This window comes from Lathyrus oleraceus, chromosome 4 (genome assembly GCF_024323335.1).
Source record: "Lathyrus oleraceus cultivar Zhongwan6 chromosome 4, CAAS_Psat_ZW6_1.0, whole genome shotgun sequence".
NCBI classification, from domain to species: domain Eukaryota; kingdom Viridiplantae; phylum Streptophyta; class Magnoliopsida; order Fabales; family Fabaceae; genus Lathyrus; species Lathyrus oleraceus.
Genome location: NC_066582.1, coordinates 176,438,881 through 176,510,969, shown reverse-complemented (window position 1 = coordinate 176,510,969; position 72,089 = coordinate 176,438,881). Strand labels below are relative to the sequence as shown.

The 72,089-nt window shown below is 36.4% G+C and overlaps 4 protein-coding genes and 1 non-coding gene across 6 annotated transcripts in view; 2 read left to right on the top strand and 3 right to left on the bottom strand.

The window, feature by feature from the left end:
• Nucleotides 1-774, bottom strand: part of LOC127074396 (cytochrome P450 81E8) — a 1,977-nt gene extending 1,203 nt beyond the window's left edge. Inside the window, exon 1 of the mRNA XM_051015712.1 lies at nt 1-774. This exon is cut by the window's left edge and continues 194 nt beyond it. Coding sequence (XP_050871669.1) covers nt 1-682 — 682 coding nt within the window. The 5' untranslated portion in view covers nt 683-774.
• A 14,280-nt stretch (nt 775-15,054) lies between these two features.
• Nucleotides 15,055-23,264, top strand: LOC127074395 (solanesyl diphosphate synthase 3, chloroplastic/mitochondrial). The gene is made up of 12 exons (XM_051015711.1): nt 15,055-15,397; nt 16,473-16,562; nt 16,951-17,031; nt 17,155-17,226; nt 17,805-17,939; nt 19,516-19,602; nt 19,740-19,811; nt 19,947-20,032; nt 20,282-20,414; nt 20,642-20,731; nt 22,218-22,316; nt 22,748-23,264. The coding sequence occupies exons 1-12, from the start codon at nt 15,059-15,061 to the stop codon at nt 22,925-22,927; spliced, it is 1,464 nt and encodes a 487-aa protein (XP_050871668.1). The 5' UTR covers nt 15,055-15,058; the 3' UTR covers nt 22,928-23,264.
• A 7,552-nt stretch (nt 23,265-30,816) lies between these two features.
• On the top strand, nt 30,817-44,132 carry LOC127074394 (WD40 repeat-containing protein HOS15). Of its 2 annotated transcripts, XM_051015709.1 has the most exons (14): nt 30,817-31,156; nt 33,123-33,268; nt 33,385-33,712; nt 34,249-34,343; nt 34,452-34,498; nt 35,156-35,306; nt 38,734-38,797; nt 40,060-40,218; nt 40,335-40,456; nt 40,909-40,983; nt 41,285-41,338; nt 41,445-41,518; nt 43,281-43,355; nt 43,609-44,132. In XM_051015709.1, the coding sequence occupies exons 1-14, from the start codon at nt 31,096-31,098 to the stop codon at nt 43,826-43,828; spliced, it is 1,671 nt and encodes a 556-aa protein (XP_050871666.1). In that variant the 5' UTR covers nt 30,817-31,095; the 3' UTR covers nt 43,829-44,132. The 2 variants fall into 2 exon arrangements, with proteins under 2 accessions (XP_050871666.1, XP_050871667.1); XM_051015710.1 differs by lacking the exon at nt 30,817-31,156 and having other exon boundaries at nt 33,377-33,712.
• A 430-nt stretch (nt 44,133-44,562) lies between these two features.
• On the bottom strand, nt 44,563-51,417 carry LOC127074393 (pentatricopeptide repeat-containing protein ELI1, chloroplastic). Its single transcript, XM_051015708.1, has 2 exons — nt 49,002-51,417; nt 44,563-44,713 (listed from the first exon to the last, which is right to left on the bottom strand). The coding sequence occupies exon 1, from the start codon at nt 51,318-51,320 to the stop codon at nt 49,425-49,427; it is 1,896 nt and encodes a 631-aa protein (XP_050871665.1). The 5' UTR covers nt 51,321-51,417; the 3' UTR covers nt 44,563-44,713; nt 49,002-49,424.
• A 15,318-nt stretch (nt 51,418-66,735) lies between these two features.
• On the bottom strand, nt 66,736-66,842 carry LOC127077703 (small nucleolar RNA R71). The gene has a single exon (XR_007787485.1). It is a non-coding gene; the product is annotated as a small nucleolar RNA R71 (small nucleolar RNA).
• Nucleotides 66,843-72,089: the final 5,247 nt, after the last annotated feature.

Here is a 72,089-nt window from a genome sequence, read left to right as displayed (position 1 = left end):
TAAAAATCCAAACAAATTCACTAGGATTACTCGATCCTCCCACCGAAATAAACTCCGTAATCACCTCCCTAAATCTCTTCGCTTCTTCCTCATCGCTTACATCACAATCCTCTCCATAATACCTTTTTCCAGATATCATTCTCATTATCATGTTAAAAGTCATCTCCGAAAACTTCGACTTCAATTCCACTTTTGCAAAACTATCTCCAGAATCATGAGCCAGGTTTTGCACGAGTTTCTTGATTTCATCTTTCCTGATTCCTAAAAAGGAATTCAAACGGTGAGTCGAGAGTATCTCGAGGGAGATTATACGGCGGACGTTACGCCAGTGGTCGCCGTAAGGTGCTACCGTAACGGCGGTGTAGTTGTAGCCTAAGTGTTTGCCGGCGAGAAGAGGCGGACGGTTTGCTAAAACGGTGTCGTTTTTTGTGAAACATTCGTGTACAACTGAAGGTGATGAAACAACTACGACTAAACGAGAACCGAAGCGTAGGGAAAAAACTTGGCCGTATACTTGTGAGAGATTGTGGAGAGTGCGGTGAAGTGGGTGTTTGAGTTGGTAAATGTTGCCAATTATGGGAATACTGAGTGGACCTGGTGGAAGGTTTTTGAGTCTTTTTGTTGTGATTAATAGAAATTTGAGTGTTATAAGGGAAACAATAGCAAGGATGGTGTAATGCATTCTCTTTTTCAATAGAAATAAGTATTCAATTGTAAAATGGTAATATTTTTTATATGATCAGTTATTATGTAGTTGATTGAATGTTGCTTATGGCTTTATAAATAGGAGTTTGGGTTGGTTTTGTGATTATAATAGTCTAAGTTGTTCAGCTGTTAATTGTAGTCTTTGATTTTGAGTTATCACGAGATTTGTTTTACTTTCTTGTGAAAGTGTTTTTCTTGACAAATCTTCTTTTGGAAGTTGGTGGGTTTGAAACGGAATTAGTTTGAGCCATGGAAATAGAAATCTCCTGTTTACTTGATACGGTGTACTTTTATGATTGGTTTTTAAGAAACATTTACAATCAGATTTTAGAAAGATATTTTGGCTTTCTTCTGTTTTCTTTTTTTATCTTGGACTAGTCAGAAGTTGAGCACTTCTTGGAATTGGCTTCTAAAATTAAGTCAGTATTGTCACCTTTAAGGTTGAGGGTCAGAGGAAGAAATAAAATACGGATCAAAATGTACAAATTTAAATGGATATTAAAATGTTTAATCATACATGCTTGAAAGAGTTTTAATATTAACAATTATAAATAATATATTTTATTATAATAATTTCAAATTATGAAAATTTGAAATAATTTTGGAACGCATCATTCTTTTTTATTTTAAAAATATACAATTTATTTTGTCGATTTTAATTAAAAACTGAAAGATAAATTAATTCAAAATACATGTTTCGAATCTCAATCACTTCAATTTATATTTTTGTTTCGTTAAAAGTGACATCTTCCTAGATATTTTATTTTAATATAAAAATAAATTAAAGTGAATTTGTTTTATATATATATATATATATATATATATATATATATATATATATATATATATATATATATATATATATATATATATAAATGTGTAGCATTCAATTTCAGTAGTCTCAAATTGGATTCGGGAAAAATCGAATACCAGACCGGATCGACCATAGACAAACTGTCGACCCCTAGTAAACTACTTAAGGTAGATACCCACTCCATAAAGGAAGGGAGTCGAGGAGTCTCCGTCCTCGGAGATCAAAAAGCATTTCGCATAATTATTGGACAGGGAAACTTGACGAGCTTAAAATTTCAACGGTCGCCCACAAACTACACTCCCAAAAGAGTCAACCGTTCAACTATATATCGGCAGACAAACATGTAGAGGGGTACCTCGGCACCCCTCCAATCAAAGAAGGCACTTTGAAGAATGGAGTGCACTTTGTTGGATGTGAATATGGGAGTAGAAAAACGGTCTATAGGGGGCAAAAGGTTTGATGCAAAAATATGAAAATAGTTATCAAAGTGTTTTTAAAATTGCAAGCAGAAGGTTTGTTCAAAAATGTGAAAATTACACTATTCGAAATTTTGATCACGTTAACACTAACTCGTTTCACAAACACCAAAGATGAATATGATGGAACATAAGATATTCAATTGATTTGATTGTATAATCTACGAGTCGTGTTTATACAATAATTCAATATAGCAAATTCTAACCTCAATTGTTTCTCAGAATATTAATCACCAATTCAACTCAATAAGGTATCAATTCTAACAAAACCTAATGCTTACGTAATAAATCGCTATCAATTAAATCAACGATAAAATACACTATAATTGAAATACCTAAGCATGTAAATACTACAAAATAAAATGCAAGAGTAACAGAGAAATGACATTGAGATTTATAGTGCTTCGACGTTCGTCCTCACTTTGCCTACGTGTAATCTTCAATGATTTTCCATTAGAACCTGCATTGTTCCTTTTATGTGACAAATATTTCCAAGAGTTCATTCAATCACCAATCCACCATAAAGCTGAGAAAGTTAAAATATCTTATCTAGATCTTGACTTGTATATAGCGTAATGTCAAACTCTTTTACGCAATCTTTACTCGATTTATACTTCTTAATCTTCCAATATCATCAATCTACTCTTTGTATGTAGCAACCAACCCCTTGATCCTACCGAATTCTTGAGTGATGAATTGTCCGCAGATTTGAGAAGAACTCTACCTTATCCGTAGACTTCCACACAATCACTACTAAGGAAATTCAGGTGAGAAGAACCTACTTATTTTCAATAGGATTTTTCATCATCATTGACAATCACCTCAATCTTGCAAACAACCTAAAAATCTCAGCCAAATCTTCAAGAGAGATTACTTTCAAGAACATGCCTCCTTCAATCAATTACAAATCTCTCGTTATTAAGATCTGAATCAAATTGAAGTTCAAGATGCAAGAATTTCGTTGCAAGAACTTTGAACATTCAAAATATAGGAAATGGATTTTTTTACAGAATTACAATGTTGATTATGATACTCACTATGATTCGTTGTATGAGAAATAATGACAAAGTTTTATATGTGCTTGAGATTAAGCATTGAAAATGGTTAAATAATTCAGTTAGATTCGAATCAAGAGCATTTCATGATTTGAATCAAATGAAAACATGAAGTGGAATAAAAGAAAAATAGAGTTTTTACCCATTTTTCAGTTGATTTGAATCAAGAGGGAAATTTATTTGAATCAAACACCTTGTGATTCGAATCACGTGTTAAATTTGATTCGAATCAAACAGGCCGAGCTGACTGAAAAAATATGGAAAAATTGCATGATTCGAATCATGTGTAAAGTGTGTTTCGAATCAATTGAGGCATAGATGACCCAGAGATTAATGATTCTAGACATGTCTAAAATGTGATTTGAATCAAGTTGTTTAAAAAAATTCTAGTTTCCAACTGTCCAAAATGATTCGAATCAAGATATGTACTTGTTTCGAATCAAACGCCCAAAATCCCAATTTTCAAAATTTTAAGGAAACTTTGAGATTTTTATTTCCACCTAACTTGAATCAATATCATATATGGGTCTTATTCCACTGAATCATACAATTTATTAAAAGCATCATGATCAACTCTAAACCAAATCAATGGTTTATGCATGCTAAAAACGAATCTTTTCAAAATTTGATTCAGAGACGTGCAATCATAAAGGAGACTCAATAAACGAAAGTAAATCAAAGATGAAAGTGATAAGACAAAGAACAAAATAATTTTATTAAGGTGCTCCTTTTGAATATATTAGGCGCATGCAATTACATTCTCCCCTTTTTTGATATTTGGCAAGCTTTCTCTTGGAATTGAGTCGACTTTGAGTATAACGCAAAAAACGTTTATGCCCTCCTTGAAATATTGCACACAAACCACAACATAAAACGTATAAAACAATTCTAGAATCATTACAACTTTTCCCCCTTCGACATAGTTTCCTTTCTACAACACTATGAAACATCTATGGAGAGTTTTGCTCCCTTGTGAACCAATTTACCAAATAGTCTCTTCTAAGTTCACTAATTACTCTATTAACCTCAACTGACAACAACTGACAACGAATAGAGCATTTAGGAACTTAATATGTCCCAACTGACAAGGAACAACGTGTTTAAGAGGATATGGAATATTACATTTTCCCATCCTTAAATTGAAATTCTTCCCTGAATTTCTTCTAACTGAAGAGATGAAAAACTTTTTGCATCATTGACTTAGGGAAACTTTTGACTTTACTTCAGTTCGATTCTCTAACATACTCAATCTTCCAACTCCTCCTCATTGGCAATCTTCCTTCTTTCGTGACTTCTCAAAACTTCTTGATCTATTCACACTCTTATTTCAAATCCTTAATTGTTTCTAACCTTTTCCCTACAACTTACTTCTTCAAATAAGCCACTATGTTCTGCTTGGATAGCCAGCACTCTCAAATCTTTGTGGTGTCAACCACTAATTCCTTATTTACAAGCGATACTGATAACTCTTCTCTTATAATTTCTTTAACAAATCATGTGACATTACAATCCACCTAAGAATGTTCTTATTAGACTTCACTTGGCCTGACACTGCGTATCACACGTGCACACACCTGATGCCTCACTTCCTCTGTGTCGTACCCTAAAAATTTTCCCTCCCCTTTTATCTTTTCATCTGACCCATGACTTAAGATCCATCTGCACTATTCGTTCCTATTAAACACCGTCCCATAAATATCATAGATCCAAACTTGTGAATAATGAAGACTTGGTTTTGCATGAAGTTTATGGTCATTTGCTCATCATTTGGGGTAAAACCTTAATCCTTTAATCATTGATCTTTAGTTCAAGAAGATATATAGATCATGCGACTCGTATCGAGATATTGAGAATCTTAATTGTGGTCCATGACGTTGGTGCACCGCCTTTGGTGATTTCTCACTTGGTTTTAGATTCTTGGTTAAAAGCTTGTCCTAGCTAAAACCCTAATTTATGGCAGGCATTTCACTCACATTCAATTCATGGTCTTCTTGATGTCACTAGGTCATCGACGAGTCACGATCATTTGTATCAAAATACATACAAGTGCTCCAGCTCCATTGATTCAGTTACATTGGTCCACTTATGTGGTTTATGGATTCATCTTTGTGTCTTTCATTACATAATATATGGTTCATAATATATATATTCGCATTTTAGATTTAGTTGTGTTCGAATTCCCATTTGGAGCCATGCTCTATCATTTTACAAAAGGGTTCATAATCATTACATCATCTTTCAAATTAATATTAGTAATTCAAATTGACTTTTGTAACTTCGAATTAATTCGAATTCAAAATTCAAATTAATTTTAGCACCGAATTGATTTTGTAAAGCCCAACTAATCCAAATTAATTTTGTAAATTCAATTTAGTTTTAGAAATTTAAATTAATCCAAATCACATGTTCATGGGCCATAGTTGTTCTATTGGGAAGGTGGTTGATCCCTTCATTCATTCATTATTATGGTTCATCATGGAAGAGGCTTTGTGAGCACGGCGGTTACTACCAAATAAGGTGGTTTCTGATACAGTTACAAGCCCATATCAAAGTAATTGCAGTACTGAACAAACTAGCATATTAATTTAAACTAATATAACAGTATTTGGAGTTATAACATAATCCACTTCTAATCATATTTCCATTTTAAATTTACAATGTTAATGTATGAACTAAAAGTGAGGTAAAACCAATACAAGTCTCCATGCGCATTCCAAAATCCTGCACAAGACCAAATGTTACCACACTCACTTGTAAAAACTCAATAGTTGGAGACATAAATAATAAAACCTATTTCAAAATTAAGTCAATTTCCAATTTAACTGATATCATCTCAGAACGCCAACCTGCAGAATGTGTGACACTTTTCCTTTCAATTCAAACTAGCAGACCAGTGAAGGCAATTTCGGTTTAACTTAGTTATTTCTTTAGGTAACAGATTAACGCAACTGACATTTATAAAAACGATGCTCCATAGTCCATTGAATGAAATTAATCTTGAAATTCAAATGAAGTTCACCCCAATAATTGAACCCAACTTTAACTAATTTACTGCAACTAGAATTAACAGCATGCTTGATAGTCTCTTCTAACCGAGCTGCATTTCGAACTATTTTAGCATTAACTCTAACAAGATTTGACAAATCTAAGCATCATTCATATTTTACTAACTAATTAAACTAATTCATCAACTATTTAACAACCATATTAGTCCAAACTAACTCTATGTTTATCAAATTAGCAGCTAGGTGTTACATTAATCCAATCGCATACCACATTCGGCACGGAAATGTTCAACTCACTAACCTACTAACCAGATTTAAATCAAAACTCTATATAACACAAATAAACAATTGACATTTCAGTTTCACTTTTCATTTTGGAATGGTATTTCACTTTCATTTAAATAGAATTTCTCTTTCATTCCTAACCGAATTTTTCATTAACCTCCCTAACCGTTTGTAACTAACAAGCCAACTGTCATAGGGGAAACAAAAATGAGTTCAGCTAACTAACAACCTGCCCTAACATAACTAACCTGCCCGATCTGTTGCCCGATTCGTTTGAAGATACCATGTATATAACAGTGCCATCAGAAGCTTTTCCAGTTTTTCGTTCCTCATCTTCATTTCTGCACTTTCTCCCTCATCTTCTTCAACCTTCAATCTTCCTGCATCTTCAATTCTTCGACCCCCTCTCCAACCACCAATCACCCTGTCAAAACCGAAACAAAAACAAAGAGAGGTTTAGCATTCGCAGTTACAATGGCAAACGCGCACACAGTGGACTACTTCTCAAACACAACAAAGGTGTCAACACTTGGTAAACACGATTCAAATTATACAAAACGAGTCTTAAGTAATAGGGAATGACGAGACGGAGTCTCTCCTATCCTCGTCTAGAGCGACTTTGCGTATGGGGCGTATGCCCCAAATATTCAAAGTGTTTGCCCTTATTCATAGACTTTAGTACAATACAAACTGATTAAACTACCAAGTCTTCTTCATACAAGAGCAACATCAACACAAGGATCAACCATGAAAATTCTTCACCAACAACTTGTCAGTTAAGAGAAGTATCATGCGAAAAGAGCCTTAAGCAATAGGGAATGACGAGATGGAGTCTCTCCTATCCTCGTCTAAAACGACTTTGCGTATGGGACGTAGGCCCCAAATATTTAAAGTGTTTGCCCTTATTCTTATACTTTAGTGTGATTCCTATCAAGCGACTGTCAAGTCTCTCATTTCATCTCTCATTTCTATTCATTTATATCCAATCATTCAATCATCTCTTCTTGCCTCCTTAATCCTTTGCTTTCAGTCGTAGTAGGTTGAACTACGAAAACTCTGATTTCCTTATTGCACTATAAGGATACGTAGGCAGGAGATCGTGAGCTATCTTATTTATTCCTATATTATTTATCAATCTATTATATTTTAACAATAAATCATTAAATCCTCCTTCAGTGTTAGACCCTTCTCCTGATTATTATCTTAGGGTCACATACCCATTTCTCAATCAATAGCTTCAAGCATTGCTTATCTGTTCAGAGTATAGCTTACTTTGTTGCTTGTCCTCAAGGTGAAAACCTTGGCAACCTCCTTTAGCCCATGGAGTCCAGACTCTAGCTTTATCCTTCGCCTTAAGGTGCAGACCTTGGTAACTTCCTTTTAGCCATGGAGTTCAGACTCTGCCTTTATTCTTTGCCCATAAGATACAGATCTTGGCATCCTCTCCCTATTGAGTTCAGACTCTGGCTATCTTGATTTTGTCTATACAGTTCAGACTTTGACATATTATCCTACCTTACAATTCAGACATTGGCATTCATTTATCCAGCCCTTGGAGTTCAGACTCTGGCTACTTCTTTCATTGACTGACAGTTCAGACTTTGGCATCAGACTCTTTTGCCCTTATGGAGTTCAGACTCCGACCTTTAAATTAGTTCATTTGCCTTATATAGTTCAGACTATGGCATGCTTATACATCTTGCCCATGGAATTCAGCTAGGATACAAGATGGATATTTCACCCATCTGAGCTTTCTTCATCCCATAAAAACTATCAATGCGACTTTTGCAGACCTTTTCTCAATCAAAAACCTCAAAACATCTAAAAATATCAAACCCTTTTGCAAATAAGATGGAAAAGGAACACGTTGGATACCACGAGCTCTAAAGGCTAGGATAAGAGATGGATATCTCGCCCATCCAATCACTTACCATCATCCAAAATACATCCAACAGATCAAACTCTTTTCTCGCCGCTGCACGATCCTCAAACCCTTTTCAGAAACGAAAGGTATTTTGTCTCGAGACGATGCAAAACAATGTTTCGTCCATAAATGTGTGAGTTCAGATATGTGACATTTTCTCATGAATGTTGATATGTAGAAATCCATTCAATGTGATGCAAATGCATGCTCCTCACCTATTATGGGTAAGCAATGTTTTTCTTCTATTGCGACAAAATAGCTTTCGCTAAAATCGACCAACAAACAAACGGTTTTTTACCCAGAACTACGTAGCCTTGAGTTCTCCATTGCACCCGGAGATACGTAGGAGCGAGACTCAAAGTCTCGTCAGGCCCCCTAATAAAAAATAAACCTTTTTGTTCTATTATTTTCCCATTTTTAATAACTCGAGAAAGGCAAACGTTTTCAAAGCAAACACTAACGCATATAACTACCTAAAAGATTCTCATTGAGTACAACGGACGTGCGGGTTGCTAATACCTTCCCATTGAGTAATCGACTCCCAAACCTGATTTGGTTGTGACGACCATATCTTAGTCATTATTTTTATGGGTTTTATTGATATTTTCCTTTCCCTTTTTGGAAATAAATAAAGTTCGGTGGCGACTTTGTTAGTCCATTCTGCGAGTGTGAAATTGCGCTTCGTGGAGGTCGTATTATTTTTTCGAAGTATAACATTAATATTGTATCCATCAGGTACCACTCTCATAAGGGTTTACCTTTGAGGCCATGCATCTAAGTGAACTGTCTAAATGTCATACAATGACTATCAACTTATACCTTATCAATCCTTTAGCAAGATATTGAACCAATCTCCCCAAGATCACCACTCGGTAATTCTCATCCAATCCCTCCTTATCTAAAATTGATTCTGACAAATCCTTTATCTCAATTCATATGGCCTGACTTACTGGGGCTTTGAACCTATACGGTACAAACCTCAGTTAAAGATAAGCTAAGATTTGCTTGGGGCCCGCCATTCTATTTGATTTCCATTCGAACAAAAAAATTATGAAAGAAATAAAGCGCATTAGGGCTACATAACAATTATGAAAGGACTAACATGGTCATAAACTGAAACAATCTCATGAGGCTCAAATATTATTGTCAAAGGATCAGAAAAACGTCCAAAACATTACAAAATACATCTAAAAAGGATGACTAATGACAAAACAATTGTGAACCAATGCTCTGATGAGAATGATCTATGATTTTAATCATATCGAATATTCTCAGGAATTGGATCCAAACTCAACTGGGTCATGTAAAGAATGAAGTAAGATATACTCGGAATTTGCCAAACTATGAACGTCTGAATCTTTCAGGATTTAGTTACGACTAATATTTGAAAAACCCAAATGAACTATCACGATTCTAATAATAAGGCCAAGTGTTGGTGGAGTTAAAACGGGACATCAACTGGTCGAGATCCCACAAGGGTTCTCTGACTTCTCTATGTCTAGAACCTACCGAGTTCTACGACACCAATAGGTTAAGATCCTACTGAGGTTGTCCGACTTCTCAATGTATGGAACACATCTAGTTCTATGACTACAACGGGTCAAGATCATATTGGGGATATCCTACTTCTCTATGTCTATAACCTACTGAGTTATACGATGACAATACGTCGAGATCCTACCGATGCTCTCCAACTTCTCTATGTCTAGAACATATTGGGTTCTACGACGAAAATTGGTCGAGGTCCCACTGAGGCTCTCCGAACTCTCTATGTCTAGAACCTATCGAGTTCTACGACAACAATGGGTCGAGATACTATTGAGGCTCTCCGACTTCTCTATGCTAGAACAGATCGAGTTATACGACGCCAATAGGTCGAGATACCACTGAGGCTCTCTGACTTCTCTATGTCTAGAATCTACGAATTTCTATGATGCTAAAAGGGCGAGATCCCACTAAGGCTCTTTGACTTCTCTATATCTATAATCTATGAGGTTCTACAAAGAAAATTGAACAAGATCCCATTGGGGATCCCCAATTTCTCTATGTCTAGAACCTATCAGATTCCACGACGACAACAAATCGAGATCCTATTAGGGCTCTCCGACTTCTCTATGTCTAGAACCTATTGAGTTCTACGATGCAAACAGGTCAATATCCTATTGAGGCTTTCCGACTTCTCTATGTCTAGAACCTATCGGGTTCTACAACGACAACTGGTCAAGATCCCACTGAGGCTCCCTAATTTTTATATGTCTAGAACCTACAGGGTTCCATGATGACAATGCATTGAGATTCTATTGAGGCTCTCCGACTTATCTATGTCTATAACCCATCGAGTTCTACGACACCAAGAGGTCGAGATCCCAGCGAGGCTTTCCGACTTCTCTATGTTTAGAACCTACCAAGTTCTACAATGTCAATAGGTTGAGATCCCACTAAGGCTCTTCGACTTCTATATGTCTAGAACCTATCGAGTTCTACGACAATAACTGGTTGAGATCCCACTAGGGCTCTCTAATTTCTCTCTGTCTAAAATCTATCGGTTATATGTCGATAACAAGTCGAGATCATATGGGACTCTCCGACTTCTCTATATTTATAATCTACCGAGTTCTATGATGCCAGCAAGTTGAGATCCCATCGAGGCTCTCCGACTTCTATATGTCTAGAACCTATCGGGTTCCATGATGACAACATGTTGAGATCCTATTGGGGCTCTTTGACATCTCTATGTCTAGAACGTAACAAGTTCTATGATGCCAACAGGTCAAGATCCTACTGAGGCTATCCTACTTCTCTATGTTTAGAACCTATCGGATTCTACGATAACAGCTATACGAAGTCCCACTAGAGATCTCCGATTTATTTATGTCTAAAACCTACCAGGTTCCACGACAACAATGGGTCAAGATCCTATTTGGGCTCTCAGACTTCTCTATGTCTATAACTAACTAATTTCTATGATGCCAACATGTCAAGATTCTACCGAGGCTCCCCGAATTCTTTATGTATATAACCTACCGATTTCTACAATGCCAATAGGTCGAGTATATCCAGCTTTTCTATGTCTAGAATCTTCCAGGTTCTATGACGACAACTGGTTGAGATCCCATTGGGGCTCTTCGGTTTCTCTATCTCTAGAACTTATCGGGTTCCACTTTGATAAATAGTCGAGATTATATTGGAGCTCTCCGACTTCTCTATGTCTAGAACCTACCGAGTTCTACAACGCCAATAGGTCAAGATCCCACTAAGGCTCCCCAACTTTTACATGTTTAGAACCTATTGGGTTCTACGACGATAACTAGTCGAGAGCCCACCGGGGCTCTCTAATTTCTCTATGTATAAAACCTATCGGGTTCCACGATGACAATGCGCCAAGATCCTATTGGGCCTCTCTGACTTCTCTATGTCTACAACCTACTGAGTTCTACGACGCCAATAGGTCTAGATCCCACCGAGGCTCTCTGACTTCTCTATGTCTAGAATCTATCGATTTCTACAATGCCAATAGGTTGAGATCCCACTGAGGCTCTCTGACTTCTTAATGTCTATAACCTATCAGGTTCTACGATGACAACTGGTCGAGATCCCACCGAGGCTCTTCAATTTCTCTATGCCTAGAACCTATCAGCTTCCATGATGACAATGAATTAAGATCCTTTTGGAGCTCTTCAACTTCTCTATTTATAGAACCTACCGAGTTCTACGATGCCAAGAGGTCGAGATTCCACTGAGGCTCTCCGGCTTATCTATGTCTATAACCTATCAGGTTCCACGATGACAACAGGTCGAGATCCTATTAGGGCTCTCTAACTTCTTTATGTCTAGAACCTAACGAGTTCTACGATGTCAACATGTCGAGATCCCATCGAGGCTCTTTGAGTTCTCTATGTCTAGAACCTACCAGGTTCTATGATGATAACCGGTCGAGATCCCACCGGGGTTTTCCGATTTCTCTATGTCTAGAACCTATCGGGTTCCACGATGATAACGAGTCGAGATCCCGTTGGGGATTTTCGACATCACTATATATATAACATACTGAGTTCTACGACGCCAACTGGTCGAGATCCTACTAAGGCTCACCGACTTGTATATGTCTATAACCTACCGAGTTCTATGATGGCAACAGGTCGAGATCCATCGAGGATCTCCGACTTCTCTATGTCTAGGATCTATTGGGTTCTACGACGATAACTGGTCGAGACCCCACTAGGACTCTCTGATTTCTATATGTCTAGAACTTATCGGGTTCCACGACGACAACAGGTAGAAATCCTATTGGGGCTCTCCGAGTTCTCTATGTATAGAACCTACCGAGTTCTTCGATGCCAACAAGTCGAGATCCCACCGAGGCTATCCAACTTCTTTATGTCTAGAACCTACCGGGTTTTACAATGACAACTGGTTGAGATCCTATTGGGGCTCTCTGACTTCTCTATGTCTAGAACCTAGCAAGCTCTACGATGCTAACATGTCGAGATCCCACCGAGGCTCTCTAACTTCTCAATGTCTAGAACCTACCGGGATCTACGACGACAACTAGTCGAGATCCCACTAGGGGCTCTCCGATTTCTCTATGTCTAGAACCTATCGGGTTCTACGATGACAATAGGTCGTGATCCCACAAAGGCTCTTTGACCTCTCCACGTCTATAACATATCGAGTTTTACGATGTCAACGACTTGAGATCTCATATGGGTTATTTGATCTCTCTACACCGTGAATCTACGAGGGTTCATCGGCTTCTTCATTAAAATCGTAGCTTTTTTCGATTTCATTAAATTCATAAATCTTCCCAATATGTGCCAGGATGAATCCTTCGGGAATTGATTCACCGTCAAGACCACTAATTTACGGGAGCTCATTCGATCAAAAAGCATAAAATTAAAATGCGTGTAGACTAAGTTTGCGTGATTCGAGATAAACTCAAATCACTTTTACCTAATTGGCTCGTGCTTTGGGGGCTTATGTACATCCCGTAATTTGTAGCTTAGTCGGGATATATATTTTTAGTGTTGGTTAAGATGGTCGTGTAGGAGTCCGAGCGAAACATATAGGATGGTCCATGACAGACGTCAGATGATCGGGTTAGTAGCGCATCCTATCAGTTAAGAGGTAGACTAAGAGTCGCATAAAGGTTATAAAATTGATGTTTGAACTGTTACAACTCATGATTAGTAGTCATTAGTGAGGCGACATACGTTACTTGAGCATTAAAGCATCGAAAACGTAGGGGCTGCTCATTATGGCCCATTATGAAAGGAGTCAAAGGATTGAAAGAAAGATTATATAAGAGATTCCGAAGAGAATATTAGAGAGGGGCGGGGGGGGGGGGGGGGGGAACACTGACACAAAGAAGAACTTGGAAGACCATACAAATGATGGTCATTTCTCTCTTCTAAAAAAACCCTCATAAACACCCAATGTCTATTGCGTTTGTGGTCTCACCTGACTCGCTTCAGGGATATTATCCAAAAATATTTATCATGAGTACTAATAAATGAGGGAATAAGAAGCATAAGAGAGAGTAAGAGAAATATCTAGGGAAAGTTTTATCTCTTTGTGAACCAATTTAGCAAAATGTCATATCCTTGATCAAATAGTAGAGACCATACAATTTGAGTAAGAAATAATTTTTTCTGAGTTCACGAATTACTCTATTGACCTCAACAGACGACAGAGAGAGCATTTAGAAACTTAATATGTCTCAACTGATAAGAAACAAGATACTTAAGAGGAAATGAGATATTACAATAAAAAAACTATGATACAAAAGTCATCACAATCCTATAAACACTTTTAAAATTTACCAGTTTTTATAAGGCAAATTAGGTTATACATTTTTCAATCAAACTATTTTATTTTTGTTGGATGACAAACTAATTTGTTTTGTACAAAATCAGAAAACTAAAATATTTAAATATAATAAAACGAAGAAAAACGAAGACTTATCTTCAAGTGGATTTTACTCTTAATATAGAAAGTAATAGATAGAATAATACAAAATAATTTTTTTATTTAATTTATTTAATGATCAATGATTGAATATTTTTTAACGTTACTTTGTTTGATATTTCTATACATCAAACAAAATAAAATAGTGTTTCATATATATATATATATATATATATATATATATATATATATATATATATATATATATATATATATATATATATATATATATATATATATATATATATATATATATATATATATATATATATATATATATATATATATATATATATATATATTAAAAATAGAATAGGAAAAATTATTTTATTTTATTTAATGTATAGAAATATCAACCAAAATAGCATTAAAAAAATATTTCAATACATTGATCATCAAACACATTAAAGTTATTTTATATTGCTCTGTCTAATACTTGGAACGGTAATTTGTACTTGGAACGGTAATTTGTACTTGGAACAAAAACTTATCTAAAATTAGTGAGGCACACAAATTAATGTTTCTTTCATGTCTCTTACCATTTGTTTTGTCCTACCCAAAATTAGTTTATGCATCAATTATGATTAAAATAGCTGTCCAGCGAATCAAATAATTTTGTCATATTATATTAATTTAAATAAATAATGATCTTTTTTACTAAAAGAGTTCAAATTATAATTGTAGTACATTGTAAAATAAATAAATAAATAAAAGTAAAAGTTTTAGTCGGGTCGGGTCGGGTCGGGCAAAGCAGCAGGCGAATGACACTCCGGTTTGAGTTTCACAACCTAATTAGTTGCAAAATTGTTTGGCAAGAAAATTATTAACATATGGTTGAGCTTTGCCATCGTCACAACATTACATTACATTATTATTACTACCGCATTCTTAACTCTATTGCCAGTATCGCTTTCGTATCAAAGCAACTCCTTCTTCTCTTTCTGCTTCTCTCCTTTCACTACCCCATACTCCTCTCTATTCCACGTTTCCATCGCCGCCTCAAAAGTCTTCGTCTCTCTCTCTTTCTCTCTCTCCTAAATACGATGCTATTTTCTCGATTTTCTAGAAACCTCAGAGCTGCCTTCAATGGATGTCGCTGCTATCTCTCTATTCGAGACCACAACCACCGCTTTCTTCTCTCTCACTCGCATAGAGACTCTACTCAACAGGTACCTTTCTTCTCTTTTCCTCTCAATTTTCCTTTTCACTCTTTGATTTGATTTGTGCTTTTTTAATCATAAAGGTCACTTATTTCGAATCAATTCGGAAGTGGTTGTAATTTCTGATTACTCTTGTTTCTGCTTGGTTTCAATATTTTTATGAAGTAGGATCCTGTTTTGGTGATTTGTGAAAGTTGCAAACACATAAGATCAATAAGTTTAATTTGAAAGGACTAGCATCTATGTTTGCAATTGCATTCAAATTGAATATTTATAATTCAAATGAAATGGTCTAGCTTTTGACTCAAATGCTAGCTCCCACCTTATGGGAAAAGACACTTTTGTTAACTTGTACTATTATTGTTGACAATTTATTCTTGGTAAATGGTTTCTTTTACACGTCTCTTAGGTAGATTTAGATTTAATGTGTTTGTGTATCGTTCAAGGGAAAGTTTTATAGACTGCGGTAATAGTAATACATGTGATTATGTACGTGACAGAATATTGTACGGTTAAGAATCAACACGAGAATGAAGTAAGTATAGCAGAGAGGAGGATCTTGCGCTGAATGTGTGGTTAAACTACTGGGTAAGATTAAAAATGATAATATTGGAGTGTTGGGATATATCTATAGTAGAAAAGATGGTGGAAAATACTTAGGTGGTTTTGGCATGTAGAGAAAGACCGGTAGATTCTGTAGTAAGGAGAGTAGATCAAATGGAGAGAAGTCAAACAACAAGAGGTAGAGGAAGACCTAGAAAAACTATGAGAAATTAAGAAAGGCCTCAAGATTAATGAATTGGATAGAAGCATGTCCCTGGATAAAACATTATGGCGAAAGTTGATTCATGTAGCCGACTCTACTAAGTGGGATAAGACTTGGTTGTTGGTGTTGGTGTTGTTGTTGTGTTTTGCTTATTTTGTTGGGTTGTTTTCCTATTAGTTTGTCAGAAGATTATTTATTATCCTCCTTCTATCCTTTACTTATGTAGTCTTCTTTTTTTCCCTGAAATAATCTTTTTTCATCTATAGAAAAATGCTGTTACACTGGATTATACTTGTTCATGATTCTTGTGTGGTGCAGGTTATGAGAGGTTTAATTTTTTCAAAGGGCTTGCCAGCGTTGTATAGTAGTAGATATCAAATTCATCATCAAAGCAGCTCTCTAATTGAGGTCAATTCCTTTGTGCTCTTTCTTATGTACACTGGCCCAAATCCCCATTTTAGCATGTTTGAAAAGTGTTTTTTGTATTTGATGCGGAATAAACTCTAGAGTAGTAGAATATTTTGCTAACAATGCAAAAAACTTATCTTAATCATTTGTGCATGTATGTGGTGTACATACAAGTGCTTATATTAATTCCAAAGGAGACAAACCTAAGAATGTTATAACGATTTCAATCTACATCTTTTATATATTGAAGTTAACCGTAAAACTTAACTCCTTTGTTTTTTACTTGTGGAGATAGATTTGATGAAATATCAATAATTTAGTTAGCATATTCTCATCATCATTCAATATTTATTCTTACCAACTTCTTTATAATACCCATTATTCTCAGGATGAACTTGATCCATTTTCACTGGTAGCTGATGAATTATCACATATTGGTAACAAGCTGCGAGAAATGGTAGTAGCTGAGGTATAAGACTGATCCTTGATAACTTTCTAATTTCTTACATATGCACGGAAGGAATTCTAGTATTGCATCATCTGCTACATAGAAATCAGGTATTCATGGTGAAAATTGGGTATTATGCGACAGGTTCCTAAGCTTGCCTCTGCTGCTGAGTACTTCTTCAAAATGGGTGTGGAAGGAAAAAGATTTCGTCCCACAGTAAGAATATTCTCAATGATATGCAGATCTTGTTTGTATGCTTAGTAGAAATTTTTGCTTTTGCATATTTATCACCGTAAATGGAATGGAACTAAACAACCAAGTTTAAGCTTGGGAAGTTAGTTTTATTGATCAACACCTCTTTTTCAAGTTTCCCTTTCAAATTACTACAGTTTGATTCATGCATTCATATTACCAACTCATTGCATTTGCTCGTTAATATGCTTAGCTTGCATAATCCATTTATAGTGTAAATATAAGGATATACTAATATACTAATAATTTAGACTATGTCAAGAATAATAATGTTTTTAAGAATAGCTACATACTCTTATTCTCTGTTCTGGTATTTCTGGGATCAGGATGCCTTCCTTCCATTCTCAAACCTCAATTCCTCACTTGGTTGTGCCGACTAGCATTGATAGCCCTACTGTTACTCCATCTATCTGTTTGAGTGCACATATAGATATTAGGTGATAAAATACACATATTTATGAGTTTTCCCATTCTTATTCATGATTTTTATTGCCTAACTATGTAACGCATGGGATTGGGTTAATGAAAGGTTGTTTTTGCAGGTTTTGTTGTTAATGTCAACGGCACTAAATCTACCAATTCCCCTAGTACCTCCTCCAATGGAACTTGGAGGTGCTACAAGAAATGACCTACGTTCAAGACAACAGCGCATAGCTGAAATAACAGAGATGATACATGTCAGTCCTTTAGAAAGTTTCACTTATTAAATAATGCTTTCATTATACTGTTGACAGTAATGTTTCTGATTCTGAAGTTCATATTAATTAAAAAGGTAATGGTTAGACTATAGACATGATTTATGATGAAATATTATGGTTTCATTTGATCAATGTAAAATGACCTCACCTAGCTGAATAGGGTTTGATTGTTTTGTTGTGTGCGTCAACTACCACACTTTTTTCTATATTCTTTGATTTTGTTGATTCATTACAAGCAATATTGACAATGGCTAAAGTTAAACTATTTTTGTTTACTTTTTGCTATAGACTATTGCAATTAATTGTTGCAGGTTTTTCTTTTCTATCTCTCCATTTTTATTTGTATCGTGGCCCATTGCTATTCAATAGCTGACTTGTTGTCTCCTCTAGTTTCATTTATTTATTTTCCCTCTAATAATGTTTATAACTTTATAAGGGCATTCTAGTGCCATAGAGCTGTCCGTTATGCGGTGTCTAGGGAAGGGAAGGACCCATTACGAATTTGCTATATGCAACCTTGCTAATTCATCAACTTAAACAAAAGTCACAGGGTAAGAACTCCAACTGTTCAGTTGTGCCAACTGCCAACTTCGAAGACTTCCCTTTAAAAAGGAAACCCAGTCCTACAAAGCTCTCTCCATGTTAGGGTCTGGGGAAGGGTAGGACCCATTGCGAGTCTATTATATGCAGCCTTACCTTGCATTTACAAAATTGATTTCACAACTTTAACTCGTAACCTTCCAGTCACTCTGCAGCATCTCCAGTCACAATGCCAAGAATAATTGTTTTGCTAAGAATTATTTGAGAGTTTTAAATTCTGTTATAAATTTTTTAATTAAAAATTCATTTTGATAAACCCTTGTTGCTGCTGTGTTTGACCTTTTAGGATTTTGAAAATTATTTTATGATGCACGTCTATGTTTCCCTGCTTACTGAGAAAGGTCTTTATCACTCCTGCTTTTGTTGTCAATGTCTTCCCAATTAGATCATCTCTGAAGAGAGAGTTGTTTATGTTAATGTTACAAAATTGCAAAATACTATACACGATAAATGAAAGGCTTAATTTGTGCTGGTGAGATATTAATTTACCGAACCATTTATTCTGTTAGTCACCATCATCACCATGCCACTTCTTTTTGTGCTTATGGGCAAAGTATCCCTTATTATGACTTGTATAATCCTCCATCCTTGAGCTTGTTTTGGATGGAGTCATACCAAGTTATTCAAATATGGTATCAGAGTCTATCCTAGTCATTTTGTTGGGCCACTTGTAAATGACTAAACCTGCAAATTTCATGTTCCAAACTTCTTGTTGTGGGTGGAGGGGTGTGTTAAATCCCAAATCAGTTTGGTATATGGATAAAGTAAGTACTTCTTATCTCATAATGGGTTGACAACTTGACGTCTAGTTTAGTCAGTCCTTTCTTTAGGTTCATCAATCAAGTCGTACAGTGAAGGGGCCAAATGATAATTCTAAAACCTCTACTTCATACACTTTGAAGAAATTTTTCCCATTATTACATTACTAAATATTTTTGGCATTATTTTGTGCCAGGTGGCAAGCCTTCTTCATGATGATGTATTGGATGATGCAGATACTAGACGTGGTATTGGTTCATTAAATTTTGTAATGGGAAATAAGGTAGTGTGTCAAGTTTCTTTTTGCCGGCATATTATTTGCCAGTTGATCATAATTGTTCACTACTTTTTACATGTAAACTGTCATATCATGGTGGGTGTAACTTGCTTGATATTTTCTTGGATATACTTTTGTTGCAGTTGGCAGTATTGGCTGGAGATTTTTTGCTTTCCCGGGCTTGTGTCACTCTGGCCTCTTTAAAGAACACAGAGGTACAGTAAATTGGTAATATATGTTTATATGTACCTATAATATCTCTGTGAAGATGTATTATATATCTAGGCCCCTGAAGTCTACCTAATTATGCACATGTCATCTGCTTAAGGACTGTGTTTCTGCACATGTAGGTTGTATCTTTGTTGGCAAAAGTTGTAGAACATCTTGTAACGGGGGAGACCATGCAAATGACTTCAACATCTGATCAACGGTGTAGGTATGCTTCTGAGTTTGTTTGTCACATGTATATGCACTCCTGGGTAGTTAAACCTTCACCCTACATGATTTGTTGTGTAAGGTAGGACTACAACTATCAATGAGTAAGGTTTCCCTATAAAAGTTCCTGGGTTTTCGATTACAATTACAAAAGCACATAATTATCCGTCTTAATTTTAAGAACATGTTGAATTATAGTGATAGGGCACCTATTGTTCATTTAATTTCTAACAACTGTTTATATTTCCAGCATGGAATATTATATGGAAAAGACTTACTACAAGACTGCATCATTAATATCAAACAGTTGCAAGGCAATAGCCATCCTTGCCGGGCAAACAACTGAAGTTGCAGTGCTTGCTTTTGAGTATGGAAAAAATCTGGTTTGTAAATTTGTGGACCTAAGGTCTATTGTATGAATCTTTCTATATTATAAATAGCATGTTAAATAAATATTAACAGATATTTTCATACAGAGGAGAAATGGAACTGTTTTCTGGGTCTGTCAATTTCATAGGGCAACAAATCGCATGATATATTTTTACCTATCTGCATGTGGTAAACATGTTTCTGGATACCATAATTTAATTCTTTCTCCTCTGTTTTGCAGGGTCTGGCATTTCAATTGATAGATGATGTGCTTGATTTCACAGGGACATCAGCTTCCCTCGGAAAAGGCTCTTTATCAGACATTCAACATGTAATTTCACAATTTAATCTGTTAAGAAATGTGGCCATATATTATCCGATGTGAGACTCATCCTCTCACGTTCAGGACTAGACAATTGAAGCGTGAAAATAAATGGTGGGTGGCCTGATAGCGGAAACCATAGTAGGTGGTCCACCGGATCTTAAACGAGGCTTTGATACCATGTTAAGAAATGTGGTTGGGTTTAACTCAACCCTACAAAACCGGTTGGTAGAGTGAGGACTGATCCCACTTATAAACACATGTTCAGACCATATATTATCTGATGTGCGACTCTTAACACACACCCTCATGCTCAGAACTAGACAATTGGTGGGTGGCTTGATAGCAGAAACCATAGTAGGTGGTCCACCGGATCTTAAACGAGACTCTGATACTATGTTAAAAAATGTGATTGAACCTAACTCAACCCTACGAAACCGGTTGGTAGAGTGAGGATTGTCCCCACTTATAAACACATGTTTAGGCCATATATTATCCGATGTGGGACTCTTAACACACCCTCTCACGCTTAGGACTAGACAACTGAAGCGTGAAAATAAATGGCGTGTGACCTGATAGCGGAAACCATAGTAGGTGGTCCATCGAATCTTAAACGAGACTTTTATACCATGTTAGGAAATGTGGTTGGACCTAACTCAACCCTACAAAACCGGTTGGTAGAGTGAGGATTGCCCCCACTTATAAACACATGTTCAAGTCATATATTATCCGATGCGGGACTCTTAACATAATCTGATTCTACATTTGATTTAGTCTTGATTTTGACATTTCAATTACAATTTGAAATATTTTATTGAAATCCCATGAATCTTGGTGCACAAGCTAGTAAAACATGATATGTTTCCTGCAACTAGAACCATAATTCTTCATTCGAAAGATTTCGATGAAAGCCTGTGAATCCCTGTCAGTAAAATCATAATTCTTCATTTTTCTATCTACTTTATTTTCCGCCATTTGTGTTTCATACATGCTTTTTGGATGGCTATCATCAATGGGTAGCTTTGGTTGTGGGGTCTTCAAGCGTAATCATTAGCTAACTACTGTTGTAATTTGCATTTAATTGATTCAGAAATTAAAAACATCAACTTATAACAAAGTAAAGTTATATTACAGACTGGAATCTTCAAAAAAGTCCCACTAAATGGTCAAAAATGAGAGAAGTTAATTAAAAGAAGCACATATATTACTGCTAACTCTATGACTTGTTGAAACGTCTTCTCTTTGTAGACGTGAATAAATGTGTAATGCAATCTGCTCTTTCTTGACCCTATTTTTGTTAATAGAATTTTGAAAAATGTTTTTGCATTAATGCTAAATCTCTAAATTGAAATTTGAAAACCCTTCTTGTGTTGCTGTCATTTAACAGACTTATAAAATTTCTCTATTTGCGCTGCCTTTGTTTTTCATCTGTTCTAGTGTGGTTTCTGTTATGTATTATACTAATCTATGACCTGCTCCAAAAAACTTATTGCAGGGAATTGTTACAGCTCCAATATTGTTTGCGATGGAGGAATTCCCCCAATTGCGTACAATTGTAGAGGAGGGCTTTGAAAACACCGAGAACGTTAATATTGTAAGCTAATAAGTTTTTCTTGGTTGCATGTATCCTTCATGATTAGTTTGTAAGCTAATATGTCACTTCACAAAAACCAGTAACTATTTTGGAATAGTTAATCTACCATTTAAGGGTTGGTTCTGGTTAATCCATCAGTTTGATCGTACTTATCAACTTCAGGTTTTCTTTTGATAAAATCATTGATACCAACATTTGTTTAAGCTGATTTTATGAGTTGGTTATATCTACACCTAAGTATATGTATGCATCTGTAACTCCTATATATGTTGAATTTTAACTTTGTACCATAAACACTTATAAGTTCAGTAACATGACTATCCTTGCACTAGAGCTTTATAATAAGTCCTTCAAATTACGATGTTGTTACACAAAATCCACATCATACAACCTTGCAATGTGATTACATATTTTCGTATTTACATGTCCAGGCTCTGGATTATCTTGGGAAGAGCCGAGGAATACAGAAGACGAAGGAGCTAGCCGTGAAGCATGCTACCCTTGCAGCAGAAGCAATTGATTCCTTACCTGAGAGTGACGATGAAGATGTAAGAAAATCAAGGAAAGCCCTTGTAGAACTTACTCAAATAGTCATTACAAGAACAAAATGACAGGAAGGCTTTGTCTCCATTTTTGTTTTTTTCTTTGTTTTGGTAGCTAAAAGAAGTCTCTCACAGTAAAAATCAACAGCTAACAATTTCAGTCACCATTTTTCAATTCTTCCATCATCCTTCCCCATTGGGGAAAATAAGTTATTCTTAGGATAATGTCATACTGTCACCATTCCTTTTTCTTATATTTAATCTTTTTCCTTGTTATCTTTTATGGTCTCTGTTTTGTTGTTTGTAAACTGAAATGATATACTCGAACTACTCACAGTTTGTTTTATGTGTACATCCGAAGTGAAAAATTAGTGAAGGACAAAGTTAAGAACAAGCTTGTGTTAAATTCTTTGGTCTGATTTTATATCTGAGAATTCCATTTCATTTTAGGGAGAATACATCTATAATCCCTTTAGGATAACATGAGTTCAAAAATAAAGAAAGAAAGGAAATTGTTTGTTAATTTAACTAATGAAGAAAGGAAAGGTATACAAATTTGTATTTTTCAGGTAAGAGAGAAATCGATTTGAACGAAGTTATTCGAGACATGCTAAAGATAATTACATTAATTCATTAGAAGATAAGATGTAATTCATTGGAAGATAAGATGAAATGTCTTTGATATCATGAAATTTGGTCAAATATTAGATTATTTACTTAAAGATAAATAAATTGGGCTATTAGATAGTCATAAATTCCTCCAACCAAAGAAATTAAAGACAAGAGATACTCCAAGTGGCACAACTCCTGTAATAATGCAACAAATCACTATGTTGTGTTTTGGAAAGCCATTGAGAAGGCTATAAAGGATGAAAGGTTTAAGGTCCTCAATAAGAGGATTATAGACATGACTGTTGATATAGATCTTTTACCGGCTATGAATATTTCTGCGCGTCCTTCTTAAAACCTAGGATAAGTAAGGGATTGGATTCAGTGTACTCTTTCAGTAACTTTGTAACTTTAGACAAATTAAAAGGTGAATGAATGATTAAAATATATTATTTATTAAGAGAGAAAAATTGATTTAGAGCGAGACAAAAACAAAGTTACCAAAGTCACACAACCCCAAAGTCATTCAAACCCAACTCGATAAGTAAAGGGGGAAACATGTTTGCAAGCCTAAAGTCAGATCAATCGAAACCCAACCCGATAAGTAAGGGGGGAAACAAGTTTGCAAGCCTAAAGTCAGATCAATTGAACTCCAATAGAAAATAGAAAGACACGTGTAACACTTGTGTTCCCATGCTTAATAATTTTAACACAAGAAAATTACTTAATGACTCATTTATGACCTATAAAAATGATACTCCCTATTTCTCAAAATAATTATTGTATTTAAAAAAAATATTTGTCTAAAAATATTTATCACTTTACTTTATCAATATAATTTTAATTTTTATCTTTCAATTGTACCATTTAATTAATATTTTTAATTTATTACTTTTTAACTTTGCATTGATGCTAATTTTAAAACAACAATAACTAATAAGAATAATTTGGTAAAATTATTATTCACTCTCTTTCATTTATTATATTATTTAAATCAGTATACAAGTGTCAAGTATGACACTTATTTTGAGACGGATGGGGTATGTTGTTATTCAAAGTTAGTTTATTTAAATATTTCTAAGCAAGCGTTAGGAGAAAAAGGTCAAGTAGCCGATACTTTTCATAGGTAGTCAACCTTACCTAAAATTAATAAGGAGTTTTGCTTAACATAAGGAGGATGATCACTATCAGACTCTAAGATCAGTTAATATAGGTCATTATCAGACTCTAAGGTCAGTCAATGCATGGATAAAAAAGATTCTGATAGGCCACTATCAGACTCTGAGGTCAGTCAACGCAAGGATCGAGAAGACTCTAATAGATCACTATCAGACTCAAAGAGTAATTTATCTTCTTATCACGTAAAGATTTTTAAAAAAAGTTTACCCAGGTAGTTGGGATGTAACATATAGTTCTTCTTAAAGCAAAGGGAGTTCAAATATCTTTTCAAATGCATTAACCATAACAAGTAACTTTCCAACGTCTATTATTAAGCTTCTCCAATACTCACTTATGCTAGTTTTTCTCTTCAACGACTCTTTTATGTTTCTCTATATAAGGAGTTGAAGAATTGAAGAAAGAAAATTAACGTTTGACAACAAAAAGAGTTGTTACTCTGTCAAACAAAAAACACAAGTTTAATTTAGAATTTCTTATCATTTGTATATCTTAGAAATTTATAAGTCTTGAGAGTCTTTTTAAGTTGTATTTTGTTTACACCTTTGTTTGTATATCAAGTGTAATATTCTAACAATCTTTTAAGTTAGATTGTAAAGAAGTCTCTTACTTCTGCGATTGAGCATTAGAAGTCTCTTACTTGCGTGTTTGAGCATTGAAAGTCTCTTGCTTGTGTGCTTGAGTATTTGTAATAAGTTGTAGTTATAATGAAATCTTTTGGAAGTACAAGGGGACTAGACTACTCTCGTTTTGTGAGAGGAACCATGATAAATTTTCTTGTGTCTTGATAAGTGGTCTTTGCATCGTTCTTTTTAGTTATTTTCCTTTAGTATTCTACCGCATTTTGTTTGATTCACTTTCAATTGTCATATTTTATGTTTTGGCTTGTGCTTTCTTGCTAATTTCAGGGTCTAATAAGCATTCAAGACGAAGGGGGATCAAAGACAATCTAAATGAAACAATATAGAAAAAGGTAATTTCTCTCATACAAAAATCAAGAGGCTGTTACGGCCACCTGTAGCAGCTGCTACGGGCCGTAGCAGCAAGAAGCCCTAAATGTCCCATGTGAAGCCCCTTGGTACAAAAGTCAAAGGCCTGATATGGCCACCCGTAGCAGGCAGGCGAGAAAAAGTTTGCAAATTTGTTTTATTTCTTTAAATGGATTGATTCTCTCTTAATTATAGCTCTTAGGAAATATTTGATTTGTCTCAAATCTGAATGATTCACATTGAACCAAAGATATTATGCATTTTTAATTTTTACTATAGAAGTCATAGTCTGTTATGAGTTTAGGGTTCCCAACTTTTGTCACTTTTCATTCCTAATTTCTAAGTATTCTTTGTTCTATTTATCTCTATAAATTAAGTCTCAAAGGGAGCAATTTGTGGAACAAGGTTTATTCATAATTTAGATGTTATAATTCACTATGTTTCTATTATTCATCAGCTGTGATTGATTGTTATGAATTTGATGATGAATATCTTTATGATTGTGTTTTCCCTAACCATGAGTGAGTAGTTCTCTAGGGACTATGGGTTATGGGGATTATTTCATGACCTATCGTATGATTCGTTATCATCGATTGCGAGAATTTTAATTAAAATTATTTTATAATCTTAGTTCATGCATTCCAACTTAGTTACGAGAGTAAGTGGTTCTTAGGTATCAACTATAGTATGAAAGGTATGTGATGTGATGTGGTACGGCCATAGTATCTCATGGAGTAGTTCCGCCCATAGGCCTTGGTCGCCATCAAATTTCTTCTTGAGTCCTTTAAGAATTAATTTATTTACCGACTCAGGTTGACCATTAGTTTGAGGGTGTACCATGGACACGAATTTAGTCTATATGGCCAAGTATTTACAAAAGTCAGTGGCCATGGCGCTAGTGAACTAGGTCTCGTTGTCTAAGACAATGACTCCGGGGAGTATGTATTTGCATATTATCTTCTGCCAATAGAAACGTCACACTCTTTTTGTCGTGATCTTGGGCACTTGCTCTGCTTCTATTCATTTGGTGAAATAATCGACTCCTATTATCAGGAATTTCAAATGACTAAGTGCCAAGGGAATGAACCTATGATGTCCATGCTCTATTGGTAGAAAGGCTAGGGCGAAGTCATCGACTAAAGAAGTTCTGCACGGGCGTGGTGATTGTCAGCATGTCTCTGGCATTTATCACACTTCTTAACAAAGGCGATGTTGTCTTTCAATAGAATGATCCAGTAATATCCTGCTCATAATAACTTGTGAGCAAGGGATTTTCCACTGATGTGGTTGTTGTAAGCTCCATTGTGAACTTCAGCAAGCACTAGGGAGGTGTCATCATCGCCTAAGCGTCATAGTATGAGGGTAACCTTTCCCATTCAATAAGGTTTCTCAGAGAGTAGGGTATACTTGGCAAATTATTTTTTGATCTTTCTCGCTTCTCCCTCATTTGGTGGGAGTTAGCCCAACTGTAGATAATGTGGTATAGGTGACATCCAAGTGGATTTAGGGATGATTTCCAGGGAGTATATTTCCTTCGCCTCGATGATAGGGGAGGTGAGAGTCTCATGGATGACTTTTCTATTAAACCTTGTGGCCTTCGAGGTGGCTAACTTAGACATGAGGTTTGCCCTAAAGTTATGCTCGCGGGGGACATGCTATACTTTAAAAGAGAGGAAACACGAGGATAAATTTAGTATCTTATATAAATATTTGATAAATTATGGCTACTTTGCCTGATATTGATATGAGATATGGTTGGCGACCAACTGAAAGTCACTTTTGGCCTTTAGTCTAGTAGATCCCATTTCCAAGGCGAGGATCATACCGATGATGAGGGTATCATATTCTGCTTTATTATTGTTGACGCTAAACTTGAACTTCAACGCTTACTCGATAACTATATCGTCGAGTCCTTTAAGGACTATTCCTTTAACACTTCCTTTCACGTTGGACGCGTCTTCTACAGATATCACCCATTTTGAAGAGGAGTTATAGTCTATGAGAAAGTTGAGTTCTGCTACAAAGTCAGTTAGGGCTTAAGATTTGATGCTTCCCCTCGAGATGTATTAGATGTCATACTCTGAGAGCTCTATCGCCCAGGATACCATTCTTCTTGCCAGGTTGGTGTTTTTTCAAAACTTGTTGGCGTAATTGGTTTTTACCAGGTTCTTGTGTCATTGAAGGTGCGGCCTAACCTTTCTAGCCGTAATAAGAACAATCAATGTCAATTTCTCAATTTTATGATAATGTGTCTTGGCTCCTTTCAACACCTTGCTTATGAAATACACAGGTTTCTTTGACCTGTCTATTTCTTGGACTAGGACTGAGATCATCACATGTTATGTAACCGAGAGGTAGAGGAGTAAAGACAAGTCCTCCTTCGGGCGAGTGAGGATCAGAGGCGTTGTGAGGAAATTCTTGAACTTGATAAAAGCCTCATCACACTCGGCGGTCCATTTAAACTTCTCCATTTTCTTCAGGGAAACGAAGAAAAAAAAGACTATCGCCTGCGCATGAGAGGAAGCGGAATAAGGCGATAAGGCGTTTAGTGAGTTGTTCCACTTCCTTCATGTTCGTGGGGATCCTCATGTAGATGATCGCTTGACACTTGTATGGATTGGTTTTAATACCTCTCCTTGTTAGCATAAAACCCAGAAATTTCCCTACTTGAACCCCAAAGGAACACTTGGCAGGGTTTATGTGCATACCATATCTGCTTACTGATTGTCGGATGTCTTATAGATCATGACATGACTATGTTCTTCCCTAGTTTTAACAATCACGTTGTCGACGTATACCTATAGGTTGCACCCTATCTAATGGGCAAAAACAACATTAATGTGCCGCTGGTGTGTGGCGCCAGCTTTCTTGAGGCCGAAGGGCATGAGATTATAATAGTAATTGTTGTGGTTTGACATGAGAGTTGTTTTAGGCGCATATAGGGGATCCATCCATATCTGATTGTATCCCGAGTAGGTGTCCATAAAACTTAATATGTGGTAGCCTGGTGACCCATAAACGAGGCGGTCGATGTTTGGCAGTGGATATGGATCCTTGGGGCAAGAAGCGTTTAGATTTGTAAAATACACACACACACACACACACACACCATCTATTATTGGCCTTTTGTATTAGAACTACGTTGGTCATCTAGGTGAGGCATTTTATTTCAGTGATGAATATGGCATTGGACAATTTTTCCACATCTTCATCAATGGAGACATTCTTTTCCTCACATACCTTTCGTTTCCTTTGTGCTATTGGTTTAGCGGAGGGATGGATTGCAAGACGATGGCTTACCACCTTTGCGTCTATGCCTGACATGTCTGAGAGGGCCCAGGCGAACAAGTAAACGTTCTTTTTGAGTCAGTCGACTAGTTCCCGTTCCTTTTTTGTAGGCAAGGAAATGCCTATCTTCGTAACCCGATGGGCGTGAATACCTATATGGACTTCCTTCAAATTTTCCATAGGTGTAAGCCTTTCCGCCTCTGCACCCAATTTAGGATCCCAACCCTCGAAGTCAGTATTTGGAACTTTGGAAGGATGGACATCAACTAATGAAAGCTCTTTTATGGATGTCTCCAGGCTACTCATATAGCATTCACGAGCCACTTGTTGATCTCCTCAGATTATGCCCACTCACCCATTTGGAAGCATATATTTTAAGGTTAAGTACCAGGTGGATATGACCGCTCCTAGGACGTTGATAGTAGGACGCCCCAAGATGGTGTTGTAAGGTGACATGGTGTCTACGATGAGGTTGCTGACGTAAAAGACATTGGCATTCGCTGCCTCGCCGCATGTGATTTTTAGGGTAACATGACCCATTATTTGTATCTATTCATATGACAATTCCATCAAGGAACAGATGAACCTCTTTATGTCGCCCATATCCAATTGCAGTTTCTAGAAGATATCCCAAAATAACACATCAGCAGAGCTACCCAAATCTATCAAGACACATATGATGTCCCAGTTGCCGTGTTAGACAGTGATGCCTAAAGGATCATCATCGTGAGGTTTAACGCCAATGGCATCCTCCTCGGAGAAAATTATGTCAACCCCTATTTTCCCTAGGACTTTTCTGGGGAAGCCGAGGGATACAACGTTTATTGTGAACACCTATTTCACGTACCTTCTTCAGGTGACTCTAGAGAACTCCCAGAGATACCTCTGACGATGGAGTTTGCATCGTAATGTAGGACCTTGTCAAACATCTTTAGAAGGGAGATGAAAGGGTTGAAGTGGAGATGTGGCGCATGTTAGTTTTACTAGGGCCCCACGGTGGACACCACTCTACTGGTAAAAAAATACATGTATGCGTGTTTCCCCTATAAAGGTAGAGAGACTCATAGGCCTTAATAGATTTATAACAGGTTTTGGTTGTGAGGGCTTGCCCACAACGATAAAAAGCCATGTATGATGGTGTTTTGAGGTGATTTAGGGGATCAACTCACGTGAGGTGAGAGACCCTCCTAATAATCGGTGATGCTTGGTGGAAAATGTACACTCACCGATGGTCGTGTGTTATGACGACAATGGGTGTTATGGTCTTTAGGGTATTAAGAATGTGTATTATTTGGGACCTGTTCCCTTTCCTTAAGGGGGATGTATTTATAGATGCCATATGAGTCTAGGATTTCCTTGAAAAGGGTCGTTGTCCACCTAGTCAATGGTGCACCGTTGAACGCATATTTCCAAGGGAGGCGTGAGTCAGAAATGACTTTGACTCTCCCTCTATCCAAGAAATGCCTTATCAGACGTTTCCCATGACAGAGTGATAGGAAACTCTGTGAGACGGACTCGATACCTCCCTTTGGGCGACACTCACCCGTCGCTTACCCTATAACGATATGAAGGCATTGCCCTAAACGAGATCCTTTACAACTATAACACTATAGATATCATGTGTGTCGTGCATTGATGTGCAAAAAAATCAATATAACAAAGCAATTACATAACTCTATCGTTCAATATAACAAAAAATGATATCAAAGTAAAATAACATCTTTTAAAATGTGCATCTCCAAAATTCAAAAATACATGACAACTTTTTTATAAAAAAAAATATCTCACTTACAACATTTTTGTTGAGATGATTTTTAGTCGCGTCTCTCCTATTCAGAATAATATTTTCGGGTTAGTTAAGGTGGGTAGTAATCCCATTCCAATTATAATTAATAATAGAGTTATTAGTGGTATATTTTTATGATGTAGAAAAGCGACCATAAAGAGAAGAAAAAACGGAAGCGGAGGAAATTAACGGCGGGTGACGGAACCCAACCTGACCCCGCGAGCGTCACTGTTACAATTGAGTTATTTATCTAAGCAATCCTTCCTCTCCCAGCAACAGTTAAACCTTTTAGACGGTTTATCACCTCTCACTATTTTCTCTCGCTTTCGCGGCCAAACACATGGTCGCGTAACCGTTCTCACAGGCCATTGAAGCATTGCTTTCATAACATGGCCTCCATCACTTCCGTCGAACTCAATTTCCTAATATTTCGTTACCTCAACGAATCAGGTTTCGTAATCCCTTCCTATGCTTTACCTTCTTTCACATGTTAGGGTTTTGGAAGATTCAACGAATTTCGAGTTTTTGTTTTTATGTTGACGTTTTAGGTTTGAGTGATTAAAGGATGATATTGTTTGATTAAGGTTTAACTATTTTGGCGAAATGGAATATATTTACCCTGTAATTGAAAAATGTTCATTCGCGTTTTATATTTTTTGGTTCAAGATGAAAGATCATGGAAAATTTTGTAGATCTGTTATGCCAAATTATATTTGACCTTGAGACATGATTTTTGAAGATATGAAATGTGTTGATAATGACTGAGACGTGTAGAATGATTATGTTTCATTTTTTGCCATTTGAAATGTGTAAAGTGGATGAGAATGATGTACTTGACGAGCTTGATTATTTGCAGTTCATCCTTAATTATTATATTTTTTTTGCAATTGATTATGTATTGTGATTATGTTTTTATGTAAGTTGGGATTTGTACATGCAAACGGGTAGTAGGAATATCATTTGAAAGGAAGCTAGATTACTCCTTTTAGCTATGGAATGGAGTGGCAATTTTGGAAAAATTATATCTTAATGTGAAGAATAACTGTTTGCACGCCCATTCTTCTTTAGACTATATGTACTTGTTGAGAATCATATTACATGCCATGTGATGTTTGTTATATATATAATATTTGTCACGTGCCTTTGCGTGATTATAGCTTCAGATTTGTTCCGTTAAGCCAACTCAGTTGGTAGCTGTGCAAGGGGGGGCGCGGGTTCGAACCCGCGACACCTCAGTTGTTCATCTCTAAAGGGTGAATTCTAGCCACTAAGCTACTTGACAAAAAAAAATAATAGCTTTGATTTTACGGGCGTGTTTGATTTTGCTTAAAATTAATACCTGAGATTCAGAATCGTTTTTTTTATAAGGAAGGTCATTATTGATAAGTTTATTCATTGAGTACCCTTTCCAACTCACTGTTGTCGAATATCCGCCATAGCATATAGTGGCGGTTTTTGGGCACGCCGCTATTGTGGGTTTTTCCGCCATAATCCACAATGACAACACCACCAGCGGCCGGTATGGCAGAATTTTGGCTTTCCGCTTGCCGTAGACAACACTAAACTAAACCATCATCCTCCGTCCTCTTCTCCCATCTTTCACTTTAACCTTGTTGGGTTTTGCTTTTGCATCAAATGCATTCTTAAGAGTTAGTCTTTACTCACTTTAACATGATATTAGAACCCCATTGACCAAATGGTTAGGGGTTTGATCATTGCTATCAGCATATTTCTATAAAAAAGTTGGAACGCGGCATATAGTAAAACTGAGCCTTTGCTTTCTCATACTTCATGAATATTTAACTTAAGCTTGTAAGAAGTTCGTTTTTCAAATAAGACTATGGCCAAGTCTTTTGTTGTTGTAAGAAGTTAGTTCTTCATATAAGATTAAAGTCTATGGCTAAGTGTAATATAGTTTAATCCTTGCCTACCTCATTCTTTTGAATTTTTATACCAGGTTAAGTGGGTCAATTATTTGTACATGCTTCAAGTCCTAATTGCTCTTACATGAAAGGGTGGTTAAATTAAAATCATTCACGCGTTTTTTATATTAAAAATAAAATTGTAGCTTTTAGAAGAGTTAGACCTTGAATGTATCTTTTAGAAGAATGTTATTTATGTAATCTGTTTGTACTTACAATGCAAATGCTGTTGTCAATTTCACGTGATTAAAACTTAAAAGTTTAGTGATTTTATAAGATAACAATGAAGATTATTACAAAAAAAAATGAAGAATATTACATTGGTGCTGTTGTCTTGGGGAATAATATAGACCAGGGTATCCGTGAGAACAGGGAAAACTTTTTTGAGGTTGATTATATCCTTTATGCGATGCTTTTCATATTTATTAAATGGCATTATAGGTTGCAACTTTATTGATTTACTACTGGATACTTATGTTACATCACTACTGCAGGTTTCACACATTCTGCTTATACTTTTGGTAATGAAGCTGCCATTAACAAATGTCCCATTGATGGAAATTTGGTACCACCGGGTGCTCTTGTTACATTTGTTCAAAAGGGACTGCAGTACTTTGAGATGGAAGCCAACTTGAGTAATGTTAGCATCCTCTGTTTTTGCATTCTTGATTTTTATCTACATAATATTCATCCATTTGATTAGTGTACATCTTTTTAAGGTTTCATGTTGATCAGTGTTTCTTTTAAGCTTGCCAGTGTGATGCAGACCTGGACGAAGATTTTTCATTCTTACAACCTTTGGATCTTATCACAAAAAATGTGAACGAACTTGGGCAAATGATTACTGAAAGAAGGAAAAAACTACTGAAGGAGAGAAATAAAGAATTAGAAAAGGAGCACGAGGCTGAACGTGGACGGGCAAGAGAAAAAGAAAGACATCAAAGGGAGAAAGAAGTTGAAAAGGATAGGGAGAGGGTAAAAGTTGCTAAAGAGAGAGAACAGCATGTTAATAAGACTGACAGAGAAGTGGTCAGAGATCAAGAAAAGGTTACTACAAAGCATGAAGTGAATGGAGCAGTCGGAGGTAATTTGCTATTCAATGGAAATTGCTTACCTTATTTATATAATATATGTTTGTTGTTGTCTGTTTGGTGTTTAGCATGTTCTGATCAATAATCTGCGTTAAATTTCAATATCTTGTAACTATAGTTTTCTCTGTTATCCCCTTCATTTTCTGTTCACCTTAACCGTATTACTTGTTTCTATCTGAGTGCTTTATCCTCTAAACTCTATGATAAATTTTCGTCGTTATTGTGGTTGGGTTAGAAAGCTGAAATGGTTTAATGTCTAATAACTATAAAGCTGATCCCTTTGAATTGTATTTTGCTATCAAGTCTGATTTTTTTATTACATTTTTTATTTTATTTTTTTGGAGTGTAGCAATGAAATCATTTATTGTAGTTGTTGCAAGTGTTAACACCACTGTACCCTTCTCCCCGAAATGCTGTTAGGGAGTATTCATTGTATGAGGTGGTGTCGAAAATTAAAACTAGTGGTCTGCTTCACAATTTCTAATATTTTTCCTTAAAAAATGGATGGTTTTTTCATTTGCTTCGACAGGATCAGAATCAACGGACATCTGTACGACATCAACATCTCAGCCACGTCAAATTCCCAGTTCAGATGTGACGATCTTGGAAGGGCATACTTCAGAGGTGATGTGTATCATCGATGCTCCTTACTCTGTACACACATTTTCTTTCATCTATTGTTTATGCTGCGAAGCTCTCTGACAGTTGTCTTCTTGTTCACCATCCATTTAGGTGTGTGCTTGTGCATGGTGTCCTTCCGGATCTCTTCTTGCATCAGGGTGGGTATTTCATTGAATTGTTTGCTTAAAATATATATTGACAATGGACATGGGAATGTGATAATAAGTACCCGAGTCCCTATCAATATGTCTGTAACTTTAATGGTTGATGTGCTTAGTACCAGAGTCCCTATTATATATTTTCCTTGGATTTCCAATTTATTGTTGGCTTCCAATTTTGATTGACTTTCATCTTAATGGAAGGACACTGACTGCATTCATTTTTTCCCTTCAAAATAATTAAACCTGTTTGGAATAATTGTTTTTCATATTTAGTTTCTGAAACTGCAACTATATTGTGTTTTTGAAACAAAAAATAAAATCAATCGTGTTATTTTTACAAAAAGCCTGTTATTCTGGAAATAGATGCTTTCAATGTGCACCATGTTAATTTATCTATTATTAGGAATTCTGACTTTACTTTTCCTTGTTATCTTATTTTATATCTAATGTAGATACTTTTCTGTTGCATAACATCATGCAATGACTTACATTTTATATGATGCTATTTTATATTTATTTATTTTTTGTTCTGAAGCTTTTTTAAATAACACATTTATGATACCCCTTTATTTTTGTGATTTTGAGATTGAGATTCTTATATATGGCTTCTTATAGTAATCTTGTTCTTAAGTATATCATCATTTCAACATTAAGGTCTGGGGATTCGACAGCTCGTATATGGGCAATACCAGAAGGAAGATGTAAGCCTGTTTCACAGAGTGTCCCTTTGGACGTGTTGGTATTAAAGCATGTTAGGGGTAAAACAAATGAAAAGCATAACGACGTCACTACAATTGATTGGAATGTGAGTTTGATTGCATATTCTGATTTATTTCAAGACAATTACTTAAATTTGCATGTGTGAATCAAAATCTGGTAATTCACTATTAACAAAATTATATGAAGTTGCAACTTGCAACTCCCCACACTCACTTTTCCCCACCCATTTAATAGGAAGTGGATATACTATAAGCTTCTGTACCAAACTTGTTTTTTATATAATAATTCTTAGGAGAAATCCCACTCCCCTTCCTCTAGATAAACTTAAATTACACTTCCCTCCTCTCTTATTTTAGAACCTACAGCCCCCTCTCCTGAGGTATAAGTATAAGTATTTACTGCATTTTAATCTATTTTACATAAGCTTTTTAAAGGAGGCGAATGATTATAAACAAGCATTCCGGTAGAATATTTTTTCTCTTCAGTTTTATTGTAACTTGTAACTAATTTGAATCTTCGTTATCGATTTTAAGACTTAAAAATATTACTATACCAGTCATTTTTATAACTTGCAACAACAACTAAGTCTTATCCCACTAAGTGGGGTCGGCTACATGGATCAACTTTTGCCATAATGTTCTATCAAGGATCATGTTTCTATCCAAATCATTTATCTCCCGATCTTTCTTAGTAACTTCTCTGATAGTCTTTCTTGGTCTTCATCTTTAACACACTTCACTTGATCCAAATCTCTAGTCTTTCTTTCTCTTCCCTCGGCTACATGGATCATCTTCGCCATAACGTTCTATCAAAGACCATGTTTATATCCAAATCATTAATCTTCAGATCTTTCTTAATAACTTCTCTGATAGTCTTTCTAGGTCTTCATCTTTAACACACTTCGCTTGATCCAAATCTCTAGTCTTTCTTTCTCTTCCCTTAGCAAGTCTATATATAGATTTTTCTCCCTCCTTGGTTCCTAGAGATTGGTCTAATCTGTTAAAAGCTTGGGTTCTTCTTTCACTCACCGCCTTCTTGGTCTCATTTTTAGCTTTCTTGTACTTTTTCCACATTTCGGCATTTTTACATCTAGACCAAACTTTAAAAGAGTCTTTTTTTACTCTTTTACTCTGGAGACTTTTATTCCACCACCATGATTCTACCCCTAGGTCCAAAACCTCTTGATTCACCCAACATCTCTTTAGCCACTTTTCTAATCTCTTGGACCATCTTATTCCACATACCATTTGCACTTCCTTGTGGTTGTCCAAACTCTCCCTCCAAGATCTTGGGTTGAAAAATTTCTTGATTTTCACCCTTCAAATGCTACAACTTGATCCTTGGCGCTACCATATGATTTTCAAGAGATGTGGATCTTAATTCAACAACAATTGTTGTTCCTTAGCATGCTTTTGCTTCTGAAAAAAAGCTAGAAGTCTTGGGTTCTTGCTTCACTCACCGCCTTCTTTGTCTCATTCTTAGCTTTCTAATACTTTTTCCACATTTCAACATTTTTACACCTAGACCAAACTTTAAAAGAGTATTTTTTTTACTCTTTTACTCTGGACACTTTTATTCAGCCACCATGATTCTTTACCCCCCTATGTCCAAAACATATTGATTCACCCCATGTCTTTAGTCACTTTTCTAATCTCTTGGGCCATCTTATTCCACATACCATTTGCACTTCCTTGTGGTTGTCTAAACTCTCCCTCCAAGATCTTCAAGATCTTGTGTTGGAAAATTTCTTGATTTTCACCCTTCAAATGGCACCACTTGATCCTTGGCGCTACCATATGATTTTCAAGAGATGTGGATCTTAATTAAACACACAATTGTTGTTCCTTAGCATGCTTTTGCTTCTGAAAATAAGCTAGAAGCCCCCCACCCCACCGCACACACACATATAGCCCATAAGAATGATCATAGCAAAGATCAGGAGCGGTGATCTCACTAGAATGCGTGGATTGAAGCCACATAAGGAACATTGATCACGTTGACGCCACTGACTGAAGCCGCGGGTTTGTGAGCGTTGATGTGAGACGCAACTTGTTAACACCAAACATGGAAATTCTTCTCATTGAGTTTTCGAGAAATCTTCAAGGAGAAATGCAGAGTTGAACATGATGCAGATGCATCATCTATGAAGAAATTGAGAGGTGGAGGACACATAGGAATGCCACCACAAGTAGCAAGGGTTGGTGATGGTGGCGGGGAGGGAGGAGGAGGGGCCCCATGGATCAGCGGCTCTGGGATACCATGTTGAATTTCAGCGAATTTATAACTAATTATTTTTTTTTGAAATATTCTGTTTTCATTGATTTCAAACGAGAATGATTACACCATTATATAGGAACCTAATCCTGCAGATATATGCAGGTTACTATGAACTGTTCCTAACTATCTCTAATCCTGTGCAGTGCACAGGTTAGATGTAATTGATTCTAGAATATTCCTGGCAGTCCCATAACTGGCTCTAATCCTGTGCACAGGCTAGGCATAACAGACAATTGTGAAATACAGCTGGCAAGATAATTAGTAGTTGTAAATGGTTCCAACTGATACACTATAATAAGACAGTTAATTAGCAATAATAGGTCAAAAACCATCGGTTAAGAGTCCCACATCGGACAATATAAGGTCTGAACATGTGTTTATAAATGGAGGCAATCCTCACTCTACCAACCGGTTTTGTAGGGTTGAGTTAGGCCCAATCACACATTCTTAACATGGTATCAGAGTCTCGTTTAAGATCCGGTGGGTCACCTACTATGGTTTCCGCTATCGGGCCACCCACCATTTATTTCCACGCTTCAGATGTCCAGTCCTGGGCGTGAGGGGGTGTGTTAAGAGTCCCACATCGGACAATATAAGGTCTGAACATGTGTTTATAAATGGAGGCAATCCTCACTCTACCAACCGGTTTTGTAGGGTTGAGTTAGGCCCAATCACACATTCTTAACACCATCAAAAGAGAGATTTGGAATTAAGTGATCTCTATCTTCACATATGATCTAAGACGAATATTGCGGCTTTGGTTGACACATGTACTCATATGGTTGGCCCCCCACCTATTAGCAAAAATCTCTAGTTATTGTTATTCCATCACTTTTTGCTTATACTCAGCTGTTATAAAAATGACATCATGTTTCTTGTTTTCAATCATTTATAAATGCGGCGGTGAAACCAAAAAAGTTTTCCCTGTTTCATGTGCGAATCTCTGGAAACATGAAACAAAGTGAAAACCAAGTGTCCGATTTGTAATTTGAAGTGAAAACATTAAATGCTAAGTGATAACAGAAAACATGTTTGAAAATTGAAACTAAACAAACTCTTAAAATCCAAAAACTTGAATTGAAGTTGAAAATAGTTTTCTTTAAAATACTCTTTTCTACCCTATTTTTTATGGTAAATATTCCCCTGAATATAAGATTTGAAATTTGAGGTTATTATCTGTAATATTTGCATATAATGTTTCATACCGGGAATTTACTATGGTGTCCGTTGTACAGGGGGAGGGGACACTTCTTGCGACTGGTTCATACGACGGGCAAGCAAGAATTTGGACCACTAATGGTGGGTGTTTTTTCTTCCTTATATTTTATAACAGCATTTGAGGACTTATATGTGATGAGATAAGCTCATAGATGTCTTGTTACTTACAGTAATATTTGGGTATATTCTGTTTGCTGTTATTTTAATGGGTTAACAAAGGATTTTTGGTTATTTTTGATGCCCAAAGAAGGTCAAGTTACCTGAGAAGGTGAACTTAAATTACCATTTACTTTGTTACAATGAATCTTTCCAGAATGAATACATACTATGGGCTCCTCAAAGCATGGCTGGAATGATCATTATCATGAAAAACTGGTTGGAATGTTGCATACCCAATGAATTAGAGATTTTCCCGGAATGATCATCATTTGAAATTTCTTAACAAATGATTACATGCTGCAAGAGCTCAGCATCACAGCACTAAGCATAGTTCCATTTTGTTATAGAAAGTCAATTGTGTCCGTGGGTTGTTTATCTAAGGAACTGTTAGTAATATATGATGGCTTGCTGACGAAAGTGTTATTCTCTATAACTAAAAAAGGGTTGGAGCACTATTAATCTTGTGTTATTTTTATTCAAAAGAATAATTTAATGAATAGAAATTTTTTGGGTAATGATATTATACTCTTTCCTCAACAGTTTGTATTTTATGATTGCCTGCATATGCACTTTTTAAGTGTATGCCTTTCTCTCTGTCTTGTGAGACTGGGTATATTAGGGCCTATCATCTTTAGCAAATATTTTCTGTTTTCAATTTATATTGAAATGACAATGTTTTCACTTTGCTATTGTTTTCAAAGATTTGTATAGGAAAGTGTGTAAACTACTAAATTGTTTAGCTGTTTTTGGATAAATCTTTGAATGGGTATTATTAGGGCCTATTTGGTAATAGCAAACATTTTCCGTTTTCATATTCTATTGTTGTTTTAAATTACAAAAGTGACACTTTGTTTTCACTTTGCTTTTTGTTTTCAAAGATTTGTTTAAGTGTGGAAACAACTATATTGTTTTCATTGTCTTTGTACAGATCTTTGGAAACATAGAGCAAGTGTAAAACAAACTGACATTTTTAAAATTACAAGTTAAAACAGGAAATGAGAGCAATAAAGGTTTTCTCAACTTAAACATGTTAATAGTATCTTGTTGCAGTCATCTTATTTGGTAAATCATTGTTCCTATTATTGTGTTTTTAAACAGGCTCTTGGTATATATGAGTTTGCTTTTAGGACTTGAACCTTGATCATTGTTTTCAATTTGATCTCGTGGTGGTTATCTATGACTAGGTGAACTGAAGAGTACATTAAGCAAACACTCGGGACCAATATTCTCTCTGAAGTGGAATAAGCGAGGTGATTATATCGTGACTGGAAGTTGTGATAAAACTACGATTGTTTGGGACGTGAAGGCAGAAGAATGGAAACAACAATTTGAATTTCATACAGGTGAAAATTTTGAGTGTGTATTTTAGTCGAGAGTAACTATAAAAGAACTTTTGGTGATAGTTTTCTTAACCATATATATGAATGATTTTTTGATTGGGGTTTGATGTCTTGTTTAGGTCCAGCACTTGATGTTGACTGGCGCAGCAATATGTCTTTTGCCTCAAGTTCCACAGACAATATGATATACGTCTGCAAGATTGGTGAAACCCGCCCTGTACACACTTTTGCTGGACACCAGGTTCACACTTGAGACCCTATTCTGCAATATCACAGCTACTTTCTATTCTTGAGAGGAATTAATCCCCTCCATGTTCATAAAAAGTTAATAATGGTTAGCAAGGTTTTCTATATAGAGTAGTGGATAACCTTGCGAATTTCAAGACCGAGTCTAGAATTCTTGAGATGCCCCACTATTTATTTAGTTGAATTTTTTTTGAAAACGACCAGCACTAAATGAATTAATTAGATTACGAGTTCAGTATAATTTTCTTTGATCAAGTTGAGTCATACTTAATTTGTAGGCTTTGCATGTTGGTTTTTATATCATAGTTTGCTGAAGTGGAAGGTTTAGAGATCTTAACATTTTTGTCTGTTGTATTCTTAGAAAGCATTAGTTTTGAGATATTTCATGAAAATTTAATAATAATCGAACAAGTCTTACATCTGCCAAGGACCTTGCTTCATTTACAGGGGGAAGTTAACTGTGTCAAATGGGATCCCACAGGCTCATTGCTGGCATCCTGTTCTGATGATGTCACAGCAAAGGTATTACTTAGCTTCTTAGTAACTGATCCTAGGATCTTATATTGTTCATAGTTACATATTTATTTTTGGGTTTGGTTAGGCTTTTATGAATTGTACTTTATTTTTCACAATTATTTATTATTATTATTATTATTATTATCATTATTATTATTATTATCATTATTATTATTATTATTATCATTATTATTATTATTATCATTATCATCATCATCATCAAATAACTATTAAGTAATTTCTGAAATTACTGTTTGTTATGTGTGCGATTGATGTTTTTTGTATGGGTTGGATGCATTGTTTGCAGATATGGAGTTTAAAGCAGGAAAATTATCTTCATGATTTAAGGGAGCATTCCAAGGTACCCTGAGTTTTGCATCATTTTGAATGTTTGTTGTTTTGTGTTTGCATATGAATTTAACTACTCATTCCGTGTAGTTGGGTTAACTAAAGAAGATTCTTTGTAGGAGATATATACCATCAGATGGAGCCCTACTGGTCCTGGCACAAATAATCCTAACAAAAAATTGGTGCTAGCTAGGTAAGTTAGTCACTGGTTAAATAATGTTTGTAAATCTTGATTTTATGCATTTATTTATTTATACAAAACAACCAACAACCAAAGTCTTTCCCTATGCATTTATTTATGCTTCTGAAATATAGAAGTGTTGTTTTCTCTATTTCTTTACCCCGAGTCTTTAATGGATGGGTCACGACGACAATTCTTTGGCTGAAATTGGTAATACTGTGAGTTGCATTGTGTTAACTGAACTGTACAAAATGAATGCTACCTTTGGCGTGTTACTGATTCCAATTGATTGTAATTTTCTGCTCAAAGTTTTCTGCTATTTGGCTCTTTGGTTGACTTCCCCTCCATCCATCATGTTAGTACTTTTTAATTAATTATGTACCATATATTCTATTGTGACGGAATTGCTGTGATAATATTACTGGTCTTAGTTTTTAATGGGATACACTGGGTTACAGTCCCAGTGGAGGTAGTATGTGGGCAAGCCAAAGACATTAAGATTAGTGTTCGTAAAAGGAAAGCTAAGAAAGGAAAAGAAAAAGGAATGTCTGCATGCTAAATCGGCGACTATTTAGTTTGGGGAATACTGTGATGCTTAAAAGCACTGTTTCCGGGCAGTCTGTGCTCATTCTTTCCTCCTCTCTTGTTTTCTTTTGTTTTCTATCTCCCCTCTTAGTGACTATGTACGTCAATTTTGAAAGGGTATTTTTCTTTCTTTCTAATTATGTTTTTATTAACGGTGGCCCATGTGTCAAATATTTCTAAAATCTTTTATATGCTTGGGCCTTGGAGAATGTGTGTCATTTAGGATGCATCCTTAGGGATAATGCTTGGGCCCTGGAGCACCGCGTGTCATTAAGGACCCATCCTTAGGGATGAAAGTGAAAATCAATGCGATGGAGATTACCTACTAGCACCATTACACTCCATGGGCAGAAGATGTCTTTGGATCTTCTGCTGCCCTTGTCTCCAGCTTCCCTGCTCCATATCCAATGGTTAAGAAATAATAAAATATTAATAATTCAGAGGAAAGATAAAACCAAAAATTCATCCAAGGGTCACATTTAGTGCTGTTCATAGGGCAGTAGAGAATAAACTGGAGAGGATCTAGATCCGCCGAAGATATACGTGTTGGTGGCTAGGATCTAGATCCGCAGAAGATATACGTGTTGGTGGCTAATAAATACACAGGAGGCTGCAGGGAAAGACATTTGCCGTCAGCAATCAATTTCCAGTATTTTCTGATTCAGTCTTGAGACAATGCTGAAATTCAAACAGATGCCAGTGATGGGGTCCACGGAAGGAACACTTGTGCAGGGTGAGATGTCCAAAGATTAGTTTGGTTATAATAGGAGGGATAAGAAAAGAACTAGGGAATGATGAGTAGTTTAAGTTAGTTACTGCTAAGGGGGAGGGAATACACATGTAAAGGGGTACCATGAAGGTGGTGTGGGCAAGAGTACTGGTCAGATATCAGCATTTTACAATTTTTCAGCTAGGGTAGGGAGTGTAAAATCTCTGAGGAGCTTGACTTTTGACACTGCTGAGAAGTGGGAACCTTCTTCTGTAATTGTCATATTTCTCCTTAAATAATTCATATCTTCACCGTTTCATATTTTAAATCTACCAGTTTTTGACCTTTTGTAAAATATTTCCATGTTGGCAGTTTTATTATTTTGAAGGTGCTTGTATTTTCCCCTCTATTTTTTGTTTGGCTACTATGGGAAAAAGTCTGTGTACATGTTATAAACTACATGCTTGTATTTTTGTGCAGTGCCTCATTTGACTCAACTGTAAAACTATGGGATGTTGAACTTGGGAATCTCATCTACAGCTTGAACGGACACAGGTACTGTTTTTAATTGCGTTGGTTTATTTTTGTGGACATTGTGTAAGATTGCCCCACCTATCAGCCCCTTTTTGCTTCAAAGTTGTAGACGTTTGGAGGAGGCTGATCAACATCAAATCTTTAACCTTTACTTTGCAGTTTAACAAATGTTGTAAATCTATATACAATGGATTTATTAGTAGAAAAATACACAGTGAAAGATGGTCTGCCAGACTCTTGTTTTTTTGTCTGACATGTTTATTTTGTCTTGCAGGCAACCTGTATACTCTGTTGCATTCAGTCCCAATGGTGAGTATATAGCCAGTGGTTCTCTTGACAAATGCTTACACATATGGTCGTTGAAGGAAGGCAAGATAGTTAGAACATATGCAGGCAGTGGAGGCATTTTTGAGGTCTGCTGGAATAAGGAGGGTGACAAGATTGCCGCATGTTTTGCCAATAATATAGTGTCCGTTTTGGATTTTAGAATGTGATTGCGAGAAACACCATGTTCTCCTGGCTGGTTTTTGATTTTAGAATGTGATTGTGAGAAATACCATGTTCTTCTGGCTGGTTACTACATTGGATTCTTTATTTTCCTTTCTATACTAAAGGTTAGATTGGTTGAAGTGTATCCCGGTGTATAGGTTTTCCATTTTAACTCTAAGGCATAACTCATTTTTCTTGGATCCTGTTGTAATTTGTTACTATTAGCGAAAAGTAATTTGTAGATGAGCATTCTTAAAATGCTAAAATGTATAGATTTAGTTGGACAATATCATGTTTAATTATTACTCAGCTTCTGTATTTAGTTGCCCTTTTCTGCATTAGCTTCCGATTTCTTTAATTACAATATGATTGATCGAAATGGCAATGGAGTGGGATGCAAGATATTTTACTAATCATTCTTGAGTTCTAAAACATAAAATAATTTTTTTCACATGGTATTCTAAAAATAGCTCCATAGATTAGTACGAGTCCTGGTTTAGTGGATGTTTAACATTGAAACGGGGGAACGAAATCATCTTCAACACAGCTCCTTTTTGTTTGTTGTTTGACATTTGCCACCATTTAATTCCTTAAATACATCAAAACATGCATTTAAACGCAGCTCCTTTTTGTTTATTGTATGATGGACAATATTACTGGATTAGATTGAGACCGGCACTGTTTACAATATTTTTGGGTCCAAATAGTTAAAAATGGTCAAGCACCGTCTTATTGACAATGCAAAGGAAATACTTCGATGCTTTATTCATTAGAAACTAGGCTTTTAAATAGCCTTTACAAAACAGAATTGGAACAGAATACTCCTAAAACTAAGGAAACAATTCAGCTAGCTAAAATTATGGAAACAGAATGAACATTACATTTGAGACCTATTCTACAGGCCTTTTATTGACTAACAGTAAAAATAAAACCCTTCAATCCCTCCTTTAAACTAAAATGCAGTAGCATTTAGTTTACTTCTGGTGCTTCAACCATTCCTAGCATGTCTCGAAGCTTTAAGAACTGCTCCATCTTTATCGGCTTTGTCATAAGATCTGCTATCTGCTCATGTGTTCTACAATGCTTCAACATTACCGTTCCATCGCTCACCAAGTCCCTTAGGAAGTGAAACTTCACATCTATATGTTTACTCTTTCCATGAAACACTGAATTTTTTGAAAGCTGTATAGTTGAGCTATTATCACAATTTATTACACTGCTTCCCTCTACCATATGACCGAGATTTTCAAGCAGTTTTCTCAGCCAAATGCATTGACAAACACAAGATGCAGCAGCTATATATTCGGCCTCCGTTGTGGACAAGGTTACAACGGGTTGTTTTTTCGAAGACCAAGAGATAGCTCCCTTCCCAAGCAAGAACACGAATCCAGATGTACTCTTCCTATCATTGAGATCCCCTGCAAAATCACTATCTGTGTATGCAATTAAATTAGTCATTCCTTCATTCCTGTACAATATTCCCAGCTCCAGTGTTCCTTTAAGATATCGAAGAATCCTCTTTGCTGCACTCCAATGTGTCTCTGTTGGAGACGACATAAACCTGCTAATGAGACTCACCGCATACATTATATCTGGTCGTGTTGCTGTTAAGTACATAAGGCTGCCAACGACTTGCTTAAACATTGTTGAATCAACTTTTTTTCCTTCTTCATCCTTGCAAAGCCTTGTCCCTGGCACAATAGGATTTCCCACTGCATTACTATTCTCCATTCCAAACCGAGCTAACACTTCTCGAGCATATTTTCGCTGGCATATGAAAATTCCATTCTTATTTTGAATTACTTCAACTCCCAAGAAGTACCTCATTTTACCCAAGTCGGACATATCAAACTCACACATCATTGAGTTTTTAAAATTTTCACACAAAATTTTATCATTTCCAATATAAATCAAATCATCTACATAAAGACTCACAATTAAAAGCTTACCACCCTCCTTTGCTTTTGTAAAGAGTGTATGTTCGCAGAAGCACCGTTTAAATCCTTCACGAGAAAAGTATGCTTCGATCCGACTGTACCATGCTCTTGGTGCCTGTTTGAGTCCATACAACGCTTTGTTGAGCTTATACACCTTATCCTCTTCACCCTGTTTCTCGAAACCCAAAGGTTGTTGTACGTATACCTCTTCTTCGAGATCTCCTTGAAGAAAAGCACTTTTCACATCTAACTGAAACACCTCCCATTTATTTTGTGCCGCAGTTGCTAGGATGAGCCTGATTGTATCCAGCCGAGCAACTGGAGCGAATACCTCTGTATAGTCAATTCCGTATTGTTGTGCATATCCTTTAGCAACTAACCTTGCTTTGCATTTTTCTATCTCTCCAATTTCATTTAGTTTTGTCTTGTACACCCATTTGACTCCGATTGGTTTGACACCTTTCGGCAAATTACATATACTCCATGTGTCATTCCTTTCTATGGAGTCAATTTCTTTCTCCATTGCATCTCTCCATTTCTTACTTTTTACAGCCTCATGGTAGGTCACTGGATCATCCTCTGACATCATCATCATTACAACTTCTTCTTCTTCAGAGAGTCCCTCCCCTGAAGTATATTCTGACATCCAATCTGGTGTTTTATGTTGTCTTTTTGGCCTTTCTGTTTGAGAGTTTGGATTGATTTCATCACATGAGTTTAATGAATTGTCCACTTCTTCCGGTTCAGCCCCGTCACTTTCTTCCTTTTTATCGTTGTCACTGTACTCCAAGACATCCAAGCTTTCTTCATCCTTGCTTCTCTTCCAGTCCCAACCTACATTTTCCTCAAATACGACATCACGACTTATGCAGATTTTCTTTGTGGTCGGATCAATGAGTCTATATGCTTTGGGCTCTTTGCTTACTCCAAGGAAAACATGTGCTCTGCTTTTGTCCTCTAACTTGCTTCTTCTTTGATCTGGAATGTGTACATGTGCTAAGCAACCAAAAATTCGAAAGTAGTCTACCTTTGGTTTAATGCCATTCCAAGCTTCTTGTGGAGTTTTGTCATCCAAGGCTGCTGTTGGACATCTATTTAGGATATGAATGCACCAGTTTGTTGCTTCTGCTCAATACTCTTTTGGCATATTCTTCTCAACCAGCATGGATCGAACCATGTTCATGATTGTTCGATTTTTGCGCTCAGCAACACCGTTTTGCTGAGGCGTATATGCTGATGTGAGTTGTCTGTTAATCCCATGCTCTTTGCAAAATTCTGTAAATTCGTTTGAAGTGAATTCACCACCCCTATCTGTTCTAAGGCATTGAATGCTTGCTCCAGCCTCCTTTTCCACACATGCTTTAAAACTTTTGAACATGACAAATGCTTCTGATTTCTGGTTTAGAAAGAATATCCATGTCTTTCGTGAGAAATCATCAATAAAACTCAATATGTACCTTTTGTTGCTGTTCGATGTCGGCGTAATCGGACCACATATATCTGAGTGTATCAGCTGCAGTTTATGTGTTGATTTCCATAAGCTCTTCTTTGGGATGTTCTCCCGGTGTTGTTTACCTACCAAACAATTTGAGCACAATTTCTGCGGAGCTGTAATGGTGGTCGGTAGCCCTTCCACCATTCCTTTGTGTGCTAAGGCATGTAAACCTTTGTAGCTTAAATGCCCAAATCGACAGTGCCACAAGTGTGACTCATCCATGGACTGAATCTGCATACACCTTGGAGCTTTTGAAACCATACCAGCTAGAAAGTAGAACATCCTATTCCCACTCATGTCTGAGTGCATAATCACTCCCTTTCTTTCATGATACACCTTGCATGTACCATTTTGGATTAGCACTGCTAACCCCTTTTCCTGTAGTTGACCTATACTAAGTAGGTTATTCTTTAATTCAGGAATGTAATACACGTTTGATATTACCTGAACAATTCCATTGACTTGCATCCGCACACTTCCTTTTCCCATGACAGCAATACGACTATCATTACCCAGCTTTACAGTTTGTTTGAAACTTTCATTCAATTCTGAAAACCATTCTCGATTACCACTCATGTGGTTGCTACACCCTGAATCAAGAAACCAAATTTCATCTCTAGTAGCTTTGTATTTTTCTACGTAAGCCATGAGTAGAAGCTCCTCATCATTATCAAACTCTACAAAGTTTGCTTTTCTATCCCACTCAGGACACTCATACTGATAGTGTCCTATCCTGTGACATCGATAGCATTCAATCAATGCTCTGTTGGTGGGTTGTCTCCCTCGACCTCTGCCTCGACCGCTTCCAGCCATGCCTCGACCGCTTCCAGCCATGCCTCTGCCTCTACCTCGGGTGTTTCTCTCTTCATATGTCACCTTTAATACTTGCTCTTTTTCTATTTCCTTCCTTCGAAACTTTTGTTCATGTACGACCAATGAGCTTTGTAGCTCATCAACAGTTAGGCAATCTATGTCATTTGCCTCTTTAATAGATACTACAATGTAATTGAATCTCTTGGTGAGAGTTCGCAGTATCTTTTCCACAATCTTGATGTCTTGCATGGCCTCTCCATTGTTACGCATGTTGTTTGCAACCAACATTACCCGTGCAAAGTATTCTGTGACCGTCTCATCTTCCTTCATTTCCAAGACCTCAAACTCCCTTCGAAGAGCTTGCAGTTGTGATCTCTGCACCCTTTTACTCCCTTGATACTTCCTCTTCATTGAATCCCATAGTTGTTGAGCAGTCTCCTTCTGAAGGATTGTCTTCAAAATGCTCTTGTCGATGGCTGCGAATAAGTAATTTTTAACCTTCAAATCTTTTAGTTTTAGATCTGCTCTCACAGCTACTTGTGCCTCGGTTTGTTCTACCCCTGCCTCTGGTTCACTGTAACCTGGATCAATGAGATGCCACCACTCTTTTGATCGAAGTAGATTTTCCATCAACATACTCCAGTGATCGTAATCGCCGTCAAATTTTGGAATGCTCAGTAGGTTTTGCCCTTCCTTCGTCATCTCTCTTCACTCTTTTATGTGTTTTCGAAGTCAGACTCTTAACCTAAGCTCTGATGCCAATTATTGACAATGCAAAGGAAATACTAGGAAATACTTCGATGCTTTATTCATTAGAAACTAGGCTTTTAAATAGCATTTACAAAACAGAATTGGAACAGAATACTCCTAAAACTAAGGAAACAATTCAGCTAGCTAAAATTATGGAAACAGAATGAACATTACATTTGAGACCTATTCTACAGGCCTTTTATTGACTGACAGTAAAAATAAAACCCTTCACCGTCTCTAATCATGTTCTGTTGATTCACAAATCGTTAAACTCGTGAATAGTTTGGAGTGAATTTAACGAGATGAAAATGACCAACTAGTCACGTTCTGTTGATTCACAAATCGTTAATCTCGTGAATAGTTCTGCCGACAAGTTGGAATGAATTTAACTAGATGACCGACATGATAAATATTATCTGCCTTGTAATCTGTCTCAAATGCAGAAATTTTCTGAGAATGCCGTGTAGTTTTAAATGCCGTTTTATAATATACAATAGAAATACAGTTTTATAGTTAAATATAACAAATTTAAGTAACCCTTGGTTAACTGGAACGGCAACAACTTGGGCGCTTCTCCCTTGAGAAAAAGCATTTTATGGGTTAAGTTCACCAATAATCCCCACATGAACATGAACCATTGTCAAAGTGGTGGAACCGGTTCCGATCCCTCGTTACAATTTGACGCCCAGTGATCCTAGATATCATCTTCATCACAGCATGACAATCTAAACAAATACGAAGGTTCTTTACAATCTTAATTGTAGTTCCTGGACTGGTACTAATAAGCCCAAATGCCAACGCAAGTTTTTCACTATGAACACCCAAGGATCGCTCCTTCTGTTCTTCCTCTATGTCATGTAAAACAACATCTATCTTTGGAGCATAACCATTGCCCTTGAGCCAACTCTTCATCTCCTCCAACATCATGTATATATCTTTGCTCTTAGGGTGTCTCAAATCACCAGCAATAAACTCATGTACCCTGTTGTTAACTTCAATTATACTACAACCAGGTTCTTTTTCAACGCCAGTGTGTTTCATCAATGATCTAACCTTAGCTGCACCAACCCAGTTGCCAGAAGCAGCATATATGTTGGAAAGAAGAACATAAGTCCCAGAACTAGCTAACTCACTGCTAAGAAGAAACTCTGCTATCTCCTCTCCCAATGAAATATTGTTATGGAGTCTACAAGCCCAAAGTAAAGTTCCCCAAAGCACATGATCAGGATCGATCCTCATACGTCTCACAAGATCATAAGCTTCTTGCAAATGCCCCGCTCGACCAAGTAGATTAACCATACATCCAAAATGCTCAACCCTTGGTTCCATCTCATACTCATTCTTCATCAAATTGAAAATCTCCCATCCTTTGGTAACCAAACCAGAATGTCCACAAGCAGTTAAAAGTGCAATAAAAGTAATATGACTAGGTTTAACTCCCATATCACACATCTCATGAAACAACTTCAAAGCTTCTTCACTAAACCCATTAACAGCATATCCCATTATCATTGAGTTAAAAGCCACCACATCCTTACCATTAATCTTATCAAAAACATTTCTTGCATCCTCCAAGCTCCCACATTTACAGTACATATCAACCAAAGCAGTACCCACACGAACTTCAACCGCAACAATACCGTTTTTCTCGTTCTCAATGTAAGAATGAACCCATCTACCACTCTCCAAAGCACCAAGCTGACCACAAGAAGAAAGAACAGCCAACAAAGTAATCACATCAGGCCTAACTTTTTCAACAAGCATTCTTCTAAAAAGCAACAAACACTCATTGGGAAACCCATTTTGAGCATACCCATCAATCATCACGTTCCAAACAACCACATCTCTATCTTCTCCCATTTCATCAAACAACAACCGAGCGTCACGGAGTTTCCCATGTCTCGCGTAGCACGTAAGCATTGCCGTAAAAGAAACCAAACTCTTCTGAGGCATTTCGTCAAACATTTTCTCCGCGGAAATAACATCACCCCCTCGCGCGTAACCGTCGACAAGACCAGTCGCCACGTATGTGTCGGAGCTCAAACGGAATTTGATGACGTGGCAGTGAATGGCTTTGGTGGGTCGAAGGGTGGTGCCGTTGAGAAGGGAGGAGAAGGTGAAGGCGTTGGGTTGGATACGGTGGGTAAGCATTTGGGAGTAGTAAGAAAGTGCTTGGTCGTTGAGCTGTGATCGGGTGTGGGCACGGATAATGGACGTCCATGTGAACACATTTGGGTTACGGGTGCGGTTGAAGAGGGTAACGGAGTAGTGAAGGTGGCCCACGGTAGCGTAACGACGTTGGAGTTTGAAGTTTAGGATAGTGTGGTCGTCCAGGCCGCGGCGAATGAGAGCTGCGTGGATTTGAAGAAGGCGGTTTTTGGATTTGGATTTGTCGATTAAGACGGCGAGGGTGTCTACTTGACTTGAATGTGTTGATGGCGGTGCTGCGGTGGTACAAGGTGGTGGTGGCGGTGGTGTGGTGAAAAGTGGGGTTGTGGCCATCCTTGTTGGGCCGGTTTATCTCAAATAATCGTGGTCCACAAAATCAAATCCTTTCTAATTTCTTGTGAGCAATGTACAAAGGCTCCCAACATATGTTGAGTTTTTGAACAAAAAATGCCCCCTTCTTGAATTTTTTTATCCAATATGCCCCAGTTTGAAAATAATTTTTCAATCTACCCTTTTTTCATTGTGTACTCGTCACTTCAAAGGACGAGGGGCTGAAGGCCCAATTCGTGTAGTAAGGGCTCGACCAATGAATGGCCGAGGGCATGAAGAAGGTTTTTTTTGTTTTTTTTAATATTTTAAATACTTTATTAAATACTAATAATAATTAATATAATTGATTTTTAATTATTAATTTTATATTTAATTAATATAATTGATTTAATTAAAAATAATAATAATTTTTTTATAAAAAAATATTTAAAATAAATTGTAAATAATTATAGTTTTTCATGATAATAAAAAAATTGTGATATTATTATTTTTAAAATTTTAATAATAAAAATGATTAATTTTTAGAATATTAATAATAGAAATAATTGGTTTTTTTAAGAATTACAATGGAAGAAATACATTTTATTGATATAATGGAAGCAATACATTTTATTTATGGTGACCGCCTGTTCCACATCTTGTGCCAACTTTTTTGTGTTTTCCCTTGCCCAAGTCTTCATGTCTTTGTCTTGCGGGAGACGGAGATGAGTCGGAAGATAATTCATCAATGACGTTTTGTTGTTGTTGATGTTGTTGACTTTGATGTTGTTGTGATGTGTTAGGAGGCATATCCATAACGTCGAGTTCTTGAACGCCAAAATAAGGCATACTCATTAAATGGTCATCGGTGAGGTCAAAGTTGGGTAGTGAATGTGTGGTTTGTGTGTAGGTTTCGGGTCGGGTGTGTTGGATAAGAGGATAATACACATCATCAGGGTTGTATGTGGGAGTGAGATGTGCGTATGTGGTGTTAGAAGGTTGGGGTTGAGAATGAGGGTTTGAGTATTCAAAGTTGGGTTGAGGAATTGAAGTGTATTGTATGGGTGGGCGTAGGTTGGTTTGTTGTTGATATTGTTGGTTGTAAAAGTAGTTTGTTTGAGGGAATGGAGTTTGGGGATTATGGTGTTGGGTTGAGGTGGAATAAATGGTGTGTTGTTGGGTGGTCTGGATGTGTTGGTATGTTTGTTGAGCTGAGGATGATGGTTGGTTATGTTGTTGTGGGGGTGATGTTGTGTGTTGGGTTGAAGAAGCTACACGTTGACGGGGATCATCCAAAAATTGTGTCGGAGCAACGTGCATAAAAGGAATTAAAGGAATTGATAAAAACCAATTCATGTATTCTCTACCCGACTTAGACTCACAAATTACCGAGTTTTCTTGTAACACCAAATGCCTTCTTCTTTTCCATTCTTTCAGCTCTTCTTTATTTAAATCTTGCCAATGCGTGTCCCAAGCTTGGACCATAGTCATGTTATGGTGTTCACTTAGACATCTTGGCGGAGACGATATTTGTTGTTCAAATCCAAATTGGAGTTTTACTCGATCCGTCTGATGCATCTCAACGGTATAAAAACATATGATATATGTTGTTGCACTCCAGACTCGGCTGTCATTATAATCAGACATTGGATATTGTATGTACGGCCTCCAAATAAACTGTTAAAAGAAATATAACTATTAGAATGTATAAAATAAATAAGTTTAATATTATAATTAATATTAGAATGTATACAATAAATTTAAATAAGTTTAATATTATAATTAATATTAGAATGTATAAAATAAATTTAAATAAGTTTAATATTATAATTAATCATTCTTACATCGTTTTCTTCCATGTGTTCTATTGCAACACGGTACCCTCGTACATGATGACGAGGATTATTTCCATAATTCATACCTCGTTTGCACCATCTTGCATATTACAAAAAATACGTTAAAGTGACATATAAATAATTTTGATAAATATAAATTGCATTTAAATGAAAATCGTTACCTTAATGCATAAGGATGTGATGGAACCTCGTTACTAACCGGGGCTATCAAGGGTATGCGTGTGAATGCCCATACAGTTAGTAATACAACACATCCTCCTATGCTCTTTACTCCTCTATGGGCCGCCTTGCACATATGTCTATATAGTGTAACCAAACAAGCAGAACCCCAACTGTATGCATTACATTTTTCAAGGTCTCCTACTAAAGGTAACCAAGAAGAATGCAACAAATTGTGACTCTTATCTGGCATTAAAAAAGTAGCAATTAAAAGTAAAATATAAATTTTTGCATGTAAAATATTTTCTGCCTCAGACGGGTTAGGGTTATTTTTGAGTTGCGTTAATACTGCTTCTAGCCAAACAATTTTGACAGAAGCCCCATTTTAATCCGAGGCGGTTGGTTCGATGCCCAAATTTTCCATGTAAACGACATTGGTTACGTTTGTTGGGCCATTGACAGCTTTTCCATGGATTCGGAGACCGAATAACATACTCACATCCTCTAATGTGATGGTACATTCACCTGTTGGTAAATGAAATGTATGTGTCTCCGGTCTCCATCTCTCTAACAATGCCACAATGAGTTTAGAGTCTACTTTTAGACTTGCAATTTTTTCCACATTCGCAAAACCTGCTAGCTCCAAATACGGTATTATAACCGCACTTGGTTGAATATATGTATGCGAATGAACCCGAAATCTACCATCTTGCTGAAATTAAAATAAAAAACAGTAATGAATATTTGGTCTGATAAAGAACGGAAATAAAAAACGATAATAAAAAACGGTAATAAAAAACGATAATAAAAAACGATAATAAAAAACGATAATAAAAAACGATAATAAAAAACGGTAAATTTGAATGGGACTTACGTATTCGGCAATGTTTGCCGCCGTCCCACGGTGTGATTCGCCCATTCATAAGAAAGACATCTTGAAAGGAAGTGTAGAAATTGAAGAGAGTAAATATTTGAAGAGGGTAAGAATGTGTGAAATAGAAATTGTAGGTAGATGATGAGTAAGAAGTGTAGAAGTATTGATTATTTATAGTGGTAAAATTATAATAAATAAATTGGTAAAAGTTTGAATAGTGGAGGATTAGACATTGCATTGCATGTCATGCATGCAAAAAAAAGTGTAAGGATTCCCTGTAAAATGAGATTCCCACGCTGAAGGGAAAACTCAATGCCAAAAGCCTGCACTATGGCTCATCACTTTGATGGACGAGCTATACCTACTTCTTTGAGGCCTCGTCCAATGGAATGGCGAGGTGATGCGTCTTCTTTGTGGCCTCGTCCAATGAAGTGACGAGTTCTTTCTGTCTAGGGTTTCGTCTCGTCCAATCAATGGACGAGCTAGTACATGGCAGTTTCCTCACGCGTTTCCCTCCTTCTCTCTCCTCTATTTAAGTTAAAATCAGCATGTGATTTGGATACATTATTATATTCATACCAAATCAAATACACATTCATATCTCCTATAAATACCACTAACTTCCTCATTTATTCTCACCAAATCAAATCCACATTCATAACTTCCTCATTTACATTCACCAAATCAAATCCTCATTTATATTCACACCAAATCAAATATACATTCATATCTCTAAACTAAATCAAATATTACACATCCATGGCTCAAAGAAATTTAATTGTTTCTATCCATTCCGAAGGGTCACTTTTCACAGATTCAAGTGAGGGATTCTCATTTTGCAATACGAATTTAACTATGTTCAAAATCCACGTCAACTCCGACTTTCATCGTTTAAAAGACCGTATTGAAAAGAAGTTGCAACGTTATGTTGAAGACATCATTTATCATCAACCATTATTTAATGGAGATGATAATACCGTCTTTCACATAATGACACCGATTAAGACCGACGAAGATGTCAGGTCGATGTTTCAATGTCATGTAACATTATCTCAATTACCCAACATTGAGATATATGTTCGTCTAGTCGATAATCTTGAAGAACAACCGAGTGACAATGAAGATGTTGAGGAACAACCGACTCAAAACAAAAATCACGGTTATCCAACGCAATCTGTACAGTCACACGACTATGGAATGAGTCAAGCCATTGATGAAGAGCCGACTTAAAATAATGAACCTTTCATACCAAATGAAGAGGTGGGCGAGAATAGTGAGGATGATCTTGAGGAGGTTCGATTTGAAGATTTATTCGGTGTTAGCGATGACGATGGCAATGAGGACATATTCGACACACCGGCCGTTGCACTAAGAGCGCAACCAATTAGTTTGTACAACCCACCTGCGCACATGCAAAACATAAGTTTGGATGATGCTGAACCAATCTCCATTTTCGGCAGTTTCATACCAACTCACAACTTTGACGAAATAGAGGAGGGCATAGAGTATGAAGATAAGGAAGAGTGTCTTCTGGCGTTGCAACAATGACATATAAAACATAGTCTAGATTTTTTTATGGTTAAATCTGACAGTGTACATTTTGTCATCAAATGTAGAAATTCAACATGCAATTTCAAATGCAGGGTCTCTTTGCGCAAGGGCAACTCAAGGTGGAGAGTTGGTAAGTCCAGTGGGCCTCATACGTGCATAACCACTTCCATGTCACAAGACCATACAAAACTCATTTCAGAAATGATTAGCAAGAGCATAATGGAACTTGTAAATCGGGACGCTTCTCTTAAGGTGAAGGTTATCATCGCTCATGTTGTTGAGAAATACCGGTATATCATATCATTCAAAAAGGCATGGATTGCAAAGTGTAAGGCAATTGAGTCGCTGTATGGAAATTGGGAGACATCTTACAACGATCTTTCGTAGTGGATACTGGTAATGAAAACATATCTACCAGGTACCAGTATAGAATTACAAACCCTACCTGTGATTTCAAATGATGGTTCATACTTGGGTGACCAAAGGATATTTCATCATCTGTTTTGGGCGTTTAGACCATGTATACGTGGCTTCGCGTATTGTAAACCAATTGTGCAGGTTGATGGAACTTGGTTGTATGGCAAGTACAGAGGGACTCAGCTGATGGCTGTGGCACATGATGGGAACGAGAACATATTTCCGATAGCGTTCGCATTGGTTGAAAGTGAGACAAAGGAAGCCTGGAGTTTCTTTCTTAAGAATTTGAGAATGCATGTTACCCCCCAAGCAAATCTATGCCTAATATCAGACATGCATGAATCAATAAAGAGTGCATACAACAACCCGGAAAATGGATGGCAGTTTCCTCCTTCATCACACGTCTATTGCATTAGACATATCGCGCAAAACTTCATGCGGGAGATTAAAGACAAGGATCTGCGGAAAATAGTTGTTAACATGGGTTATGCGTTAACAGAGGCAACGTTTAACTACTATCGGGGGGAAATCCGAAGAACAAACAACGACGCTTTATCATGGATAGACAACATCCCTCGCGAGAAGTGGGCAAGGGCATTTGACGGAGGGCAACGCTGGGGTCACATGACAACTAACCTAGCAAAAGCAATAAACTCGGTGCTAAAAGAAACCCGAAACCTTCCAATCACAGCATTGGTCAAATCTACGTACTATCGTTTAGGATCACTATTTGGTAGAAGAGGCCATCAGTGGACAAAAATGTTAGCCTTTGGGCAGGTTTTCACTGATAACTGCAACAATGGGATGACTGAGGAAGTCATCAAAGCTAACACGCATAACGTCATGCAGTTCGACCAAGAGAGATTTTATTTCATGGTCCAAGAGAAGATTAATCATAACGACGGTCGACCAACCAGAACGTTCAGCGTTGATCTGAGGAAACAACACTGTGACTGTGGGAAACTTCAGGCATTTCACTTACTTTGCTCCCATGTAATCGCAGCATGTTCGAGCATACGCCAGGACTATTCCATTCACATTCCAGACGTCTTCAAAATTCTTAACGTCTTCAAGGTATATCAGGAGAGTTTCCTAGGACTTCCCCATGAGGAGAATTGGCCACAATATGAAGGATTTACTCTTTGCCACGACGACTCTATGAGAAGGAGGAAGAAAGGGCGCCCAAACAGCACCAGGATTAGAACCGAGATGGACGACGTTGAGAAGGAAAAGAGAAGGTGTGGAATTTGCCGTGAAATAGGACACATGCGTAGGAAATGTCCTAATGTTGCAGGACCATCCCAACGACCTTCCAGATGATTATGTTATTGTTTTAAATATCCGTTCAGATGATTATGTTTTATTTATTTATTTATTAACTACTATGCACGTAATATATATAAACCATTGTGTATTTCTAATGTCTTTTGGGAACAAACATTTATGAAATACATTTGTTAATCAAAGGGTTATGGTTACAAAGTAAGACCACATTAACTAAACAACAACAACAACCAACACAACTGGTAATTAAAAAACTAATCAACAACAACAACCAACACAAGTGGACCTTCAACTCCTCTATTAACTTCACCACTATGTGCCGAAAACATACATTTGACATCTTCATCATTTTCTATACGATCCAGGTAATACATGTACGTACCATCGGGGCTTGCATCAGTCAACGTTATGTATGGACAACGATACTCTACTTTCCTCACCTTCATACGACGCCCACCCAACTGTCGGAAGCCAGTGTGGATGGCTAAAATCAGTGTTCTGAAATTCCATTGCGGATCAAGGCAAACACTCATTTTTTCACCGTGTCCATAAAATACAAGACCACAAACAGACATTCTGACCTAAAGAAAGGATTTGGTGATCTGAGTTACATTTCTACAATTTCTGCTATTTATACAAAAATTAATAGTTGAATACTCGGCCAATCATTGGCCGAGACAGTACAAACACAAAAACTTTTTGGCGGGAAAGATATCATTCCCAAAAAATTATTGACATTTTGGAGGGAAACATATCAATTTTATTATTAATATATAAGACACAAATTATTTCTATTATTAATATTCTAAAAATTAATCATTTTTATTATTAATATTTTAAAAATAATAATATTACAATTTTTTTATTATCATGAAAAACTATAATTATTTACAATTTATTTTAAATATTTTTTTAATAAAAAAGTTATTATTATTTTTAATTAAATCAATTATATTAATTAAATATAGAATTAATAATTAAAAATCAATTATACTAATTATTATTAGTATTTAATAAAGTATTTAAAATATTAAAAAAAAAGCCTTCTTCATGCCCTCGGCCATTCATTGGCCGAGCCCTTACTACACGAATTGGGCCTTCAGCCCCTCGTCCATTGAAGTGACGAGTACACAATGAAAAAGGGGGTAGATTGAGAAATTATTTTCAGACTGGGGCATATTGGGTAAAAATTTTCAAGAAGAGGGCAAGGCAGGAAAAAACTCACATATGTTCAATAATATTTCACTTTTCAATTTTCATTTTTGAATGATATAACTTTTTTAAAATTTTTCGGTGGTGAAATTGTGTTTTGATGCGTTGAAGCATTACTTTCGATTTGATATTGTCAAGTGTATCTCTAAGGTTAATCTTGCAACACTCAAATCAGTAACAAAAATCGAAAGTAATTTATGAGTCTAATGAATTTAAATACTTAAAATGGAACGTTTTATCCTTATATATAAAAAATGGTTAATATCATTCACACGTGATACAATGTAATATGCAGACAACCGTTTGACTGAATCATATGACGATTGATGCGTTGAAGGGCAAAATTGTCTGCTTCTGGCCAAACAAAGATCTTTCTGTTCTATGCGTCTTTTAACTTGAGATATGCTTTTAGATCTTTTATCACATGCCTTGCAAACAATCCAAAACAGTTACCCCTAAACCCTTATTCTTATTCGGTTGAAAAAAAGAATTTTCCATGTACATCTTTAGGCATATTGTTAACAGAAGTAAGTGAAAATTCTTGATGGACGTTGTAACACCTCAAATTCAATTAATTAATTTAATTTAATTATTTTGATTTTGATTTAATTATTTGATATTTGATGTGCCTTTAAATAAATTTGGTGATTATATGTGTTGTTGGGGTGCAATGAGATTGGTATAGTGTGGTGAGAAATATATGTTTGGTAGAATAATTAGAACAATTAGGGCCCGTTTGAAAAGGTTTTAAAAAACAGTTTTATAATTTTTTAAAATTGAAAAACAAAAAACTTGTTTGATACATTTGTTTCTCAAAACTATTTCTAAAAACACTTTCAAAATTCAGGGTTTTAAAATCTAAAAAACTGAAATTATCAAAATATGTTTTGATTTTCAATTTTCAATTTTACTTTTTAATTTTCAATTGAGGTAAGCTGGAAAAAAATAAGGTTTCATTAATCGAATTATAGTAATTACTTGCAATATTTTTTAATTGTAATATTTCACTCTCAATCTATTGTTAATCCTCATATATTGTTAATGAAAATTAAAATCCCCACTCTCAATTATTCTCTCTCTAATTAATCCTCATTAAGTGAATAGTATATTTTTATACATTAAATGAATTGTGTATATATATATTCAAACCAACACTAAAATATAATTTTTATACATTAAGTGAATTGTATATTTTATCATTAACTATTAAAAATATTTTAATAAACTTAAATGTATATTAGCTGAATTTTAATATTTTCAAAAAATATATCACAATTATTTTTATATAGTAAAACAAATTTTTAAAATATAGATTATCAAACAAGCTATATTGTCCTATATTAGTAAAAACAGTTTTCAAAATTTGAATAATCAAATGATTTTTTTTTTTTATTTTCTCAAAAACAAATTTACAAAATAGATTTGTAAAACAGATTTTAAAAACTAAAATTGAGAAGAGATCCAAACAGGCCCTTAGTATTTTAAATTAATAGTAGAAATAAAAATGAGAAATTTGTAATATACGAGGAATTGAGCCAATTAATAATTGAGAATAGTAGGTGGTAAGAGTAGAGAAGTTGAAAGTTAGTTGGGGAAAATTGTAATTGCGAAAAGATAAATAGAATATTATATGTTCAGAAATTAGAGAAAATTGGTTACGGGAGAACCTTTTGTCAGTATGTGAAGACAAGAAGTTAGAGAAATAAGAAAATTGGAAGGGAGAGCTAGGGTTAGAAAGGGAGAATTCATAGGAGCTATTCGCTTTTGCTGGAAATCTAAAGTAACGGGAAGAAAGAGCTTTCACTATGGGTGTATTGCATGATAGGATAAAGAAGAGAGATCCCTGCTCTCATTAGAGTTGTATAATTCTATTTTGGATGGGTTGTTGTTGTGTTCAAATTTAAATTTATGATTGATTATGTTGATTAATTGATCGTTGTGACTGAATTCATGTCGATTCATCATGTTTAAGCATCTGTATTTTTCTGCCATTGATGAATGTATGAAGCTTTAAACATGAGTGTAAATGTTGGTGAAGGTGATGATTAAGTTGTATGAAATATTACATGTTATTTGATGTATATGTTATGGTAATAGTAGATAATTGGTGTATAAAGTTGGATTTTCGAAATAAGCTGTTTGGGCATGTTAAGGCAAGTTTGGGCGGGGTTTAAAAGTGATTAAAACTGGAGATTACGTGAAAAAATTGGGTTTCTAGAAAAGAATATCTTAGACGAAGCGATTGATCCTAAGGAGCAATCAATTGGTTCCTTTTGAAAATACAAAAGAAATTAGACAGTAACTTTGGAGTAATCGATTGGTCCCATATGCCTATCGATTGGTCCTTTTAAAAATTTGAGAAAAACAAAGTATGAGAGTTGAGGACAATCGGTTGGTCATCTGTGTCAATCGATTGGCCCTCTGTGTCAATTGATTGGTATGTTACAACAATTGATTGGTTCACTTATTGTTTTAGCCATAACTTGAGCTACGCGACTCTAATGTAGGTACAGTTTGAAGCATTGAAAAGGTAACGCGTAGAGCCACCTCATGGTAATTTTTGGTGAAATAATTGATTTGTAGTCGTGTGCTCACTGTAGGAACGTATGTGATGACATGCGTGATTGAATTAGTGAGTCATTGTGCTTACTTAATGATGAGTTGATGTTATAGTGATTTAACATCATTAAATGCTGTGTGAATATGCACTTGATATGGTGTTGCTGTTTGGTGTTGTTTATCATTTATTGTGGAGTTAACCAATTGCTGTGTAGTGAGTATAATGCTATACATAATCGTGGTGATTGTATGGTGATAATTTTGGTGATAATGCATGTTGTTGAGAGTCATGAATCATGGAGTACGAGCTCCAATCAAGTTTTGGTATGCTTTGATTTGGTGATATGAATTTAAGAGCGAGTAGCTGGTTCCATAAGGGAATCAGTGAAGCGTTACTTATGGTAATAGTAATGATTTGGTGTGCTTTGGTCATTTGGTGGAGATTTAGGAGAGAGTAGCTGATTCCAGATGCGGTGAAGCGTTACTTATGGTGATAATAATGATTTTGGTGTGCTCTGGTCCTATGGTAGGAATTCAAGAGTAAGATGAACATGTGTTGTCCATAAATGATACCTCATGCATAGTGAGTTAGTTATGGAATACATTGCATATTCGTTTGTATATGCAATTGATTGGTTGAGAAGACTCGACATAGTTAATGAAGTGGTGTGAATAATGTGTATACCCTATGAATGTGTATGTTGTTATGAATCAGTGTGAGACTATGGTGATGTTGATTGTGTATTGAATGTGTGTTATGTCATATGTTTATCTACCTTCGCATTCTTTACATTATTTATTTTGAATATTGTTTCTCACCCCTTTGCTTTATGTTGTCCATCATGGACATCTTGCAGATACTCTAGAGTGATCATTGTTGTGTGTGGAAGATAGCTTGTTGGAGCTACTCTTAATTTTATTATTTATCACTTTATTATACATTAGTGGTTTCTAGTGCTCAGATCATTAACATCGAGGACATGAGTTGTTATACTTTTTTTTTGAGATAATGTTGATTTTGTCGTTTTGAAGTTTATTACTTTATTTATGAAATTGCTATGAAATGTTTTTCCATTGCGTAGTTTCAAATGTTTTGATGTGTTTCAAAAGGTTGTCATTGGTGACACCTTAAATTGTCGTGTAAATCTTTTTAAAATAAGTTTCGTGGTTTAGGATGTTACATAGTAATATTAGAGCCGGCCGGTCCATCCAGCCAGGTTTTTGTCGTGTTCTTTGTTTCTTAGTATGCAACATGTGTGTGAGACACTATCAGTGCTCGCTTGTTTTTCGAACCAATTGCTTATAGGAGAGGGATTGAAACAGGTGGATGAGAAGATTCTTCTTCTCTGAGAGGTTTCGAGTGTGGAGGATTGGTCCAGTATCCCGCTGATTACAAGAATGCTGAAAGTTGGATGAGTCAGTGTTGTTTCTTGAGTCTGTTGAAGAGGAACATTCGAAGTTCATATCAATTATTTCGACCAGTTAGTGTTATTTCAAGAGTTTGATGCAAGTGACAAATTGTTTGTGTCTGCCAAGCAAGTATATAGTTTCATGAAGGATGATACTGAGATGTTTATGATACTAGCTTCTATGAAGGCTGAAAACAAAGCTGCGATTAGTGAGTTACCTGTGGTGTGTGATTTTCCTGAAGTGTTTCCAGATGATATTAGTGATTTGACTCCAAAGCATGAGGTGGAGTTTGCTATAGACTTAGTACCTGATACTAGTCCTGTGTCGATGGCTCCTTAAAGAATGTCTGCTTCAGAGTTGAGTGAGATGAAGAAGCAATTGGAAGAGATGTTTGAGAAGAAGTTTGTTCGAATGAGTGTTTCGCCCTGGGGAGCGCCGATGTTGTGAGTCAAGAAGATAGATAATATCATGAAGTTGTGTATTGACTATCGACAGTTGAATAAAGTGACTATCAAGAACAAGTATCCACTTTTAAGTATTGATGATTTAATGGATCAATTGGTTGGTTCTTATGTGTTTAGTAAGATTGATTTGTATTCAGGTTATCATCCAATTTGTGTGAAGTCAGAAGATATTTCGAAGAATATGTTCAAAATGAGGTATGGTCACTATGAGTACTCAGTGATTCCGTTTGGGGTGTTTGATGTACCTGGAGTGTTCACGGAGTACATGAATAGAATATTCCATCCATACTTAGATCAATTGTGGTTGTGTTTATCGATGACATTTTGATATATTAGGAATCCGATGAAGAGCATATAGATCATCTGAGAGTTGTGTTGCAGACCTTGAAAGAGAAGAAGTTGTAGGCAAAGTTGTCCAAATGTGAGTTATGGTTGTAAGAAGTGAGTTTCCTTGGTCACGTGATTTCGAGTGGTGGTATTTTTTTTGATCCATCGAAAATAAATGCAGTGTTGTACTGGGAGACTCTAAAGTCTGTTACAAAGATTAAAAGTTTTATTGGTTTGGCTGGTTACTACAAGAAGTTTATTGAAGGCTTTTTGAAGTTAGTATTGCCTTTGACTAAGTTGAATCGAAAGGGTCAGACATGCGTTTGAGACGTGCATTGCGAAGAGGGTTTTCAAGAACTCAAATGGAAGTTAACGTCTACTCTATTTTTGGTTTTGCCGAATCCAAGTGAGTCCTTTGTTGTGTATTATGATGCTTCTAAGATGGGTTTAGGTAGGACATTGACACAAAATTTTCAGGTCGTGGATTACGCTTCTAGACAATTGAGAGTTTATGAATGGAATTATCCTACACATGATCTAGAGTTGGCAGCAGTGGTTTTCGTGTTAGAGATTTGAAGACATTATATGTTCGACTCTAGATTTGAGGTGTTCAGTGATCACAAAATTTTTAAGTACTTGTTCGATCATAAGGAGTTGAATATGAGATAAAGAAGATGACTCAAATTTCTGAATGATTATGATTTTAGCTTGAGTTACCATCCGAGTAAAGCCAATGTCGTAGCTGATGCTTTGAGCAGAAAGTCATTACATGTGTCAATGCTTATGGTTCGAGAATTAGAATTGATCTAAAAATTCAGAGACATGAGTTTGGTATGTGAAGAGACTCCTAACAGTGTGAAGTTGTGTATGTTGAAGCTAATAAGTGGTATCCTTGAAAATATTAGAGAAGGTCAGAAAGTTGATTTTGGGTTTGGTTGACAGGCTTGGGTTAATCAATCAAGGTAAAGGAGGCGACTTCAAAATTGATGGGAATAATGATAAGGTTCAGATATAAGGTTTGTGTGCCATATGTTGTAGAGCTTAAGAAGAGTATTTTTGAGGAAGGTCACATAAGTGGTTTGTGATAACGCGAAAATGCATCAGATATTTGCCTTGATTTACACTCAAAGATCATACCACTTTGATTAATATTCCGATTATTCCGCAAGTATTCGAGTTGTTTTTGCAGGTATTTAAATATCCAAGCATTAATGAGCAAAATGAAGAAAAGGAAGAAAAAGAATAAGAAACACATGAGAAAGCACAGAAAAAAGCAGAAAACCAGAATGCAGAATTTGCTGATGTGACGACCGTCACAAGCTTCATGACGACCGTCACGACCCAGCCAGTGACGACCGTCACAGGCCCATGACGAGCGTCACACGACCAGATTTTACGCTTTGAAATAGTCAATCAGAGGCACCCAAACGTGCCTAAATTCTCTCCAACCGCTTGACTCCCCCGTGGATTCCTCATTCAACCAGTCTTCCTTAATTTTCTCAACCGCCAAGACCTACTAGAGCAATATATAAAGGACCAAAGTTGGAAAAATGGGGAACATCTACACTTACGCTCTGCAATTAATTTTTACAGCATTCTAACTTTTTAGTTATTTTCTTTTCAACAACTTTGTTTCCGTTGCTTTAGTTCATTTGCCATTCTTTTTAGAGTTTCCTTTTCCCTTTTCCTTTCCGTTTTCCATTTAGCCATAGTAGTAGTTTCCTACACTGGGGAACTACTACACTTTATTTAATTTAGTAAGCAATTGTATTGAAGAAGCAGAATCCTACCGACTTGTGGAGGACTGCTCAAGTACTCGAAGATTCGCCGTACTCTGTTAATCCAATTGCCAGGTTTTTATTAAATTATTATTATTGCCTTATTATTGTTATAATTATGTTTGCCGCAATGTCAATATGTTTAAGCTCTGTGTTTGCTTTATTTAACATGTCCGGCTAAATTACCGGTATCGGTATGTAACAATTTAATTAGATGAGATTCAATAATAATCGGTGAAAACTCTTTTTCTCAAACAATCTTTTAGGCTGAGGTTTTTAATTTAAATTTAATTAACTCTATCAAAAAAGCGTGAGAAGATATTTAATACGATTTTGCCACGAGAGTGGGAAATTAACTAAGGTGAGAACCAACAATCGCGAGAGCGTGAGGCTCAAGCTGGATAGTAAAAATTAGGCATTGAGTTTAAAAACAACGAGAGCACTTTAAAAGCAATTAGAACTTATTTATTTTCAAAAAGTAATTTTAACTTCGAATGGGACAGCGAGAGCGTACATTCTGACTTAAAGCTATAGGCCGAATCAACAATCACGAGAGTGTAAGATAAAGCTTTTTAAATAAATATTTTCTACTGAGAGATATTTGGCATTTAAACTATTCACTGGTGACTTATCGAATCCCTGACAACTAATGCGTTGCATACTGATTCCTTCCATCAATTCTATCTTAAAACTAAATTTCGCTTAGATTTAATATTCTGCACCCGAACTTCTACTAATCATTCCCTTAGCTAAACATAGTGACGTTAGTAACACTAGTTTGACCATAGGTCCCTGTGGGATCGATATCTTTTAAAACTAAAGCGAATGGACTGTGCACTTGCAGTCAAGTACCCGATAGACTATATTTTATATATAGTCACGACAAGCATCAAGTTTTTGGCGCCGTTGCCGGGGACCTGTTTTAGTCGAATATTGCGATTCTTTCGTTGCACGGTATAGACTAAGGTAAAAATAAAAACTAATTTACTCTCCCTTATTTCCCCGATTGTACGCCAACTACTCGCTCACAAGGCGACAACTTAGCACCACCAGTCCAAGAATTAGAGCGTTTCTTATGCGTAAGACGCCGAATACAAGAATATCAACAAAAGTATGACATTCCCGATATCTTCTCTCCTCCTAAACCAGAAGAAAAACCAACCATGGCTGAAGAAGGACCACATAATCGTCCTCTTAAATTCTACGCTACCCCGTCCCAACAAGAACCTCACAACAACATTGCTGCCCCCGTTATCAATCGAAACAATTTCGAGCTGAAACCCTCACTATTATCAGCCGTCCAACAACATCAATTTGCTGGAAATCCTACTGACGATCCTAACGAACACCTGGCCAAGTTTGTGCTACGCAGACACTGTAAAGGCGAATGGTATATCTCAAGATTCGATAAGATTGCGCCTCTTTCCTTTCTCACTAAGGGACAAAGCTTGGGCTTGGTTGCAATCCTTGCCCTCCAACTCCGTTACAACATGGGAAGAACTGAAGAACATCTTCTTATCCCGATATTTTCCGCCGAGTAAAACTGCTATGCTGAGAGCTCAAATCAATGGATTTCGACAAAAAGATGTGGAATCTCTCTACGAAGCGTGGGAGAGATACAGGGACATGATGAGGATATGTCCACATCACGGTCTTGAAGACTGGGTGATCATTCACACATTTTACAATGGGCTTCTGTATAACACAAGACTGACAGTAGACGCTGCCGCGGGCGGTGCTCTCATGGATAAGCCATACAACGAAGCCTATCAACTCACTGAAAACATGGCCCAAAACCATTGCCAATAGGGAGGTGAAAGAACTCCAGTGGAAAAGTCCCAGACAAAAGGTGGAATGTACGAAATCAGTAGCCTTGACCATGTTCATGCAAAGGTAGATGCCATTGTTAAAAAATTAGATAACTTGACCATACCACCCACAACCACCGTGGTTGCTGTAACTCTAAACTGTGAGTTATGTGGAAACCCTGGACACACTGCACAAGAATGTCAAATATTAGCAGGAGTCCCAACCGATCAAGTGAATTACACACAAGGAAATCCATATTCGAATACCTACAACCCAGGTTGGAAAAACCATCCTAATTTCTCGTATAAGAATAACAACCCCCTGTACGCACCAGGCCAAGCACCAACTGTTCTGCCTGGATATCAAAAGCCAGCTAATAATGCTTCTAACATGCCTAGGAAGTCAAATCTCGAATTAATGATGGAAAGCTTCATAGCTACCCAAGCTCAGACAAACAAAGACTTCTTGAACCAAAACATACATACTAGCGAGCAACTCAAACAACTAGCGAGCAAAGTAGACGCCTTAGCCACCCACAATAAAATGCTTGAAACACAGATTTCGCAAGTGGCTCAACATCAAGCATCTACAGCCGCTCCAGATGGAACATTTCCTGGACAGCCGCAACCTAATCCAAAAGGATACGCAAATGCCGTTATACTGAGGAGTGGAAAAGAAGTAGACGGACCCGTAGATCCAAGACTCCAAAACCCTGCCATGTACCAAAAACCAGACAAAACCTCAACTGAGCAGGTGACTGAACCAAATGACATAGAAGATAAAACCCGAGAGGCCGAAGATAAAGAGAAACCTTATGTACCTCCGCCTCCTTATAAACCACCCATTCCGTATCCCCAAAGACTCACAAGTTCTATTACTGCGAGTCAATTTAGGAAATTTGTTGAACTTCTGAAGCAATTAAATATTACGATACCCTTCACAGAAGCCATCACACGAATGCCCTCCTATGCCAAATTTCTTAAGGAAATCCTATCCAATAAGAAAAAGATTGAGGATAACAAAACAGTTACACTTACTGCCGAGTGTAGCGCAATAATCCAGAATAACATGCCTCCCAAACTAAAAGACTCAGGTAGTTTTTCCATACCCAGTGTCATTGGAAAATTCGTCATAGACAAAGCTCTATACGATCTAGGAGCCAACATTAGTGTAATGCCCTTAACCATCTATAAAAGGCTCAGTATGGGAGAATTAAGACCGACCAAGATGTCTGTTCAATTAGCTGACCGCTCAATCAAATATCTTGTCGGTATACTAGAGAATGTCCCAGTACGTGTAGGACAATTTTACATTCCTACAGACTTCATAATCATGGATATCAAAGAAGATGCCAGTACACCTATCATACTAGGAAGGCCATTCTTGGCTACCGCCGGAGCCATAATAGACGTAAAGAGAGGTAAGCTGACATTCGAAGTTGGAGAGGAAATGGTTGAATTCATCTTGACCCAATTCTTACAAGCGCCAGCTATAGACGATACCTGTTATCTACTTGATGTCATAGACGAGTGAATGAGAGAGATGGAGATGCAAGAAACCACATACTCGGATATAATGAAAATCCAAATCCCTCCAATCTTTGAAGACGATAATTGGCATGAACCATACCAAAACGAAAGTCTAAGCGAATGCTTAGCACTTACACCTAACCACATGTCATGCCCAAAGAAACCTGAATTGGAATTAAAAGCACTACCAAAGAACCTAAGATACGAGTTCCTAGATACTGAACTGAAAAGACCAGTAATAGTCAACGCTGACTTGGGACAGATGGAAACTGAGAAATTACAAGATGTCCTAAGGAAATATCCAACTGCGTTAGGATATAACATCGTCGATCTAAAAGGAATAAGTCCTTCTATCTGTATGCATCGCATTATGTTGGAGGAAGATTGTAAAACCTCTAGAGAACACCAGAGAAGGATCAACCCAATCCTAAGTACGGTAGTCAAGGATGAAGTAAAGAAACTTCTAGATGCTGGAATCATATACTCGATCTTCGATAGTCAATGGGTTAGCCCCGTTCATGTAATACCAAGAAAGGGGGTGTTACACTCGTTAAGAATGAGAAGGGCGAATCTATAGCACAAAGAGTTGTGACCGGAAGTAGAATGTGCATCGACTATAGAAACTAAACAAAGCCACTCGGAAAGATCATTTCCCTCTACCCTTCATTGACCAAATGCTTGAACGATTGGTTAAGCATTCTCACTTTTTCTATCTAGACGGTTATTCAGGATTCTTTCAAATCCCAATCCATCCTGACGACCAAGAAAAGACTACCTTCACATGCCTTTATGGTACATTCGCTTACCGACGAATGCCATTTGGATTATGCAACGCTCCCACAACATTTCAAAGATGCATGATGGAAATCTTCGCCGATTTTATAGACGACATCATGGAAGTCTTTATGGATTTGTGGGCAGAGTTTTGAAGGATGTCTATCAAACCTTGAAATGGTACTCGAAAGATGCGTAAAGGTAAATCTCGTTTTAAACTGGGAGAAATGCCATTTCATGGTTCAACAAGGAATCGTGTTAGGTCACTGTAGCACCTCAAATTTGCACCTCCCCTTTTGTATATACATTTTCATTTTAGGTCATTAACATTGCATTGTTCATTGCATAGTCCATCAAGTCATCAGGCAAGACTGGTCAGGAGATTCAGTTGTGCAAGCAAGAAAGTGCATTTTCTATGGAACCAAAGCCCTAGGGTTGGTACAATGGGTTCATGTGACCTAAGGATCATTTTGAAGTGGTTTGGCCAAGAATTGGAGGTTCAGAAATCATCAGCCAAGGTGCAATTCATCTGAAACCCTAAAAAGTCAACAGAAGTCAACTGTCAGTTTAATTATGGATTTGGAGGTGGGAGATGGTTAGGTATGCGTCATTCATGTTCATACAAGTCTCATTTGACATTTCAAACATCAACATTGAAGGATTTGAGGTCAGATCAAATCTTTCCAAAAATAGCAGGTGACCTGTAATTTGAATTTGCCAAAAATGGAAAGGTTTTCAACTCAATATTACATCATCAAGAAAGATTCAAATGAAACTTTGTCCAACATGAAAGTTGTAGATCTTTCTCTCCCATTTCCAAAAAGTCAAAGATCATGGATTTCTCATGTGTGGTTAAGGAGATGTGATCAAAACTTGGCCAAGTGTACATGGAGCTTCAAATGAGCATAACTTCTCAACCATAACTCCAAATTGGATGGCTCTTTTTGCATTGCTCTTATTTTGACCTCTAGTTTCCAAATCTTGCATTGCATTGCATGAATTATCATCTCATAATCATTTGCCAATTCTTGAATTTTTGGAGGGAAATCTTGAAATTTAAAAGTGGTGCATTATCTGAACATTTGGCAATTACCATTGATTTTAAAAATGCATTTTAAGTGAAAATCAATTGAATTCGTGTACTGTTCACATGCATTTTTCATGCATAAGGGTGAAAGATCAAATTTGCCAAAACACCTCCAATCTTAATCAAATTCATTTGCACTTGGCTTAAGCTTAATTAAGCATGATTAGGAGGGGGTATATAACCAAAAACCCTAACTGATTTTCATAACAACAATCACAATTTTCAGATCTAAAAATTTTTCACACTTTTTTCTCTCAAATTTTCTCTCAAATTCTTCAATCAAGATCCATTTCCTTTGCCTAATTCATCATTCTGAAGCATCATTGATCATTATTGGACTTGGAACCAAGAGAATTCGTACACATTGAAGCATCTTGAAGCTTGGAAGCATTAATGGTGAAATCAAATTCTGTTGAATGCAAGCACGATTGAGCCTCGATCTCTCTTCCAATCAACCATACAAGCATTGTAGAAGAACATTGGAGCATTGCAAGGCCTGAAACACACGAATTCCAAAGCTGCACTTCAAGAGGTTACAAAATCGATCCTCTTAATTCTCAAAATGCTTGTGATATACTTGAAGATCTTGTTGTTGTGATCATTCTGAGCTTCGAATCATTAATTTTCATGCTAAATTGAATTAGATATGGTAGATTAAAGTTCCATGTGTGAAACTTGATTGCTTCGATTCCATGTGTACGTGTTGATCCATGTCATTTCCATAATTGATTCGTGATCTAGGATGAATATACAACACAATGATGTGCTTATTTTGGAAATCTGGAACATTTGTTCTTGATGTTCTTGATGGTTCTTACTGTTCATGCGCGTGTTGGAGAAGACGAAGTTCAGAATCTTTGGCAACGGTTTTGATTCATTTTACCACGTAAAAGTGTTGCTCATGTGTTTTGCTAGGGCTCAATCGTGATTGGTCATGAAAAATGCCATGCCTGCGTTCTCATTGGATGCCTCCGCGTTGACTGGTGTTGACCAGGGCCAACACATTAGTGAAACGCAGAGTTTCACTTCTGGCGCCCAAAATTTTCAAATTAAATATTAAATAATTCATTTAATCCATTAAAATGTCACAAATTCATTTCATTTCATTTGCAATCTTCCAAAATTCATATATAATTGAATATTGCTCCAAAAATTATGAGGTTTTTTGCATTGTGATCCTCATGCTGTCTATTATTTTTTGATTATTAAAATGAAAATTGTGCTTGGCTGATTAATTTTTGGTGCTAGAAAGTTTGAACATGTGTCCACCTTTGACCTTGCCTTGCTATATCATTTGTGAAATGCTTGATTCTTGTCCAATGCTCATGAAATTCTGCATGCTATAACTAGACATATTGTTTGACATTTTGGTGTTGATTTGGGATTTTTATCAATTACCATGACTGTTCTATGATTATGCTAAGGTAGGTGTGACAATTTGTGTCACACCTTGTGATGTTCAACTTGATTGATGAATTTGCCATGCCAAATGAATTCCAATTGCTTTGACTTTTTGTATGATGCACATTATGGATGTTATGAATGCTCATGATTTTTGGTGGAGTTTTTGGGATCATTTCTGATTTAATTGAGATTTTTGCATTCTGGATGGTCATGTGTGAGCTTTTGAATTGTCTTGATTTTCATTTGATTGTGAAATGCTTGTGGATTATCCAATGAATGTGAAACTTTGCACACTATTT

Bases quoted from the DNA above. Each gene is read 5' to 3' on its own strand.
- LOC127074393 (XM_051015708.1), bottom strand. From the start codon at position 51,320: ATGGCCACAACCCCACTTTTCACCACACCACCGCCACCACCACCTTGT.
- LOC127074394 (XM_051015709.1), top strand. From the start codon at position 31,096: ATGGCCTCCATCACTTCCGTCGAACTCAATTTCCTAATATTTCGTTAC. The intron at 33,269-33,384 runs GTTAGCATCCTC...TAAGCTTGCCAG, and splicing joins TGGAAGCCAACTTGAGTAAT to TGTGATGCAGACCTGGACGA. The intron at 40,219-40,334 runs GTGAAAATTTTG...TGTCTTGTTTAG, and splicing joins ACAATTTGAATTTCATACAG to GTCCAGCACTTGATGTTGAC.
- LOC127074395 (XM_051015711.1), top strand. From the start codon at position 15,059: ATGGTTGAGCTTTGCCATCGTCACAACATTACATTACATTATTATTAC. The intron at 15,398-16,472 runs GTACCTTTCTTC...TGTGTGGTGCAG, and splicing joins ATAGAGACTCTACTCAACAG to GTTATGAGAGGTTTAATTTT. The intron at 20,732-22,217 runs GTAATTTCACAA...AACTTATTGCAG, and splicing joins CTTTATCAGACATTCAACAT to GGAATTGTTACAGCTCCAAT.